The sequence below is a fragment of the Schistocerca nitens genome, chromosome 4 (genome assembly GCF_023898315.1).
Source record: "Schistocerca nitens isolate TAMUIC-IGC-003100 chromosome 4, iqSchNite1.1, whole genome shotgun sequence".
In the NCBI taxonomy this organism is placed as follows: Eukaryota; Metazoa; Arthropoda; class Insecta; order Orthoptera; family Acrididae; genus Schistocerca; species Schistocerca nitens.
Window position 1 is genome coordinate 206937562 of NC_064617.1, and position 72089 is coordinate 207009650.

Consider the following 72089-nt stretch of genomic DNA (forward strand, 5'->3'; position numbering starts at 1 on the left):
TTGAGATTCAATTGCCATTCCCTGCACCATGCGTCAATTCGTTGCAGATCCTCCAGCATTTCAGTACAATATTTCACTGTTACAACCTATCGATATACTACAGCATTTCCCCAAAAAGCCTCAGCGAACTTCCGATGTTATCCACAAGGTCATTTATGTATATTGTGAATAGCAACGGTCCTACGACACTCCCCTGCGGCACACCTGAAATCACTCTTACTTCGGAAGACTTCTCTCCATTGATAATGACATGCTGCGCTCTGTTATCTAGGAACTCTTCAATCCCCTCACACAATTGGTCTGATAGTCCATATGCTCTTACTTTGTTCATTAAACGACTGTGGGGAACTGTATCAAACGCCTTGCGGAAGTCAAGAAACACGGCATCTACCTGGGAACCCGTGTCTATGGCCCTCTGAGTCTCGTGGATGAATAGCGCGAGCTGGGTTTCACACGATCGTCTTTTTCGAAACCCATGCTGATTCCTACAGAGTAGATTTCTAGTCTCCAGAAAAGTCATTATACTCGAACATAATCCGTGTTCCAAAATTCTACAATTGATCGACGTTAGCGATATAGGTCTACAGTTCTGCACATCTGTTCGGCGTACCTTCTTGAAGACGGGGATGACCTGTGCTTTTTCCAGTCTTTTGCAATCATTAGCTTAGCGCCCGCTGGCCTGCAGAGTTTTTTGATATTGTTCAAAAAAATGTTCAAATGTGTGTGAAATCTTATGGGATTTAACTGCTAAGGTCAGCAGTCCGTAAGCTTACACACTACTTAAACTAAACTATCCGAAGGACAAACACACACACCCATGCCCGAGGGAGGACTCGAACCTCCGCCGGGACCAGCCGCACAGTCCAAGACTGCAGCGCCCCTGACCGCTCGGCTAATCCCGCGCGGCTTGCTTTTGTTTTTACGTAATCGAATTGTTATATTGTTCACAAATTGCAACACATTCTAAGCTTTTTACGCTACGCTAATTAAGTCGATATAAGCATGGTCTTTTCCGCATGTACTTCTCACCAAAAAGCGATTCTGGTTGCTCTGTCGAATGGGCATGTAGGATAATGCTTAAAAAATAATTTTGTTTGTAAGGGGAAACAAACTGACACTGGGCTTCGCATGAAAGACGTGATGAGCAGTATTTGGTTGGAATGACTCCAGCTACACATTGAAAAAGCAAAATTGCAAATATCTGCCGAAACACGAGACAAAATGCGCCTGACGACTCCCTGTACATATACTTTTACAAGTTTTCGTTTTAAGTGGTTATGAATGTTAGACGGTGTTCTACCTGCAGCGTAGGACTGCCCAAACAAGCTTCATACAGATTGTCTAAGGTTCTCCGTTCTTTCAAAAAACTACCACACATCCGCTTTCCGTTTTTTTTTTCGAGTATCTAAATACGCACCACTTGACAAAAAAAGTGAAGCTCAAAAGAAAACATGTCAATATAACCTAGCACACGTAAATAATTATGTAATTGCACTTCTCTTTGAGAAGTACAACAGTCACCCTTGTGCAGAAGTGTTGTTCATGTTTATTGTTGTTACCAGGGCTGTTAAGGCTCATAAGGGGTGTAAAACGTGTCAGATGTTAAGTGATCATTGTGAATGACGCGGAGATACTGTATACTCGAGAGAGGCAGCGTTACTATTGTAAAATGCAACTTTCAATACCGGAAATATCATGATTAATAACATGTTCCGAACTATTAGCCCCCGGTCGAATGGATTTCACCTTAAAACCCAACGTTTCGTCTCCACCTGCTGAGAACATTTTCAAGGGCGATCGTAGCTACTTTGCATCTCCGATTGACACCCTGGCTCGCTACTGACTACGGCAAAATTCCGCTTCCGCGAGCTTCCGCGCGGTGGTATGACGTCACATGTTTCGAATGAGCGAGTGCAATTGGCCGTTACTGACCACCGTCGTCCGATACTGCTATTACCCCATGGTAGAAGACTGGTGCACATCTTCTCCAGCACCGGAATCAAGACGTCATTCATTTTCACGCCCTCCTTCTTCCTATTAAAATTCCTGGGATGTTTTACAATCTCTATGGCCTCTCTGAATAACCTTTCACGGTATCAGCTTGTGGCTACCAGTCATTGAGTCCTATCAAAATGAATGCGTGGTCTCCTGGCTTCAAAGCATGTCCCACAACAGCTGATTTGTCACTCTCCCTCTTCTGCAATTGTGCTCTTCTGGGCCAATTACACTCGGGCGTTCAAAACATGTGACGTCATGCTAGTGCGCACAAGCACGCGGAAGTGGAATTTTGCTGTAGGCAGTAGCGAGCCAGGGTGTGAATCGGACATTTAAAGTAACTACGATCCCCCTTGAAAATGACCTTCGCAGATGGGGACAGAACGTTGGATTTTAAGGTGAAATCCATTCGATCGTGGCCTAACAGCCTGGAACATTTTATTAACTGTGACACCGTTACTAGTAATTGACAGAGTTGAAGGAGCGTCATTGTGGGTCTGGACGTACTGTGCAGTATACAGCCTTTGGTCGGTTTAAAGTTCTTATTTTTAATCTATTATTTAATGAGCATTTTATTAATGTGATTGCGTATTATTATTAACTGATTTTTATTTATGGTTTGGTTTAGCGATTCCTTTTTCCTGTTTGCTCCTTTTATTTCAGTCGAGTCCTTTTAATTATGTTTGGGGTGGTTATGAAGTCTATATGGCTTATTGTTCTCCGTAAGTTAAAGAATATGGTAATACCATATGCGTTTCGCAGCAGCCGATCTCGTTGAGTTTCCTTGCTGGAAAAAGATAACTTACCGCTCTAAGGAAATCGATCGGTACAGCCAAGTGCTATACTGTGTCATGTGTATGGAATGTGGCGTCCAACTTTAGTTCGTGGAATTATTTAGGTCTTCGGAGAAATATTCTCGACGAATCCCAAAACCGTGTATAACTGCAGGTTAGCACCATCAAACCACACAACACTTCCGAACTACTTGCGTCTTTATGATCACTGAATATTTATTTTCAAATGATTATTGTTGTTGTTGTGTTCTTCAGACCTGAGACTGGTTTGATGCAGATCTTCGTGCTACTCTATCCTGTGCAAGCTTCTTCATCTCCCAGTACGTACTGCAGCCTACATCCTTCTCAATCTGCTTAGTGTATTCATCTCTTGGTCTCCCTCTACGATTCTTACCCTCCACGCTGCCCTCCAATACTAAATTGGTGGTCCCTTGATATCTTCTAGTCAAGTTGTGCCACAAACTCCTCTTGTCCCCAATTCTATTCAATAGCTCCTCATTAGTTGTGTGATCTACCCATCTAATCTTCAGCATTCTTCTGTAGCACCACATTTCGAAAGCTTCTATTCTCTTCTTGTCTAAACTATTTATCGTCCATGTTTCACTTCCATACATGGCTACACCCCATACAAATACTTTCAGAAACGACTTCCTGACACTTAAACCAATACTCGATGTTAGCAAACTTCTCTTCTTCAGAAACGCTTTCCTTGCCATTGCCAGTCTACATTTTATGTCCTCTCTACTTCGACCATCATCACTAATTTTGCTCCCCAAATAGCAAAACTCCTTTACTATTTTAAGCGTCTCATTTCTTAATCTAATACCCTCAGCATCACCCGATTTAATTCGACTACATTCCATTTGCCTCGTTTTGCATTTGTTGATGTTCATCTTATATCCTCCTTTCAAGACACTGTCCATTCCGTTCAACTACTCTTCCAAGCCCTTTGCTGTCTCTGACATAATTACAATGTCATCGGTGAACCTCAAAGTTTTTATTTCTTCTCCATGGACTTTAATACCTACTCCGAATTTTTCTTTTGTTTCCTTTATTGCTTGCTCAATATACAGATTGAATAACATCGGGGAGAGGCTACAACCCTGTCTCACTCCCTTCCCAACCACTGCTTCCCTTTCGTGCCCCTCGACTCTTATAACTGCCATCTGCTTTCTGTACAAATTGTAAATAGCCTTTCGCTCCCTGTATTTTACACCTGCCACCTTCAGAATTTGAAAGGGAATATTACAGTCAACATTGTCAAAACCTTTCTCTAAGTCTACAAATGCTAGAAACGTAGGTTTGCCTTTTCTTAATCTTTCTTCTAAGATAAGTCGCAAGGTTAATATTGCCTCACGTGTTCCAACATTTCTACGGAATCCAAACCGATCTTCCCCGAGGTCCGCTTCTACCAGTTTTTCCATTCGTCTGTAAAGAATTCGCGTTAGTATTTTGCAGCTGTGACTTATTAAACTGATAGTTCGGTAATTTTCACATCTGTCAACACCTGCTTTCTTTGGTATTGGAATTATTCTATTCTTCTTGAAGTCTGTGGGTATTTCGCCTGTCTCATACATCTTGCTCACCAGATGGTAGAGTTTTGTCATGACTGGCTCTCCCAAGGCCATCAGTAGTTCTAATGGAATGTTGTCTACTCCCGGGGCCTTGTTTCGACTCAGGTCTTTCAGTGCTCTGTCAAACTCTTCACGCAGTATCTTATCTCCCATTTCATCTTCATCTACATCCTCTTCCATTTCCATAATATTGTCCTCAAGTACATCGCCCTTGTATAAACCCTCTATATACTCCTTCCACCTTTCTGCCTTCCCTTCTTTGCTTAGAACTGGGTTTCCATCTGAGCTCTTGATATTCATACAAGTGGTTCTCTTTTCTCCAAAGGTCCCTTTAATTTACCTGTAGGTAGTATCTATCTTACCCTTAGTGAAATAAGCCTCTACATCCTTACATTTGTCCTCTAGCCATGCCTGCTTAGCCATTTTGCACTTCCTGTCGATCTCATTTTTGAGATTAATCAAATGATTAAGGGTTATGAACATTACACACCTGATACTCCTTTCGTGCTATTATATGTATTTATTTTCTTCAATACCATAAAACATAGATTACTGCCTTAATGGCGGCTCCCACCAACAATCTCCTCTCGATCCGACATATAACACCTCTCTTCCAACGTCCAACATGGAATAATTATCTCCTCGCCGTAACTTAATACAGTCTGTATATCTTTGTTATCGAGTTCGCACGGAGATGATTAAATTCCACAGAGTATTTATATCTCGCGCAGGTATGTTACATTTATCGACGTATTAATAATCCGTGCCGGCCGCGGTGGCCGTGCGGTTTTGGCGCTGCAGTCCGGAACGGCGGGGCCGCTACGGTCGCAGGTTCGAATCCTGCCTCGGGCATGGGTGTGTGTGATGTCCTTAGGTTAGTTAGGTTTAAGTAGTTCTAAGTTCTAGGGGACTTATGACCTAAGATGTTGAGTCCCATAGTGCTCAGAGCCATTTTTAATAATCCGTCGCACTTTACACATGGGCTTTTGCTTCACAAAACACTACAGCGGTATTTTAATGTGGCAGTGGGTTGATGATGGACTACATGGGAGCGTAAGGGGTACAAGGCTCCAGCACAACCCAACTCCTTCACATCTGCGTTTACCATCCGAGAGTAAGTAATGGACTCCTTGCAACATTATGTGTCATCCGCAGCATTATTCGCATAGTAATAGCACCGTACTAGGAAGTACTGGCCCATGCGTAGGCTGCCGTTAACACCACAACACAAACGGTTGCGGTTGGAGTGATGTCCCGACTGTGAAGCATGGGTTGCTGATGAATGGCATCGCGTTGTGTTCAGCGATGAATCACGTTTCTGCACTACGATGGATGATCATCGCCGACGAGTATAGCAGCGAACTGGAGAGAGCTCTTATCCTTCCAGTATTTTGCAGATGAATAGCGGTGTTACTGTTGGCGTCATGGTATGAAGAGCCATCCAATGTGGGTATAGGTCGCAGCTGGCAGTAATTAAGGGAACACAGACGGCTCAGCGCTATATCACGGACATCCTACGTCCTCACATGTTACCTCTTATGCGACAGTATCGAAGACCCATTTTTCAACAAGACAATGTGCGACCACACGTAACACTTTTATCTATGAACCGTCTGAGCGATGTTAAGTTTCTCTCGTGGCCAGCAAGCTCCCCAGATCTGCCCCGATATGTGGGACCAACTCGGACGTCAACAACGGTCCAGGTGCCAGTATCCACGATACCAAAGACCAAATACGACAATTGTGAGCCATTTTGCCTCAGGAGAAGATACAACGGCTTTATGTCACCTTTCCCAAACGAATCAGTGCACACATTCAAGCCAGACGGGGCGCAACGCCATTCTCATAAGAGGGCCCATACTACATAGTTCAGTGTAAGTTTGACTAGATTTTGCAATCATTGAACTAACGTCACATACGCTTTCAACACGTGAAGTTTAATTTCGTTCTCTCCTTCCCTGCTGTGAGAATCACCTAGTTGTCAGGCAGTGTTCATAAATTACAGAAAGCCTGCATTTCTGTATACTACCGAAGTGGCAGTGGTGTCAAAGTCCATCCAAAGACTCTCATCAAGTTACCATCTCACATGCTTCATCATCGTCTCTCAGTCCTGTTATGTGGCGCTTCTAAGTGAATTTACTATCAACGACAACAACATAATCTATTTACCTGTCCCAATGTTTTAAGTGTACATCGTTTTAGATATCTTACACACTTTCTACATCTACATCTACATTTATACTCCGCAAGCCACCCAACGGTGTGTGGCGGAGGGCACTTTACGTGCCACTGTCATTACCTCACTTTCCTGTTCGAGTCGCGTATGGTTCACGGGAAGAACGACTGTCGGAAAGCCTCCGTGCGCGCTCTCTATAATTTTACATTCGTGATCTCCTAGGGAGGTATAAGTAGGGGGAAGCAATACATCCGATACCTTATTCAGAAACGCACCCTTTCGAAACCTGGCGAGCAAGCTACACCGCAATGCAGAGTGCCTCTCTTGCAGAGTCTGCCACTTGAGTTTGCTAAACATCTCCGTAACGCTATCACGCTTTCCGAATTGATGTTGTTGTGATCTTCAGTCCTAAGACTGGTTTGATGCAGCTCTCTATTCTACTCTATCCCGTGCAATCTTCTTCATCTCCCAGTACCTACTGCAACCTACATCCTTCTGTATCTGTTTAGTGTATTCATCTCTTGGTCTCCCTCTACGCTTTTTACCCTCCACGCTGCCCTCCAATACTAAATTGGTGATCCCTCGATGCCTCAGAACATGTCCTACCAACCGATCCCTTCTTCTAGTCAAGTTGTGCCACAAACTTCTCTTCTTCCCAATCCTATTCAATACCTCCTCATTAGTTATATGATCTACACATCTCATCTTCAGCATTCTTCTGTAGCACCACATTTCGAGAGCTTCTATTCTCTTCTTGTCCGAACTATTCATTGTCCATGTTTCACTTCCATACATGGCTACACTTCATACAAATACTTTCAAAAACGACTTCCTGACACTTAAATCTATACTCGATGTTAACAAATTTCTCTTCTTCAGAAACGATTGCCTGGCCATTGCCAGTCTACATTTTATATCCTCTCTACTTCGACCATCATCAGTTATTTTACTCCCTAAATAGCAAAACTCCTTTACTATTTTAAGCGTCTCATTTCTTAATCTAATACCCTCAGCATCACCCGATTTAATTCGACTTCATTCCATTATCCTCGTTTTATTTTGTTGATGTTCATCTTATATCCTCGTTTCAAGACACTGTCCTTTCCGTTCAGCTACCCTTCCAGGTCCTTTACTGTCTCTGACAGAATTACAATGTCATCGGCGAACCTCAAAGTTTTTATTTCTTCTCCATGGATTTTAATACCTACTCCGAATTTTTCTTTTGTTTCCTTTACTGCTTGCTCAATATACAGATTGAATAACATGCCTTTAAATGTTTGACTGACACTGGACTGCCTAAAACATGTTCATAAACTTCCACCATAATCAGTCCTCACCAAAACTGCTCTTGACCAACCATTTCTAACATGTATCCACAGCCAAAACAGACGATAGTTTAACGGGAACAGCTTGCCTGGCTTTAATTGCAATCTTCATTGCGCAAGTACGAGCGAGGCTTGCCGCAGCCTCGGATAATGCATCCATAAAGACAGTTACACGACCTTTAACGTTTGTTCACTCCTATGGGAATCTCCCAGGACTCGCCGCCTGCAGCTTCCTGTTCCCAATGCCATTTGTTTAGACGCAGCGTAACTGCGACGCTCAAGGCTCCTGACTCTCAGTACACCTCATCTCGCGTGGTTCCAGCGCCCACAGCTTACTCGGTGACCTCACTCCGTAATAAGGTCCTGCCATATCAGTCGGGCAATAATACTAGTATTACAGTTTTTTTTTTAAAAAAAAGTACCTATAACTCATGAAAAATGTAGCGAATTATAACTGTAATCTGACTGCAGCGCTGTCATTTACCTTGGCCTAATTGAACAGTTTGTTATTAATAGATCAGTTGTGCCTTGCCTGCTTTCGAGGTCGATTGTCATCGGCCTAGAGGACGACAGGACCATCTCGAACTTTCGAGTTGTTTGGAGGCACAGTAGAGGTTGACAGTTCCTTTGTTTTCAATTCGTATACAATATGCCTGACCTAAACGGGTCCTTTATCATTACAGGCGCTGGGCAGTGCAACATCATACTGACAACAGTAATATGCTTATACTGACAACCTGACTGTTCGTTTTACCTGATGTTGTAATCATTTAAATAAAACAACAAGACCTTCCAGTGGGAGACATTTCGTTCCCCTTTGCCTTCTGTGAAGTTTGTCAGTAATCTTTTTGCCTTCCAGCCAGCGAAATGCGGCAGAATACGGCCGGTAAACGATTCACAAACCCCGATTTAGTGCCGTTAAGACGATTTCTCCAAACATAGTCGTAGCTGAAGGAATTTGGTTTCTTCTTAAATCGTCTTAAGCAGCAACGTTCACAGATATCTCAAATAGGAAAAAGCTCATTATCCAGGTACGAAGGTTGTAGAACAAACTTCCCACAGTTTGTGTCAGGTTGATCTTTTTGTCTAACACCGCGTAAGTATTTTGTCTAAGAGGTATCACAAGTAGTGTTCCTGTAGCTGTGGGAATCATTGGTTGAAAACCTAAACTGGTGTCACTCTGAACTAGAGTTTATGGTCAGCGACTAAGTGTAAGGTCAATGAGTCGGATACGAGTTTTGCAACTGTGAATTACTTTGCTGCATTATAGAAGCGAATATTAAATGTGAACTAATATTGCGAAAATTTTGTGCTTGGATAGCTTAGAATGAAAATCTTTCTGTTTATTTAAAGGAAAACAATTGATTTTCTAAAACATTGTCTGTCATACACAACTTGAAACAGGTCATGCCGACCAAATCATATGGAAGAACTGACAGCGACGTATATCGGAAGGCGATCTCTTGCCTTTTGGTTTGGCAGTACTCGATCGCCATTTCTAGGCGCAAGTAAATGAAGAAAGTCAGCGCGTTTTTGTTATCAAGTAGCGTCTTCATCAATTACTTTAGTATTAATGTAATCTACGAGTAACTGCTGATTTTTAATATTAACATGAAAAGGAATCTGTAGACAGGGAAAGAACCTGTTCTTGGGAAACTACTTCTATATTGACCAAAAGGCATTAAATGATCTTCAAGCACGTGTGTTCCAGCAGCGGTATGAATAAAATGATGGTAATAATGACGGTAATAATCGAATTATCCCGTAACTTCACACTTCACAGTGGATTTTCTCGAACTAAGAAATTTCCTGAATTAGTGAAAATTTCAAAATGGCTTTACTTCCAGCCTATGATGCCTAGAAGAGTCTTTACATCCTGCTGACATGAGAATAGCATAATCTCCGCGTCAGAAGATTACTTCTACTTAACCATTTAATAGATTCGCATTTTTTCCACCGTGACTAATTACGTAAGCTAAGCACATCATTCGTTTCAGCACACTCCTGAGGCTGGGAAATGTGGCCACAATGGTCTGGTGGAACGAATTATCACAGGTGCACTGCGTAGGCTCAGGAATTTACTTTTAAGAGGCAGAAACAGGTTTATTTTACCTCTGGTAACCTCAAGAGAAAGACGTTATAATCCATAATCCGCATTAAACATTACGTTCCTTCATTACCAACTGGGCAGGCCGGTTTACGTTGGGAAATGACATAGCGGAAGTCATAGCAAACAGAAATACGGTCGCCAGTAAACTCACTTACATTAGAAAATTTTATTTTATTTGATGACCCGATAGCCATTTAAAGGAACAGGTCTCTTATTTTACTTGTACTTGATTGAAAGGATAAGGAAAGGCAAACATACGTTTCTAGCATTTGTAGACTTAGAGAAAGCTTTTTACAATGTTGACTGGAATACTCTCTTCCAAATTCTGAAGGTGGTAGGGGTAAAATACAGGGAGCGAAAGGCTATTTACAATTTGTACAGAAAGCAGATGGCAGTTATAAGAGTAGAGGGGCATGAAAGGGAAGCAGGGGTTGGGAAAGGAGTGAGACAGGGTTGTAGCCTCTCCCCGATGTTTTTCAATCTGTATATTGAGCAAGCAGTAAAGGAAGCAAAAGAAAAATTCGGAGTAGGTATTAAAATTCATGGAGAAGAAGTAAAAACTTTGAGGTTCGCCGATGACATTGTAATTCTGTCAGAGACAGCAAAGGACTTGGAAGAGTAGTTGAACGGAATGGACAGTGTCTTGAAAGGAGGATATAAGATGAACATCAACAAAAGCAAAACGAGGATAATGGAATGTAGTCAAATTAAATTGGGTGATGCTGAGGGAATTAGATTAGGAAATGAGACACTTAAAGTAGTAAAGGAGTTTTGCTATTTAGGGAGTAAAATAACTGATGATGGTCGAAGTAGAGAGGATATAAAATGTAGACTGGCAATGGCCAGGCAATCGTTTCTGAAGAAGAGAAATTTGTTAACGTCGAGTATAGACTTAAGTGTCAGGAAGTCGTTTCTGAAAGTATTTGCATGGAGTGTAGCCATGTATGGAAGTGAAACATGGACGATAACTAGTTTAGACAAGAAGAGAATAGAAGCTTTCGAAATGTGGTGCTACAGAAGAATGCTGAAGATTAGATGGGTAGATCACATAAATAATGAGGAGGTGTTGAATAGGATTGGGGAAAAGAGAAGTTTGTGGCACAACTTGACTAGAAAAAGGGATCGGTTGGTAGGACATGTTTTGAGGCATCAAGGGATCACAAATTTAGCATTGGAGGGCAGCGTGGAGGGTAAAAATCGTAGAGGGAGACCAAGAGATGAATACACTAAGCAGATTCAGAAGGATGTAGGTTGCAGTAGGTACTGGGAGATGAAGAAGCTTGCACAGGATAGAGTAGCATGGAGAGCTGCATCAAACCAATCTCAGGACTGAAGACCACAACAACAACAACAACAACAACTTGATTGAACTAGAGACGTTGAAAAATTTGGTGTTGGACTGTGATTCGAATTCGTATCTCCTCTTTCGAGGATGTGAATCTCTCAGGACAGTATAGTTCAACCATTTCGTTCCTTTTCCCAAGACTGCAATCTTCTCTAGGTCTCCTCCAAAGGAACCAGTACAAAAATATTCATAGTTTCGTTTCAAGCCCTATCAAGTGCACACCCACCTGCTAGCGAAAATTAACGTGCATTTTTAATGTCTGTACATGTGTTGCCAACAATCGCAATAGGTGTCGTTATTTCTGGTCAAACACAGACACATCTTACTGTTGGTGAGTAAGCAACTGATATTTAAGCTATATTCGTGGATGCACCGTAGGTGTGCAGTTCGATTGTCGCTTAGGCACAAGACTTTGTATCCTTATTTTAGATTCAAACACCTAGCAGCTCGTAAGAAAAACCGATACGTAACATTTGATTTTTCTTAGTTAACAATCCGATTACGTGTTGTGTTCGTATCTCCGTCACAAAACTTCACATCTTGCACTTCATCTTTAAATGCATGCACACTTTGTTACTTCAGAATGGAGGTATATCAGACATCTTTCGTGGTTAATTAACAGGGACGAAAGGGTCTTGGTTGGGGTCCCGGTTTATTACAACAATTGTCGTCTTTTATTTTCCAGTTTAGATTTGGTTACTGATATTGGCAAAAATTTCGGTAATTCATGACTCTTCATGGCTAGTCATCAATACGATGTGATTAGATTATATTAGATTAATTCTTGTTCCATACATCATGAATACGACATTTCGCAATGATGTGGAACGTGTCATTTTAAATGAAAGATTTCTTTATATATCATGATTCAATTTCTTTACAACAATTTTTTACACCCACACTCTCTCTCTCTCATTCTTTTTTATTTCTCTCTCTCTCCCTCTCCCCCCCCCCCCCTCTCTCTCTCTCTCTGTCACACGCACACACACACACACACATTATTTTTTTATTTTTATTTGTTTGTTGTGCTCCACTATCGGCGAGGCACGAAAACGCCTGTGAATGAGTTTCTTAGTTTTGAGTACACTTGCGAAAGAAATATAAAACAACTATGAGAGTTACTGATTTATGATGCTTAGTCTGCAGTCAATTCTGAGTATTTTTAGTTACTACGCTCCAGTCCCTAAACCTAGTTAGAGAAATGCGAATCAGTCGCATTACGTATTCCAGGCCGTAGCAGCTGCGACTTGGAGACACCAGCTATGGTCACTTCCCAGCCCGCTGTAGGATCACATCGGTTCGTCTTCTTCCTGCTGGTATTGTAACTGAGATTTGGCAACAAGGCAACGTACGTTTGGCAACTCTGTGATCGACGAGTTACTTCCTTGTGTGCACGGAATTAAGCCTCAAAGTTCACTTGATTTTACCTGTCATTTCCATTGAATAATCTCAGTTATTATCGCTTGAGGTGTAACAAAAGATTGTAAACTTACGGTTTTCAGGCCAGGAAAGTCGTTACAGGTGGAAATCGCAACTAATCTCGTCTTTTAAATAGCGGTTTATGAGTTCTAGCCACTATTGGCCTCGTAATAGGAAGCTCATACACATACCTGTTTGCCAGCTCTGTGGAAATGTGCTGACCTGTGAAAAGGCGTCTGTTGTGGTTAGCAGTTCCAGTATCACTGAGTGCAACGTTTTTACCCCTTATGTAAAAGAGCTACAAGCAGTCAGATCAAACATCAATAAGGAAATCGCAAGAAAATACTTTCGGCTCATAGTGGAATGGTGGAAAACTTACAATGCTGCACAACAGGCAACGCATCTTTCCGCTGCTGACAAGCAAATTTTGGGTTTCTAGAAATACATAACTATATTTATGAAATGCCACATTTGCATACCTCTTGAGTATGACACAGCATACCAATTAAACACAGACCCAATCAATATCTAAGTGAGTAGTATTTTACTAATTCGTCTCGACAGAGGCATGCTTGTGTACAGATACTCAGTTTTATTAAAACAGACTTTTGTCGTAAGGTTATCGTGGGTAGTTTTATTTCATTTCTTATAATACAGTGCACAGTTTTCGTAAGGTTTCCTTTACTGTTGTTGAAACAATAGAAAACATGAGAGCGAAATTAATCATCAACGATATATGCGAAATCTCTGATGTTATCTATAACAGTCTGACGATGCACATGCAGTTTATTGATTACATGCATGTAGAAAACTTATTCTGAGTTAAAGCTGTCAAACAATGTTTGAAGAAGAATAAAATGCCACTACCACACGACAGCTAATGTAGAAAATACTTTTCTGACGTATTTGGGCACGATGCGCTCTCCCCATACATAATACAAAAGCTTCGAGATGCATCTGCTGCCTGGCTGTCTATTAAACCTGAAAAGAACAAAATGTCACAGAAGTTACCCCGTTTTCCACATGCGACTATTTTGGGTTGAGAAGTGAAGGGAATTATTTTCAAAGATCCAATAGATTGGTAACTTCGGCAGACAGCAGAATTGTGTTTAAAAAAAAAATTTAGTAGTAAATGTATTCGAACTCACGACGTCTTATCCATGGTGCACGACACTTACCATTACGCTACTAGCTGACACATGGCTCCAACAGCTCCAGAGCTGAACAATAACTCCTCCAGAACTTCTGCATACCACAGCGCTGCGAGATAATGCAAATGGCCGCGTCTAGACTTCTGACAATGAGAGAAACAGTTACAGCTTTTCTTTTGCGCTGCACGACGTTTTTTACAATCAGATAGCACAATAGAATAGTTCAAGTGGAAAGGAACACTTCCTATTTAAATTTCTGCATCCTACAGTGTTGGCATTACTGTGTAGGTGGCAGTTATGTGATTTTATTTTGGTGATTACAAAATAGAGTCGAATGTATGCACTGAGTAGCCGAGGCAGCTAGTTCATGGTGATTTGGTCAACCAAGTAAATGAATTTACTGAACATGCAGCAATTTACTACAGGGCGCCTGCGTGTCAGAATTTTCATCCAGTGCGGCGCAACGGCGTTACAATAGAAAAATGAGTCTCAGAAAAGAGGGTATTTATGGTCCGTGGGACTGATGGTAGGTTATTATACCTATGGTCTGGGTACGAGTCCCACTTCTGTCAACGATTTTAGATAGGGAGGGAAAGATTCCATTCTCTTCTGACTACACCAAGTGAAGAAGATATAATGGCAGTGTGGTCTGAAATTCACATTAACGATGATATTCCTTCTCTGCCAAGTAGACGTTAGGTTGAATCACAATAAAATCTGGAGTGGCGGCATGTAGAAACTCTATCATCAGTAACCTTTCTTATACCAGTTATTTATTTCTAGTGACGAAACAAACGCTATGTAGAGTCACAGGACACTTATTCCATCTTTTATCTGAGCTTCTGTATGCCGATAAAATTCGTTCTGAACTGAGAATGCAACTCAGACCGCCGTTAACGCGGAATTTGATCCCTTCGTGGCAATACAGCTCGGCTACAATTTGTTGCTTGTTCAAAACTGCAGATTCCTCAACATGTCCACATATTTCGTGTGAATGGGTTCGAATCCTGGCTCGACACTAAAGACTTCATTATGTATTATCAAGCTCTAGCATGAGGACACCTATCTGCTGGTGGATAATGATTTTGATTTTTAATGTTTTTTCATTCGTTGTCTACACTAACGATATCTGACGTTTTTAACTCCCAGTGTGACACAGAACTATATGCGAGAACACTGTAAGTTCAAGATGTTATTCCGAGCTGCTGGTGGAGAATAATTCGGTAACTGACGTCTCTTTGTGTGTAGTCAACAACGATATGTGTTGGGCTCTATTCCCAGTGAGCACTGAACTCTTCGTCATATTATTTCTAGTTCTAAGATGCTCACATGTCGCTGCTGGCGCAACAAACCCATATTTATCGTTCGTTTTCTCTAGAATATAACAGCGTTAGGTGCCGGTTTGGAGTCGTGGGGAGGAAAAAATTAATGTTTCTTCTCGTCATTTCAGTTAAAACATCTAGCTACTGGCAAGGAAATCCGATATGTCACAGTTGGTTGTGTTTCGATATCAATCCGATTAGGTTCTGGGTTTGTATCCCTGTCCAACACAAAGCTTTACCTCACGGCATTTCAAGTAAGTTACTTGTGAAGAAGCAATATTTAACATCTCTCGTAGTTCGTTAACAGGGACAGTAGATGTTGGGGAGGAATTCGCGTCCGTTAAAAATGTTTGTGTTATGAATTTGAAGTTGATATTTGCTAACTGATACTGTCTAAAATCGAGGTATATCACTCTCTGTATGCCTAATCAGGAATGACTGTTAGTTTGCGTCAGTCACGAAATCTTTGCTTAGTCTGCCTGACCTGGGTTTGAATCCATATGTAGAACGAGACGGTTCGTCGTGTCATTTGAAATTTATACATATCCTCAACTAGCTGGTCGTGGATAACTTAAATTTTTAATATCATTTTGTGTTAAATAATAAGTACTGTATGTTACTTTGACCTCCCCCCATGAACCATAGACCTTGCCGTTGGTGGGGAGGCTTGCGTGCCTTAGCGATACAGATGGCCGTACCGTAGGTGCAACCACAACTGAGGGGTATCTGCCGAGAGGCCAGACAAACGTGTGGTTCCTGAAGAGGGGCAGCAGCCTTTTCAGTAGTTGCAGGGGCAACAGTCTGGATGATTGACTGATCTGGCCTTGTAACACTAACCAAAACGGCCTTGCTGTGCTGGTTCTGCGAACGGCTGAAAGCAAGGGGAAACTACAGCCGTAATTTTTCCCGAGGGCATGAAGCTTTACTGTATGGTTAAATGATGATGGCGTCCTCTTGGGTAAAATATTCCGGAGGTAAAATAGTCCCCCATTCGGATCTCCGGGCGGGGACTACTCAAGAGGACGTCGTTATCAGGAGAAAGAAAACTGGCATTCTACGGATCGGAGCGTGGAATGTCAGATCCCTTAATCGGGCAGGTAGGTTAGAAAATTTAAAAAGGGAAATGGACAGGTTGAAGTTAGATATAGTGGGAATTAGTGAAGTTCGGTGGCAGGAGGAACAAGACTTTTGGTCAGGTGAATACAGTGTTATAAATACAAAATCAAATAGGGGTAATGCAGGAGGAGGTTTAATAATAAATAAAAAAAATAGGAGTGCGGGTAAGCTACTACAAACAGCATAGTGAACGCATTATTGTGGCCAAGATAGACACGAAGCCCACGCCTACTACTGTAGTACAAGTTTATATGCCAACTAGCTCTGCAGATGATGAAGAAATTGATGAAATGTATGATGAGATAAAAGAAATTATTCAGGTAGTGAAGGGGGACGAAAATTTAATAGTCATGGGTGACTGGAATTCGAGAGTAGGAAAAGGGAGAGGAGGAAACATAGTAGATGAATATAGATTGGGGCTAAGAAATGAAAGAGGAAACCGCCTGGTAGAATTTTGCACAGAGCATAACTTAATCGTAGCTAACACTTGGTTCAAGAATCGTGAAAGAAGGTTGTATACATGAAAAATCCTGGAGATACTAGAAGGTATCAGATAGATTATATAATGGTAAGACAGAGATTTAGGAACCAGATTTTAATTTGTAAGACATTTCCAGGGGCAGATGTGGACTCTGACCACAATCTATTGGTTATGAACTGTAGGTTAAAACTCAAGAAACTGCAAAAAGGTGGGAATTTAAGGAGATGGGACCTGGATAAACTGACTAAACCAGAGGTGGTACAGAGTTTCAGGGAGAGCATAAGGAAACAATTGACAGGAATGGGGGAAAGAAGGACAGTAGAAGAAGAATGGGTAGCTCTGAGGGATGAAGTAGTGAGCGCAGCAGAGGATCAAGTAGGTAAAAAGACGAGGGCTAGTAGAAATCCTTGGGTAAGAGAAGAAATATTGAATTTAATTGATGAAATGAGAAAATATAAAAAAGCAGCATATGAAGCTGGCAAAAAGGAAACAACGTCTCAAAAATGAGATCGACAGGAAGTGCAAAATGGCTAAGCAGGCATGGCTAGAGGACAAATGTAAGGATGTAGAGGCTTATCTCTCTAGGGGTAAGATAGATACTGCCTACAGGAAAATTAGACAGACCTTTGGAGAAAAGAGAGCCACTTGTATGAATATCAAGAACTCAGATAGAAACCCAGTTCTAAGCAAAGAAGGGAAAGCAGAAAGGTGGAAGGAGTATATAGAGGGTCTATACAAGGGCGATGTACTTGATGACAATATTATGGAAATGGAAGAGGATGTAGATGAAGATGAAATGGGAGATATGATACTGCGTGAAGAGTTTAACAGAGCACTGAAAGACCTGAGTCAAAACAAGGCCCCGGGAGTAGACAACATTCCATTAGAACTATTGACGGCCTTAGGAGAGCCAGTCCTGACAAAACTCTACCATCTGGTGAGCAAGATGTATGAGACAGGCACAATATCGTCAGACTTCAAGAAGAATATAATAATTCCAATCTCAAAGAAAGCAGGTGTTGACAGATATGAAAAGTACTGAACTATCAGTTTAATAAGTCACAGCTGCAAAATACTAAAGCGAATTCTTTACAGACGAATGGAAAAACTTGTAGAAGCCGACCTCGGGGAAGATCAGTTTGGATTCCGTAGAAATTTTGGAACACGTTAGGCAATACTGACCCTTCGACTTATCTTAGAAGAAAGATTAAGGAAAGGCAAACCTACGTTTCTAGCATTTGTAGACCTAGAGAAAGCTTTTGACGATGTTGACTGGAATACTCTCTTTCAAATTTTAAAGGTGGCAGGGGTAAAATACAGGGAGCGAAAGGCTATTTACAATTTGTACACAAACCAGATGGCAGTTATAAGAGTCGAGGGGCATGAAAGGGAAGCAGTGGTTGGGAAAGGAATGAGACAGGGTTGTAGCCTCTCCCCAATGATTTTCAATCTTTATATTGAGCAAGCAGTAAAGGAAACAAAAGAAAAATTTGGAGTTGGTATTAAAATCCAGAGAGAAGAAATAAAAACTTTGAGGTTCGCCGATGACATTGTAATTCTGTCAGAGACGGCAAAGGACTTGGAAGAGTAGTTGAACGGAATGGACAGTGTCTCGAAAGGAGGATATAAGATGAACATCAACAAAAGCAAAACGAGGATAATGGAATGTAGTCAAATTAAGTCGGGTGATGCTGAGGGAATTAGATTAGGAAATGAGACACTTAAAGTAGTAAAGGAGTTTTGCTATTTGGGGAGGAAAACAAGTGATGATGGTCGAAGTAGAGAGGATATAAAATGTAGACTGGAAATGGCAAGGAAAGCGTTTCTGAAGAAGAGAAATTTGTTAACATCGAATATAGATTTAAGTGTCAGGAAGTCGTTTCTGAAAGTATTTGTATGGAGTGTAGCCATGTATGGAAGTGAAACATGGACGATAAATAGTTTAGAGAAGAAGAGAATAGAAGCTTTCGAAATGTGGTACTACAGAAGAATGTCGAAGATTAGGTGGGTAGATCACATAACTAATGAGGAGGTATTGAATAGGTTTGGGGAGAAGAGAAGTTTGTGGCACAACTTGACTAGAAGAAGGCATCGGTTGGTAGGACATGTTCTGAGGCATCAAGGGACCACAAATTTAGCATTGGAGGGCAGCGTGGAGGGTAAAAATCGTAGAGGGAGGCCAAGAGATGGATACACTAAGCAGATTCAGAAGGATGTAGGCTGCAGTAGGTACTGGGAGCTGAAGGAACTTGCACAGGATAGAGTAGTATGGAGAGCTGCATCGAACCAGTCTCAGGACTGAAGACCACAACAACAACAACATTTTTAAATCCGTCGTTTCTGTTTTTAAGTCTGCTAACCTTGCATTTGTCTGCTTTACGACCATAGTGAGTTGCTTCAATATTGTAAACACACTGTCTGACTCTTCGCCATCTTCACCTGTCACCATTTGATGAAAATTTTGCCGTTCGCGTCTTTCACGTGGCGTTTCACCGATTTCTGTGCATAGTGCAGACGCACTTACACACATTCTTTCTGTTGGAAACTGTTCCGTGTGGTTCACAATTACTACATTCGGTTCAACGTACCGAAGTTTCTCGTCCTCTGACTATTTTTACGCATTCTCCGACTGTGATATCGTGAAACTGTTACCATTCCCTCTGCACTGTCACTACGTTCCGTTCCATGACTCGCACTCGATACTTTTTGTTCTGCGTCTATCTCTGTCTTGTCAAGATCTTCAGTTGGGAGCTATCTGCCACTCTCTCCGTTCTTCCGCCATCTCTGATCGTCTCGCTAACCTCTGTCTTTCGCGAATTGCGCCAGCTTGCGCGCTCGTCAACATCAAGTTATACGATCTTACACGTTTCCAATATATCATGGAAAGTTTCTTAGATTATGTATACACCATTAGCAACACTGTTCACTGTTTGTGGATTTTCAAACCCAACCCAACAACGCCGTGAATAACGTCGCGCGCGCCAGCAAGGTCATGCACAAGCTACTTACACACAATGACAAATGTTCTTCTACTTGCTAATACAACTTTTCTACACTTTGGATCACACATTTACTGCATTTTGTCCACTATACATTTACATACATTGGGTAACGTCGTCATAAATCAACAGGATTTTTTTTTTCAAAATTCAAAATTTTTATTTTTCTTACTAATTTGACTAATTGCCATCCAGGCAGACCCAATTGCCATCCAGGCAGGGTTGCCATTTGTAAGGTGCAATATTTGTGGTTTACTTATTCTAGGATTGAAGACAACTGTGTACGATTAAATGACATGTTTAATGTCGCAAAATTAGCACAAAATACACACTTTTACACAGTTTTCAATGTTAAAAAAAAAAAAAAAAGGATAACGCATCTCGTCAACATCAAAAAGTGAAATTATCCTAAACTCGACAATATTAAAGTTCAGCTAGAAGTTTCTTTACAAAATTGCTTCTACACTTATGAAGTTGGTCAGTACTACGAAATTCGTCCGATTCCGGTTCAAAGTTCGGTACTATTTTTAGGAAGACAATCAAGTCTATGGTGGATGGTTAGTTATGTGACAAATTGACCCAACTATTACCCAAGGAGGCTCGAGTTTACTGTGGACGCAAGCTGGTGAACCAACAAGTTTACGCCTCTGCACGCGGTATTTACAGGGTGTTTCAAAAATGACCGGTATATTTGAAACGGCAATAAAAACTAAACGAGCAGCGATAGAAATACACCGTTTGTTGCAATATGCTTGGGACAACAGTACATTTTCAGGCAGACAAACTTTCGAAATTACAGTAGTTACAATTTTCAACAACAGATGGCGCTGCGGTCTGGGAAACTCTATAGTACGATATTTTCCACATATCCACCATGCGTAGCAATAATATGGCGTAGTCTCTGAATGAAATTACCCGAAACCTTTGACAACGTGTCCGGCGGAATGGCTTCACATGCAGATGAGATGTACTGCTTCAGCTGTTCAATTGTTTCTGGATTCTGGCGGTACACCTAGTCTTTCAAGTGTCCCCACAGAAAGAAGTCACATGGGTTCATGTCTGGCGAATAGGGAGGCCAATCCACGCCGCCTCCTGTATGTTTCGGATAGCCCAAAACAATCACACGATCATCGAAATATTCATTCAGGAAATTAAAGACGTCGGCCGTGCGATGTGGCCGGGCACCATCTTGCATAAACCACGAGGTGTTCGCAGTGTCGTCTAAGGCAGTTTGTACCGCCACAAATTCACGAAGAATGTCCAGATAGCGTGATGCAGTAATCGTTTCGGATCTGAAAAATGGGCCAATGATTCCTTTGGAAGAAATGGCTGCCCAGACCAGTACTTTTTGAGGATGCAGGGACGATGGGACTGCAACATGGGGCTTTTCGGTTCCCCATATGCGCCAGTTCTGTTTATTGACGAAGCCGTCCAGGTAAAAATAAGCTTCGTCAGTAAACCAAATGCTGCCCACATGCATATCGTCGTCATCAATCCTGTGCACTATATCGTTAGCGAATGTCTCTCGTGCAGCAATGGTAGCGGCGCTGAGGGGTTGCCGCGTTTGAATTTTGTATGGATAGAGGTGTAAACTCTGGCGCATGAGACGATACGTGGACGTTGGCGTCATTTGGACCGCAGCTGCAACACGGCGAACGGAAACCCAAGGCTGCTGTTGGATCACCTGCTGCACTAGCTGCGCGTTGCCCTCTGTGGTTACCGTACGCGGTCGCCCTACCTTTCCAGCACGTTCATCCGTCACGTTCCCAGTCCGTTGAAATTTTTCAAACAGATCCTTTATTATATCGCTTTTCGGTCCTTTGGTTGCATTAAACCTCCGTTGAAAACTTCGTCTTGTTGCAACAACACTGTGTTCTAGGCGGTGGAATTCCAACACCAGAAAAATCCTCTGTTGTAAGGAATAAACCATGTTGTCAACAGCACACTTGCACGTTGTGAACAGCACACGCTTGCAGCAGAAAGACTACGTACAGAATGGCGCACCAACAGACTGCGTTGTCTTCTATATCTTTCACATCACTTGCAGCGCCATCTGTTGTTGAAAATTGTAACTACTGTAATTTCGAAAGTTTGGCTGCCTGAAAATGTACTGTTGTCCCAAGCATATTGCAACAAACGGTGTATTTCTATCGCTGCTCGTTTATTTTTTATTGCCGTTTCAAATATACCGGTCATTTTTGAAACACCCTGTACCTTAAGCTGCGCTGAGCTGTCGTCTGCAGGGTCGGTCTCTTCCGCTGAAATTCCTGTAAGACTAATTACACATTTGCTGAATTTTCCAGCAGAAACTTTCCCTATGTTTCTCGTTATGCGAGAGAACATGTACTCATCCATAGTCTTAGAATGTGGCGATATACACGTGCATGGATGGAGCAGCGTGCATATTGTAATGGCCTCTCAGTTCTTGTAAGAACAATTAACTAATTGGCTGGTTCGTTTCTCCACAGTTGGAGCAAAACGATGCTGCAGCTAATTTCTGGCTGGATATCAGCCGCTGTGAACGCAGTGTTCACACAAATTAGTCCCCTGTGTCGTACAGAGCGTTATGCGCTCCATTCTGCACTTTACGCCAGTTTAGAGAAGCGTCCACGAAAATTTACATCTTGTCTTACTGATAGTCGAACTGTCTCCCTACCTGGGTTCTTTATTTCTTCATGCCACGGCTTTTTTCGGCCAATAGGAGCGTCCTCTTATTTTGTGGAAACTCTCTCTACCAATCGCATGGTCCCTACCATTAAACTGCATCGAAACTTTGGCTCTTTTCCCCTTCCTAGCACGTTACCGCCAATCGTACTTTTTGTGCCCGTTCCAGAAGCCTAAATGCGTACATTGACTCTCTCACGTGTGTACCACTCGCTAGACACGTGACACTGGTCTTGTTTCGTATCCATTTGGAATTCCGAAACACAGTTTTCTAAAAGCTTTCTTTCCTGTCCTCCCTCAGATGGGCCATTATACTCGTTCTCCCTGTCTGAGTCACCTGGTCAGTTATTGACTTTCCACCTGTGACACCCGTTTAAGTGGTTTCCGTGGTACCCCCTGTAGCACGGCCTTGCCTCTGCTTCATCCCTCTGAATTCCAAACTAAAACGCCTCTCACTGCTTGTTTCACCTTCTGCTCAAACATGCATTATAAGAACGGTGTGTTAATTATCGTTGATTGAATGTCATCCCTTTTTGCATTACATACTGCTAGACAAATTTGCTCATTACCAACTAATTAAGTTAGGTGCCATATTCCGTTTCCCATTGCGATGTATAAAGTTCTCATGTAAGGTGCGAATCTGACCTTCATTTATTCTGCCTCCTCACAGTATGTCGAGTGTAACGAAATTTATCCTAAGTGTGGAATACTTGACAGTACATAAATAAAGCATAAATAAACCAGCATGAAAAGAATTTCTGTTCACAATTTGAATATGAATAAAGTGTCCTAAGCTTGTGTGTTTGTGTTTAGGACAACACACATGGTGTTAGTATGAGGTGTGGTCACACAGAGCAGCAGTGCAACTCAAATGGCTCTGAGCACTATGGGACTTAACATCTGAGGTCATCCGTCCCCTCAGTGCAACACAGAAAGCGATTACGTGACCATTAATAGCCAGGATTATGAGCTTCGTAGGGAGTGAGCATGATGTTGCTATTGCTGTTGTTGTTGTCTTCAGTCCGAAGAGTGGTTTCATGCAGCTCTCCAGGCTACTTAATCAAGTACAAACATCTTCATCTCTGTAGCTACAATATACTGCTACGTACATCTGTGTGAACCTGCTTACTGTATTGAAGTCTTCGTCTCCCTCTACAATTATTACCTTACACACTTCCCTCCATAACCAAACTGAAGACCCGTTGATGCCTCAGCACGTGTCCTGTCAACAGATACCTTTTTTAAAATCAAGTTATGTCACAAAATTATTTTTGCCCAAGTATTCTGTTCAGTATCTCCCCATTATTTATTCAGTCAACCCCTCTAATTTTCAACAGTTTTCTGTAGCACATAAACTGCTCCACTTCCGTACAAGACTACATTCCATTCAAACACTTTTCTAAAAGTTTCGTAACACACAAATTTTTGTCCAATGTTAACAAAGTTCTCCGTTTCACAAATGTATTTCTTTCTACAGCCAGTCTGCATTTTACACTGAAGCGCCAAAGAAACTGGCATAGACACGTGTATTCAAATACAGAGAAATGTAAATAGGCAGAATACCACGCTGCGGTCGGCAACGCCTATATAAGACAACAAGTGTCTGACGGAATTGTCAGATCGGTTACTACTGCTGCAATGGCAGCTTATCAAGATTTCAGAGAAGTTAGAACGTTGTGTTATACTCGGCGCACGAGCGATGGGACACAGTGTCTCCGAGGAAGCTATGAAGTGGGGGTTTTCCCGTATGACAATTTCACGAGTGTGCCGTGAATATCTGGTTAAATATCAAATCTCCGACATCGCTGCGGCCGGAAAAAGATGCTGCAAGAACGGGACCGACGACGACTGAAGAGAATCGTTCAACGTGACGGAAGTGCAACCCTTCTGAAAATTTCTGCACATTTCAATGCTGGGCCATCAACAAGTGTCAGCGTGCGAACCATTCAACGAAACATCATGGCTATGGGCTTTCGCAGCCGAAGGCCCGCTCGTGTACCCTTTATGACTGCACTACACAAAGCTTCACACCTCGCTTGGGCCCATCAACACCGACATTGGACTGTTGATGAAACCGTCTCGTTTCAGACGGTATCGAGCGGATGGGCGTGCACGGGTGTAGAGACAGCCTCATAAATCCATGGATCCTGCATGTCAGCAGGGGACTGTTCAAGCTGGTGGAGGCCCTGTAATGGTGTGGGGCGAGTGCAGTTGGAGTGATATGGGACCCTTGATACGTCTAGATACGACTCTGACAGCATCCTGTCTGATCACCTGCATCCATTCATGTCCATTGCTCATTCCAAAGGGCTTGGGCAGTTCCAGCAGGATAATGCGACAACCCACACGGCCAGAATTGCTACAGAGTGACTCCGGGAACACTCTTCTCAGTTTAAACACTATGCTGGACACTAAGCTCTCCAGACATGAACATTATTGAGCATATCTGGGATGCCTTGCAACGTGCTCCATCCACTTGTATTCTTACGGATTTATGAACAGCCTTGCAGGACTCATGCTGTCAGTTCCCTCCAGCACTTCTTCAGACATTAGTCGAGACCATGTCGCGTCGTGTTGTGACACTTCTCAGTGCTCGCGAGGGCCATTCACGATATTAGGCATGTGTACCTGTTTCTTTGGCTCTTCACTGTATATCCACTCTGTTTCGGCTATAGTCAGTTATTTTGCTGTCTAAATGGCAAAACTCATGCACTACGTTTAGTGTCTCTTTTCGTAATCTAATTCCACTGGCGTCAGCTGATTCGTCTACCTGCCAGTTCCGTTACTTTACTTTTGTTCATATTCTGCTTATAACCTCTTTTTCAAAACATTATCTATTCTGTTCAACCGCTCTTGCCGTCTGTGACATAATTCAATGTCATCGGGAAACCTCAAAGTTTTTATTTCTTCTTCCTGAACTTTAATACCCTGTTCCAACACCACCATGGTTTTATTTACTGCTTCCTGAATATACAGACTGAATAGCATTGGGAAGAGGCTACAAAGCTATTGCACTGCCTCCTCAACTCCTGCTTACCTTTTACGTACTTCCACTTTTATAACTGACGTCCGGTACATATACTGGTTGTAGATAACTATCCGTTCCGGGTGAACACCATACTTCTTGGGAGTATATCACGCGATATAAGTTTTGGGGACTGAACTGAATTTTCATCCGCTGGCATGGGCGTATTTTTTGTCACATTATATCAATATTTTGTTCTTAGCGTTACCAAGGTTGAATGCCGGACATTTGCCACTCCGGACATTTGCCACGCCAGACATTTGCCACACTTGCCCTTCGCCAGGTAAGCGATCTCTCAGGAAAGGGACGCCCTTCCTCGTACTACTTTTCTCCGCTTTCAACCCGCCGTCTCCACATCTCACTCGATACAACCAGTACGTAATGGACCTTCTTCTTCGACATGTTGGCCAAATACAGAGCTTCTTTTCCGAAACCGAAATATTTATAACTTTTGGGAAAAGAAAGGAATACCGACGATTTTGTCAGTATGTAATTAGTTCTGGCAAGTATAAATATAGATTACTCTGTCTGTACGGTAGCTTCCTTTCACGCTTACTGATTGCGATAGAAACAGTCCATCGCCATGCGAGCAACAAGAAAGGAACGATGTAAAGAGAATGCGAATGTACGCTACTCATTTCTTTTTGATCACTGCGTTTGTGCCTACTTTAATCACTACAACTGCATGCCCAAAAGAGAACAAGGAAAGAAGAAATGGGTATGAGAATGTTTGAAAAGAAGAACGACATACTCCATATTAATTTACTCTTTAAAATCCGATATCCCTTGCGGCGAAACATTTGTTAATAAAATGTAGCGGGACAATGTTCAAAACATGACTGAAAATACGTTCACTAAATAGAGACAAGAACGTCTATGATTGACATGTTATCTAAAGTCGACGTACAATTTTAAAATGTGAGAAATAAGGAAATGAAGTAATACAGAATGCTATGCTTGTAACGTACGTTGTTGTTCTACATTGTTTAGCTCTGGTATTTACAGGGTCACAGAGAAAGCATCCTAGGTTTTGGAGGGAAAAGCCATAATTGTAATGATCTGCACAACAACAGAAAGAAGAAGCACAACTTAAGGAAAAATAATGTATAGCGTATTTCAGCTCACAAGCGACATTGAAGCAGATGGTTCCTGTGACTTAGTGTGGACAGAGGTTATATTCGACAACCGGAATGAATTAATAACTGGCTCCTTTTACCGACCCCCAGTCTCAGATGAAACAGTTGCTGAACAGTTCAAAGAAAAGTTGAGTCTCATTACAAATAGGTACCCTACTCAAACAATTCTAGTTGGCAGTGACTTCAATCTACCTTCCGTATGTTGACCAAAATACATTTACAGACCCTATTGTAGATGGGAAACAACTTCCGTAATTGTTCTAAATGCTTTTTTGAAAATTATTTTGAAGAATTAGTTCACGAGGCCATTCAAATTGTAAATCGTTACGAAAACACACTTGACCTCTTAGCCACAAATAATCGTGAGCATCACGACGGATACAGGGATTAGTGAACACACAGTCGTAGCGAGGCTCAATTTCGTAACAAAGGAATTCACCAAAACTAAACGCAAAATATATCTATTTATAAAAGCAACTAAAAATTCGGTAGACGTCTTTCTATGAGACAGTCTCCAATCCTTCCGAACTATGTAAGTGAAGACAATACGTGGCTTAAGTTCAAAGAAATAGTATCAACAGCACTCGAGAGATTCATACCAAATAAATTAATAAAAGACGGAACTGATCCGCCATGGTACACAAAACACGACAGAACGCTGCTGTAGTAGCACCGAAAACGGCAAGTATAATTTAGACGTACGCAAAATCTCCAAGATTGGTGAAGTTTTACTGAGGCTTGAAATTTGGTGCGGATTTCAATGCGTTATGCATTTAATAGTTTCCACAACGAAATTCTCTCTAGACATGTCGCTGAAAATCCAATGAGATTCTGGTTCTATGTTAAGTAAACCAGCGGAAAGGCTCAGTAAGCGATGGGGACGAGGAGGAGAAGCGGGAGATAAGGAATCCAACCCTTCGGAGCAGGTAAAATCGTGACAAATGTCCGGCGTGGCAAATGTCCGCACACCACCAAGGTTTCTCTCTGAACGCGCACTGATAGCCGCGCCTGTTAAAGCGCTGCTTGCGGGATGGTGAGGTGCGCCGGCCTCGGAACAAATTCGCCCGGCGGATTAACGACTAGAGTCGGTCCGCCAGCCAGCCTAGATGTAACTTTAGACGGTTTCCCACATGCGAACAGATGAAGTCTCGCCCCAGTTACACGATTCGCAAAGATCTGAAAAACTTTCTCCCAAGCCTTTCGCGGGAAAGTGCTCTACCACCTGAGCTACCCGTGCACTTCTCACGACCCGTCCTGACAGATTAAAACTGTGTGAAGCTGTGAGGAGGGGTCGTGAGTCGTGCTTGGGTAGCTCAGTTGGTAGAGCACTTGCCCGCGAAAGACAAAGGTCCCGAGTTCGAGTCTCGGTTCTGCACACAGTTTTAATCCGTCAGGAAGTTTCATATCAGCTCACACTCCGCTGCAGAGTGAAAATCTCATTCTGGAAACATCCCCTAGGCTGTGGCTAAGCCATGTCTCCTCAATATCCTTTCTTCCATGAGTGCTAGTTCTGCAAGTTTCGCAGAAGAGCTTCTGTGAAGTTTGGAAGGTAGGAGACGAGGTACTGGCAGAATTGATGCTGTGAGGACGTGTCGTGAGTCATGCTTGGTTGGCAGAGCACTTGCCTGCGAAAGAAAAGGCCCCTTGTTCGAGTCTCGGTCCGGCACACAGTTTTAATCTGTCAGGAAGTCTCATATCAGCGCACACTCCGCTGCAGAGTGAAAATCTCATTCTGGAACTTTCGCCCACTTACACATGAACAGCACTACTCGCAGATAGTTTGGATACACACATTCCGTCCTGGGGGTAAAGGGGTGGCGACAGAAAGGGCATCCTGCCATTCTTAGACTAACCATACCGACCCTGCGCTAATGCGGAACGAAGGCACAACAAAAAGAAGACGACCCAGGTTCCTCTCTCAGACCTTGAATAGGCCATCATTCAGATGTCTCTCGTGGTTAGACGCGCAGTTTTGCATCTGAATGAGTCATACGACTGATTTTTTTTAAGAGCGATTTTTACTGTGCCGTTCTGAGCCTTCGAGATCATGCACTTTCCAGTGGAAAACCACTGATTTAAAATAACATTTGATAACTGAGACGTGTAACATCAATCACTTGAGGTTACTGTGACAAACGGCTGCTTGTTGCGTCTGTTTGAAACGTTCACCAAAACTGTTTGCAAGAGTAACACTTACCCACTGTCCGACCGTGCAACAGAATTTCTTACAATTTCGTGCGAATTTACCACATATCCGAATCAGCCTGTTACAAGCTAGAAGGCTTACTTGTTAGAAGGCAACTGCGGGCTAGACCCAACAGCGCCTGGAAATCATACCACTGACAGGAAGCGTGGACTTATCTGTTGGAGGGCCATCAGGCACCATTAGCAGACACGGACTGTGTTAGCATTGCTGTTAAGCTTGTTACTGCTCACAGGATGTCGATCGTCTGGGTCGGTCACAGGCTTGATACGAGAAAAGTTTCCCAGCTAAAAATGGCGGTGCTCTTTTTAACTACAAAGTGTCACCACAATCAAATTTCACACATTTACGGTTTGACATGAATAACACTTTCGAAATCAGAACGTGAATTTCAGTCAATGGAGTAAAATTAAAGGCATGCGTTTCACCAAAATGGATAACGGAGGAGACTTTTACTACAAGTCATACCATATAAACGAATGAATACTTGAAATGGAAAACGTACCAAGTGCCATTTTTTCACATCTACATCTGCATTACTACTCTCCAAATCTCACTTAAGTTCCTGGCAGAGGGTTCATCGAACCATCTTCGCAATAATTCTCTATTATTCAAATCTCGAACAGCGCTCGGAAAAAACGAACACCTATATTTTTCCGTGGGAGCTCTGATTGCTCTTATTTTATTACGATGATCGTTTCTCCCTATAAAGGACGGCGTCAACAAAATGTTTTCGTATTCGGAGGAGAAAGTTGGTGATTGAAATTTCGCGAGAAGATTTCGCTGCAAACAAAAACGCCTTTGTTTTAATTATGTCCACCCCAAATACCGTATCATTGCAGTGACACTCTCTCCTCGATTCCACGATAATACAAAACCTGATGACCTTCTTTGAACTTTCTCGAGGTACTCCGTAAGTCTTGTCTGGTAAGGATCCCAGCCCGCGCTGCAGTACTCCAATAGGGGACGGACAAGCGTACAGTAGACAGTCTCTTTAGAAGATCTCTTGCATCTTCTCTAAGTGTTCTGCCAATGAAACACAGTCTTTGGTTCGCCTTCCTCGCAGTATTTTATGTGCGTTCTTTCCGATTTAAATTGTTCGTAATTTTAATTCATATTGAACTTACGTCCTTTAGATTTGACTGATTAACGTGTAACCGAAATTTAACGGTTTCCTTTTAGGACCTGGCAATTTTCGCACCATACAGATACCTTTTCTAAACCGTTTTGCTATTTGGTTTCATCTTCTGATGACTTTACTAGACGATAAAAGACAGCATCATCTGCAAACAACCTAAGCTGGCCGATCATATTGTCTCCAGAATCGTTTATATAGACAAGGAACAACAAAGGGCCTGTAACACTACCTTGGGGAACGCCAGAAATCGCTTCTGTTTTACTTGATGACTTTCCGTCAGTTACTACGAACTGTGACCTCTCTGACAGGAAATCACAAATCCAGTCACGTGACGGTATTCCATAAGCACACAATTTCACTACAAGCCGCTTGTGTAGTACAGCGTCAAAGGCCTTCTGGAAATATATAAATATGGAATCAATTTGAAATCCCATGTCAGTAGTACTCAACACTCAGTGCGAGTAAAGAACTACTTGTATTTCACAAGAATGATGTTTTGTAAATGCGTATTGACTGTGTGTCAATAGACCGTTTTCTTCTAGATAATACATAATATTCGAATACAATATATCTTCCACAATCCTACTGCATATCGACGTTAATGATATGGGCCTGTAATTTAGTGAATTACTCCTACTACATTTCTTGAATATTGGTGTGACCTGTGCAACTTTCCAGTCTTTGCGTACGGATCGCCGGCCGTTGTGGCCGAGCGGTTCTAGGCGCTTCAGTCCGGAACCGCGCGCCTGCTATGGTTACAGGTTCGAATCCTGCCTCGGGCATGGATGTGTGTAATGTCCTTAGTTAGTTACGTTTAAGTAGTTCTAGGACTAGGGGACAGATGACCTCAGATGTTAAGTCCCATAGTGCTTAGAGCCATTTGAACCATTTGAAGGGGACGGATCTTTCGTCTAGCTAGCTGTTGTATATGATTGTTAAGTATGGAGCTGTTGCATGAACATGCTCTGAAATGAAGTTTTCAGCGATACTGTGTTTTCGGTAAAATGTTACACGTCCCTGAACTTGGTTCAGGTACCACACCATGAAGGAAAAGTTTCAGACATGAGTAAGTAGATGGTGCGTGATTTTCTGTGCCGGGCAGTGCTTCCCTCTGGAGTTCCAAAATTTAAAAGATACGAGAAATGATTCTTGTTACTACAGTTTTGCTTGTTAAAAGCTTACTTCTTTATGAAACTTCCTGGCAGATTAAAACTGTGTGCCGGACCGAGACTCGAACTCGGGACCTTTTGCCTTTCGCGGGCAAATTCTCTACCTACTGAGCTACCCAAGCACGACTCACACCCCGTCCTCACAGTTTTACTTCTGCCAGTACCTCGTCTCCTACCTTACAAACTTAACAGAAGCTCTCCTGCGAACCTTGCATAACTAGCACTCCTGAAAGAAAGGATATTGCGGAGACATGGCTTAGCCACAGCCTAGGGGATGTTTCCAGAATGAGATTTTCACTCTGCAGCGGAGTGTTCGCTGGTATGAAACTTCCTGGCAGATTAAAACTGTGCTAGTTCTGCAAGGTTCGCAGGAGAGCTTCTGTTAAGTTTGGAAGGTAGGAGACGAGGTACTGGCAGAAGTAAAGCTGTGAGGACGGGGCGTGAGTCGTGCTGGGTAGCTCAGTTGGTAGAGCACTTGCCCGCGAAAGGCCAAGATCCCGAGTTCGAGTCTCGATCCGGCACACAGTTTTAGTGTGCCAGGAAGTTTCATACCAGCGCACACTCCGCTGCAGAGTGAAAATCTCATTCGGGAAACATCCCCTAGGCTGTGGCTAAGCCATGTCTCCTCAATATCCTTTCTTTCAGGAGTGCTAGTTCTGCAAGGTTCGCAGGAGAGCTTCCGTTAAGTTTGGAAGGTAGGAGACGAGTTACTGACAGAAGTAAAGCTGTGAGGAGGGGCGTGAGTCGTGCTTGGGTAGCTTAATTGACAGCCGGCACGGTAGTTCAGCGTGTTCGGTCAGAGAACTGGTTGGCATCTGTAATAAAAAAAACTGAGTGTAAAGATCAACAAACGAACTTTAACGGATGTCATGTGACGTCCGCAACGACCAAACACAACAATCAACAACGAACAAAATAGGAAAAAAAGTTGGTAGAGCACTTGCCCGCGAAAGGCAAAGGTCCCGATTTCGAGTCTCGGTCCGGCACACAGTTTTAATCTGCCAGGAAGTTTCATACCAGCGCACACTTGGCTGTAGAGTGAAAATCTCATTCTGGTTACTTCTTTATTTCCGTACTTGTAATATCACAAATAAACCGTAGTGCTCAGTATTTATGGGACTTGGAACAAAAACTTTGTTATTGGCACCACTGATATGAAAATTCCAACATTCTAAATGAAGTATTTATTTTCAAATTTGTCTCAAGGTTTTGCGGTGAGGCTGTGAGCAGCTTAATTTTGTGGTATCAGAATACATTCTCAGTTTTTCGGACACATATCTGTTATGTACAGAGATACAATCTTTTTTTTAATTCTCCTGGATAAGGTTTGGTTTGATGCTTAAACTCTTCATATGATGGAATAATGCTTGAGAATAAGGAGCGAAACTATCTCGTATATTTAACAGGATTTTCTGTTTCACGTCCATAGATTTATGATCACTTTAGATGTTCGTTGGACTTAACATATCTTAAGGTGACCGTCTATTGTTTCTTTTATTGAGCTTCAGCTTTATATTATATTTTAAGAGTTAACGAGAGTTTTGCGGTACTTTTAAAAATATACTAAAGTATGTGTAAACGAAGGTTGAAATTTTTATCGAATCTGATACTTTCTATGTAACTGTTCTAACAAAATATGTACAGATAATGTGACCATACAGGTTATTACGCTTTCCTTATGCGTTGTGTATAGTTTTAAGGCCATTTACAGAGAGTTGTGGTCTTAAATTTAATAATACTGTAACACATTTTTTAAACAAGTGAACAGTTGCAATACGGTGGTAAAGATACTGATCAACTGTAGCTAGTTTATGAAGGAAGCAGTTTGCAGAGAACGCGGGCAGTGTATCCCTCGTACTTACTGGAACAACCTCAAGTTATACTGGTCAGAGAAGGTCAAAATGCGTCAGTTTCATGAGGAGGTTACGGAAGTATCCAAACACTTCATGTGCTAGGCGCTCTTTACTCATCTTCAGGAATCGCGTTTAATAAACCACTTCAGAAATATGCGTCCCATACAGAATTTTTTGTCTTGCAGACAGATAAATTGTATCTAGCACAACAACTGTAAGAGAAACGCGAATAATAGTTTACGTTATGACGGAAAGCAAGAAAGAATCATATGAAATTGTTGGACGCAAGGGTAGGAGCGTGTTGACTAGCCACGTAACTCGAAAGGGTTTTCTTCTCCCGCACAGTATGCCTCCATTACACGTGGCCTAAGAGAGCTGTGTTTTAAGTGTACCTGTTAAGTATAGTTAACTGCATTGAATTCCTTTACAGTATGGTGTCAGGCTGTAAGGAATGAAGCTGTGGTATGACTATCACGATTCATCATAATCTAATCTAATGAACATAAATTTTCTGTTGAAAGACTACATCGAGTACAAAATGTGCATAAAGTCAATTTTTAACCCATCACTCACAACTGTTGTAAAATTATTTTGTGCTGCTATTTTCCGTCTAATAACAAATCAGATTATCAGGCTACCTTCAATTATTATTATATTACTGTTATACACGTTCACTTGAAGATATTTTTTAATCGCATCTCTTTAGTCAGAGGTATCTGACACGCGGTTCCGGGATATGTGTGCAAACAGAGTGAAACTTAAAATTACTCATATTGTGGATAACTGTGCTCTACATTTCGATATCGGGATGATATAGACATTTTTATTTCGTCAACATATTATTTGTATCACTTGCTGTACCCTAATCGGTGCACATGCGACAGCATTTGCTATCAATATGTTACAAATGCCGCGCACAATAACGTGATTTTTCCGGGATTCATATCTCGTGTTCAGTTAGTGATAAAAGGTAAGGTCAAATGTCTGGGATAGTCCTCGGTCTAGGGACCATTTGTACACCCAACAAAAAGATCACCTTACTGTAACTATCCTACTGAACAGGGTCAAAGTCTGAATATTACCCACTTCCTCCAGCTTAACAAATGGAGCAAATCGGTTGATTCTTTTCGTATGTGATGCGGTTCCCTGAGAAAATCCGAAGAAAAGGGTTTTTCACTATCTTTTTGCCGTCAGCAGTGGATATCTAAGTAAATAACTGCAGAAAATTGCTCATATTTTAACGGTACATAGTCTTGGGCATCATCCTCGTTTTTAAAAATCTTTATCCGGTATCGAGAAACATCCCAGAAACATTTCTTTTGGTACCAAAACTGACCAAGACGGCTATGCACAGCAAATGGCTGTATTTCTCACTATGTACTTCTGAGATCCCGATCTCAAAAAACCTAAAAGCTTTTCTTGATATCTTTATCCATTTCCGAGATGCAGAGGTTCAAAGTTACCCTATCTGTACACCTAAAATACGAGTACTCACACATAATGCGATGTGAGGCGTAAACGTAGTTTATAAAGTAGCGAAGCACGGTGGAATATGCTGTAAAGTGTCTCCGTTATCATCAGAAGGGGTCCAGAAAACTCATCGTTAGTACTGCAGCACATGCAGAATTTTTGTGCACATAATAACCGGTCTGAGGTGGAAAACTAGTTTTGCGTTATTTCAGTTTCACAGAAGGAAACAATCAAAATTTCATTAACCCATAACGTACTTTTCGTACGAGTTATGTGCCCTGCTATAGCAGGAAAAAGAAGAAACCAGCAGAAAAATACTCCTATAGGAGCAGAAAAAAGGCGAATATGCTCCTGTTTAAAAGACACTTGAAAAGTGGAGTACCAGCTGTCTCATTCTGTCTCCCTCAGCAGCTTTAAAAAAATTCCGAAAAATGTTGGCTTGTGAATATACCTGCGCTTTTTTATGCTGAGAAAGGTGGAGAGAGTGGTAATGGGAAGAGACGGAAAGCAATAAATACTGGAAGATGGTAGTCGTTGTGGTAAAGAAGAGCGAAGGAGACAGTGGCAGTGAGAGAGAGGGAGATAGAGAGATTGGGACACAGTAGCAGAAGAACGTAGTTGACAGTGACAGAACAGTGCTAGGAAAGGAGCCAAGGAGACAGTGCCAGTGGGAGAGGAATAAAGAGAAGGAGAAAGTGGGAGCGGATGAGGGCCAGTGAAAACGAGACAGAGTCTATGACAACGACAACGAGGAGAAGACAGATATTGACATATTGACAGTGATAAGAGACAGCAGCAGTGGGAATGAATGAATGATACAGCAGCAGTAAGAGAGATGAAGAAGGAGACAGTGACGGTGAGAGGAGATAGAGAGGAGACATTGATAGTAGAAGAGAACGAGGGAGACAGTGGCTGTGAGACAGTAGATGGCGACAGTTAGACAAAAAGAGGTAATGATAATGAATTAGACTGAATAAGCGAGTAAGAATGGACAGGTGGGAGTCGATAGGTATGAGCGGCTTACAACGGTGGACTTGTCGGTGTGAGCGAGTTGCATTTAGAGGTGCTTTTGTGAATGAGAACTGGTTGCATGTTAAAAGAGCACGAGTATGTTCGCATGCCAAACTTTTTTGGGAAAATTTTTAAAGGTGGTGAGGAAGGTAGACAGAGGCAGTTGGTACCACAATGTTCAGTCGGAGTACTTTAAACAGGAGCATATTCGCCTGTTTTGTGCTCCGATAGGAGCGTTTTTCCTCTGGTACCCAGTATGGGTGAATGTGATTACCTTATTATTTACTAATAAGCAGCAACGAAGTTTCTGATAATGTGTGTCCAGCGTGTGTTGTAGGTGACATACGAATTAATTTTGTTCTGTTCAACGTAAAACAGGATTGCACATGTACTTAAGGAATTTTTATTGCACCAAACGCACAATGCAGCAAGTGAATCACGTTCTGAGATACTTTAGTACTGATCAGCGACCCTGTAACTTGTTATGGGTTCCTGCATAATGAATAAGTAAAGCTGCGTTGAAATATTTTGTTGTCGCCCAGATTAAATCTTGACGCCGTTTGTAAGAGGTCCATGATTAAGGAATTTGTTGTTAGCGCACTCGAGCAGATGTAATTTCGATGGATTGCTCACGCGCTGCCTGCGATATGTAAGCTATAAGAGAATCTCAGACCAAAGAGCAGTGTTGTCAGTAGTAGGAACTGTGTAGCAGTAGGAGTAAGTTGTTGCCGGCGAGCAGTCTGGTGTATCGTGTTGGCTGGGCCGGTCGTGGTGCAGCGATGGCGGAGCCTGAGCGTTATTGTATGAGGTAAAAGCAGCCTCGCGCATATGTAGTATTGTTGTATCAAGGTCCCAAGTAAATGTTTAAAAAATCTCTTAATAATAATCTTTCTCATAAAAAGTAACTTTTAACAACCATTCATTTCAATTTAAAGAATTTACTAATTTCTCTAATCCATGATCATTCCGATTATTGTAAAGAAAAATCAGTTGTTTCCTTTTATATAAGACAAATCTATCGGCCAGCATTGCACTGAGCTGCGGCAGAAAATTTTCTTATAGGAGCAGATATATATGCGTTATCTGGCGACTAGACTGAGGTAAGAATTTTCAATTTATTCAGTATGATCTTTCAGGGCCATGACGCAGCACTGCTGACGTTCTAAATTTACCAATTTAAATTCACAGTCATTATTGAAAGGTTATAAGTGAGCGACAATTTTATTGAGAGATTAGTCACAGTGTATTATTGCTAGGTTACAGTAATTATTCTGTTGTGCAGTTACACTGAATGTGAATTATAGAATTATATATTTTTTACTGTTGGGAGGTTATTAAATACAGATCTTTGGGAGGTTACACTTGTCGACAACCGGGCAGGATCGTATTTTTGTGAATTTCTGAGAGGCAGTTAGTTATATATCGGCTCTTATTTGCTTAATATTAAATGTAGTTTGCATCTGGCGCAACGCATTTACTAATTTGTCACTCTTTCCTTCACAGATCATTGGCAATTTATTGCTCTTTGTTGTAATTGTATTTGTTTCATTTTTGCTTTGTCTTTGTTTCATTTTGTGCTTAACTTTGATTTATGATAATGCCGCGAAAAACTGCTAACAAATGGCTTGGTTCAAATGGCTCTGAGCACTATGGGACTCAACTACTGTGGTCATAAGTCCCCTAGAACTTAGAACTACTTAACCTAACTAACCTAAGGACAGCACTCAACACCCAGCCATCACGAGGCAGAGAAAATCCCTGACCCCGCCGGGAATCGAACCCGGGAACCCGGGCGTGGGAAGCGAGAACGCTACCGCACGACCACGAGATGCGGGCAACTGCTAACAGTACATCGCGATGTGCAATGAGTGAAAAAGCTGACTCGAATAATTTGACCGATCATACGAGCGACAGTCAGCGTAATAGTGATAATCCTCTAGTTACAGATAATCAGTGCGTGCCGATCACTATGATTTTGATCCTAATGATGAACAAACAAATTCACTTATGTCCACAGTAAATGTAACAACTGATGACGCGGCACGTTCCGTTACAATGAACGCTGTCCAGTTTGACACACCTGATTTGCAAAATTTACGTAGCGAACAGATAGTTGTTTCTAACGAATGTGAACAATGTACTCAAAATACGTCAGATTTGTTTGATTCCGATGTAGTGACTAACAGTGCACATCCGACTGGCAGACCTTTTAGTGAATCAGACAATGACCAAATGGTTACTCAAAACGTGTCACATGCAGATACACCGTCACACATAATAGAAAATAGAGTTGCTACTTTTGGCATGGATCAAATTATGGCAGTATTGCTACAACTTGATGGAAAACTCAGACAGTCGAATGAAAAACAAGACAACAATTACAAACAACTTAATGAAAAACTAGACAACAATTCCAAACAGTCGAATGATAAACAAGACAACAATTTCAAATAACTTAGTGAACAGATTACAGCCGTTGCCGCGCAATGTCATGATACTAAAGAACAATTACGTGAGGAAATTAAGGCTTGTGCTAGGAACAGTAGTGAAGAAATTAGATCTGTGGCACAAGAATTAAGTAATACACATGCAGCCACAACGAAATTACTTAGAGATGAAATTAGTGCGGTCGCTAAACAATGTTCTGAAAACGCAACTCAGTTACGCGACGAGTTTAAATTAATGTCATCAGAACTTTCACGCACACTGGATGCGAAAGTAGACACGAAATTTGAAAAACTTAACAGCCAAATTGACGAACGTTTTAATCACCACCTACAAAACAGTGAAACGCGTTACCGTAAATTTGTACAGGAACAGAACAAAGTAAAGAAACAAGTCATGGAAACAATTACTGCACAGAGACAGGAAGATAAGCGTAAATTGCTTACGAAAGCAAAAACATACGTAGACAACAACATTGCTACAGTATCAGACGAAATCAAACAGTTTAACACCGAACTGCATGATGAAATCTCCGATCTTAAAACAAAAACAGACACACACACATTAGACTTTCAGACAATGACCAACAGACTTGAAAAGTTGGAACTAATACAGGATCCCGATGCCATCAAAGCAGACGTTAAAAAATTGAACAAAACCACACGTAAAATAAAAAAACAAATTAATGCTTGTGACACTAAAAACGACGACCAGGTGAAAGCACTGACTGAAAAATTTGATGAAGTGGCCAGTCGTATTGACGTTATCGAAAATAACAATGACACCAAATCATACGATACGTCACCAGTTTCGTTCAATCAAACACCCGAATTCTAAAACTTACAGCAGACAATCAGTGAGATAGGTTCGTCCAATAATACATTACGTAGAAAATTTTCAACTTTACAGCAAGAAGTGACAAAGATGAAAAATGTTTCAGCCTCTAACACGGCACAGCATACGACACATTCCGAACATTTCTCACACTCACACAGCCTGTATAATTTAGGTAATTTACAGAGAGTACGTGACTTAGATTCAGAACAGTCACAGACAAACAGATTATCATACAATCCTGAATCTGTTCAGACATTCAGAGACAAAAATTTTGATTATAAGCACTTTCTGTCTATTAGGAAATTTAAAGTATTTAAAAATGACAGAACACAGATTCACCCTTTTGACTGGATACAACAATTTGCTTATGAATTTTCACCGGCATCGCCTCTAAAGCAGAAACTAAAATTTATTTTCCGCACGTAAGTGACCTGAGGGGATTCATTACACTTCGATGAATATGTGCCGTAGCGTGCACAGGGCCCCGAGCCGTAATAGTGCTATTTCATCTTTAGTTTTCTGCACTGCTGCCTTCTCTTCCACTATCCTTTATATCTATCAAAACAGCTCTTCAACTATCGATCTATCTAGGATTAAAAACGTGTAAAGAAAACCCGATATGACAAGTTTTACCGAAACTGATAATTTTCATTAGACACTCCCGAACTACCAGTATAATTTTAATAAGTGACAAAAATTTAATCATCAGTATCGTCATAATTATCAGCAACAGCAAACATATTTTGGCAACAATAGAGGGTTTTCCCCACAACAACAGCAAAACCAGCCGGTTAGCATACCTAACCAACAATGTGGTTTGCAAGGTCAACCAAGCTTTAATGTTTCGCCGCCTACACGTATGGCGTCGGCCACACCAAATAGTAACGCACAGCAACAAGGAAATCACTACGCACAAAAGACGCATCATTTCAGTTCCTATCGCAACGCGCCGTATAGCAATGACTATCATGACAGACGTAAGAGTAATGAGCACAGTTTTCAGCGTAACAGTCGGTCTTACCAGCAGCAGAATCATCCGCAACAACAGATTATCATGAATGAACCAGACAGTCGATATCATCCCGAACGTAATACGTCAGGAAGAAATAACAGAACAGTACAAATAGTAGAAATGCCACAGCATCCTCCCGCAAATAACAGCACGTCAGAAAGAATTTGACTAGATATAGTACAGGTTGCATCTTCCAGCAACGCAAGCAATACTTTTGACACAGAGAATCTTGTTCACGAAAATGTTATTACTTTTGACGACATCCGAGACACTCTTTTGCAGGAAAAACCAGTTATTCAAAAAACCATTTCCCACCCTGTCATTGAAGTAAAGATTGGATCATCCACATTTTCAGCAGTAATCGATTCTGGATCACCTATGTCAGTTATAAATGAAAAAACCTTCAACGAATGTAACAAAGAGAATCCTACGTTACCATTAGGCAAAACTAAAGTAAAAGGAGCAGTATCTAGTAAAGGAGTAGATGTAAAGTTACAGACACATTTATCATTTTGTATTGCAGGTCATACGTTTCACTCAAATTTTTGGATTGTTCCCTTATTGACAACAGACGTTATTTTAGGTACGAATTTTCTGGTACAACATGACGCAATTATTGACTTTCAAAATTCCTATTTAATGTTAAAGGATGAAAATGTACAACTGGCATTAGAATTTCAGCACACTTTATCTGCAGATGAACAGGCAATTAATGGAACAGAGGTCATTTCTACATCACGTAACATAAACTGTCATTCCACATTGTTCACAGATACGTATGTTCACAACTACTATACACCAGACGAAGCCGACTATGACGTTATGCCAATGATTTCTGATAAAGTTAAACAGAGCAGTGCAAATACAGACGACGAACGTACAGAGCTACGCAAAATTCTTTTACAGCAAGCTCCAGTTTTTGACAACGTCCCTGGTAATATGTCCGGTTTTATGTATGAATTTCAAGTTAAACAGCACGACCCTTAAAGCTAATCATTATCCCATTCCATATATTCACAGAGAACAGGTTGAGAAAGATTTGCAAGCTATGCTTGGCCAAGGAATTATTGAACCGGCAGTTAGTCCGTACATAAACCCGCTCCATATTGTAAAGAAAAAGGATGGCTCACTTCGCCTCGTACTTGATTCACGTCATGTCAACGACATTATTATTAATGAAACAGATCGCCCACAGACTCTAGAAGAACTTTTACAAAAATTTCATGATACTGCTGTTTATTCCACATTAGATTTGAAGCCGGGATTTTGGCAAATTCAGCTCCATCAGAACTGCAGGAAGTACAAAGCATTTCTCTGTTTTGGTGACTGTTATCAATTTTGCAAATTACCGTTCGGTTTAACAATTTCTTCAGCTGCATTTATTCGCGGTTTGAATACTATACTTCCGACAGAAAGACAGAATGACAACGTATGTAGACGACATCCTTATTGCAGAAGCTAACTGGTCTAAACACAATTTGATTCTTGAACAACTGTTGCAAACTTTTCGTGCACAAGGACTCACAGTTAATCTTAGCAAATTGCACTTTGGCAAAACTTCTATAAAATTTCTTGGACATGTGATTTCAGCAGAAGGCATTGCGCCTGAACCAGAAAAACTTCAAGCTATACGTGACATTACTGTTCTAACGACAAAGAAACAATTACGCAGCTTATTGGGTTTAATTAACTTTTTCCGTAAATTTATTCATTACTCTGCTTTAGACACCCCTAGATTATGCCAGCTGACGGGTAAAAACACTATTTGGTCCTGGGATAGCCAAGCACATTCTGAATTTGTTAATTTGAAACAAGCCTTGTTGAACGCACCACTTTTATCACACCCAGATCCTACCAGAAATTTTTCCATTGCCACCGACAGTTCTAACACTGCTTTAGGCGTACACATTTTTCAGGAAATTGAAGAAGACGGTACTACAGTAATTAAAAACATCGCCTTTGCAAGTCGCATTCTGTCACCTGCTGAACGCAATTATTCTGACACAGAACTTGAAACATTATGTGTTGTATGGGCATTTACGAGATTTTGGCATTTTCTTTGTGGAAGACATACGACCGTTTACACAGATCATAGAGCTATACAGTTTTTACTTTCAGCTAAATTTACACATGACAGGTTAAGCAGTTGGAAACTTTATTTACAGGAATTTAATTTTACAATTGTTCACATTCCCGGTACACAAAATGTTGTAGCAGACGCACTATCCCGTACTCTCAGCAACAATCAGCAAGACATCGAAACCAACTTCTGCCAAAATTCTAGCGTCATGTATATTCAACAAGTTGCATTTGAAAATTTCATTTCGGCGTCATTACGAGACATAGCACAAGAGCAGAGCAAAGACAACGTATGGAAAGAAATTAAACACCTTTGGGAAGATAAGAATAATGTTACCATTAGAAACCATTATACTGTACGCAATAATATTCTGTTTCGCCGCTCTCACCCTGACAGCAACAATTAGTTACTATGCATTCCTGGCGAGCTTGTTAACAAATTAATTTGGTATACTCATTTAAGTTACGCCACATTATGGAGCCAGAAAATGTTTTCTTATACTGAGACAGAACTGTTATTTTGCCAAAATGGAGAAACGTATACGACGAGTTTTAGCGTCATGTAAAATCTGCCAGAAAGTTAAATCAGACACGACTTCACATATTCCTCCGTTAAATCCTATTGTACCGATTAAATTGAGACATATGGCCGCTGTAGACATCTTAGGACCGATTCCCAGAACTAATAGAGGTTTTTGCTACATCTTTGTCGCTGTTGAACTCACTTCGAAATTTGTTACCTTCACTCCGTTACGCAAAGCTACTGCTAAATCTGTTTCGAATGCATTTGTAAAACATTTTTTATTTCATGTAGGGCATGTATTGAAAGTAATTTCCAACAATGGACCATAGTTTCGATCTGCTATGTGGACACGTATGTTACGAGCAAGAAACATTTCTTCGATCTATATATCCAGGTATCACGTTTCTTCGAACCCTTGTGAACGACTAATGAAAGAAATTGGTAAACTATGTAGAATATACTGCCATAAAAAACATATTGATTGGGATACACACATACTCTCATTCCAGGATGTAATTAACTCCATACCAAATGAATCTACTATGCTATCTCCGACTGTTATATTGAAAAATGTTGAACCACCCAACAAAATTAAAGAATTAGTATCCTTTCCTACATCTCGTCGGCTACGCCACCATGAAATAATTGACATTGCACTCAACAACATCAAACGTGCCGCAGAGCGCCGGAGGAGACAGCAAAAACAGGTTTGTACACGCCGTGACTTTCACATAGGACAGAAGATATTAGTACGTACACACTATTTATCCAACAGAGGAAAGAGTAGATGCAGTAAATTTGAGCTTCTATACGCCTGTCCATATCGAATTCGCAGCATTCCTCACACACGTCGAAACTTTGAGAACCAGAAAAAGCAAGGGCAATCACCATATTTCCAATATTAAACCCTTTATTGAATGAACATACTTTATGATTTGTCGCACTGTAATACCATTTTCAGATATTTATATGAACACTTACTGATGATTATCATATTTTTCCCTGGCAAGTGCCCGGCAAGGTAAGGTTAGCAGGTCGCTTTTCTTGTCGTTACACATCAGACCGTGCACATTTTTCCAGATAAACTTACATATTTTATGACCACTTACGCAATTCTATCTATGTGACTACTTACTGATGATGATCATATTTTTTCTTGGCAAGTGCCCGGCAAGGTAAGGTTAGCAGGTCGCTTTTCTTGTCGTTATATATCAGACCGAGCACATTTTCCATTTTTTATGTATGTATGATTTTTTTCCTATCGAAAGTAGAATTTTTGTCTGTATGCACTATGAAATGTTTAAGATGTAACAAACACCAGATATCTCAATATCTTGACTATTATACATTTTTTTGGCTGCTGCATTATGAGACTGTGTGTACATTTTTGCACCTGAACGCTCTCTCTGTTTTGACATAATACGTTTCCTGTCATGCTATGCTGTATGCTTAATTATATCACTAGAAACAAGTTTTTATTTATTGGGTATATGATTTAAATGCGAGATATTAATCCTTATTCATCATTTTCAGAAAGCAATAACGTGTACAAGATAAAATTAAACAAACCACAGTGGTTTACTCTGAAATGGAAATTTCACCATCGGAATGAACGAAAGAAAATGCAGTATCTTGTCATGAAGAGTAAATGGATCAGAATTAACAAGCATTAACCAGAATATACTATCCATGTCGTATGATAGCAGTCTTGACTAATTATTTTTCTTTCAGAATACGAGGTGATTGAGCGAGCTGTCAGACAGAACTACACATGTTAATTTTAGTGATGAAATATGCTAGAAATAAGAAACTCCATACTATGAATAGTTGTATGAAGTAAATGGTAATATGAATGTGAATAATGAAGTGTCTATTTTTTGCAGATGATAATAAATGATGATGAATAGTTATATGAAGAATATGCTAATATGAATAATGAAGTTTTTCTTTGCAGATGATGATAATGATGAAGTTATTATAATATGAATAATGAAGTTTTTCCTTGCAGATGAGAATAATGATGTTTATATATTTACTATTAGTTAAGAGATGCTATATAGTTATTTAAGTATTTGTTGCAGTTCCTTTTGACAGAATGTCTTGTGTCGCATAGTATAATGACTGAATGTTTTGGGAAAGACAGCTAGAGTACATACATATTGAGTACACGTTTGATTACCTGTTAATTCGGAGTTCACTACTTTTCAGCATAATATGCATTTCTTCTTTCAGCTCAATAATCCATTTTGGATTTTTTCCAGGAGATGCTTTTCATGATATTAATATGCTATAAACACTAGTTATTAAACCTGTTCTAGTACTTACATTTTCTTTACCCAGTTGTGTATCATTCATGAATGTGATCACATATACTCTACTTGTTTCATAACCTTGCTACAGCTGAATTATGACGAATGACGTTATTAATCCTTATTTCCAGCAATAAGTCAAAAGCAAATATTTTCATGCTCCAGCAATTAATTATAGATCCTAACGCAATGCATTGCTAGCAAAAAAAAATTTATTACCAGTTCCAACTATTACCAGTATACAACCATATAATGCTACCAGTTTAAGATATATTTCTAGTTCTAAATATAATACAAATTTCTCTGTTGTGTTGAATCCATTATATCTATGTATTATTGGACTACAGACCTTGAGTAATAGTTACAGTGTGTTACATTTTAAATATGTCCTATGTCACTTGAATGATGAGTTCTGAGTAATACTGAATGATGACTTATGCATTAATGCTATTCCAATAATTAACTCTTATTTTGAATGATGACTTCTGAATAATACTGAATAATGTTTTGTAAAACTGTATGAGTACTTTGTAACTGGCCAATGAGTGCCAATAATTACCGCAATCAGATGAGTTACAAATAGTGTTTTGTAATACTCAATACTTGCTACATGTTTAGTAACTGGCCAATGAATGCCAATGATTACTATAATTAGATGAATTATGTATAAATGCTATACCAATAATTAACTCATTTTGAATGATGACTTCTGAATAATGCATAAAACAATGCTTTGTAACTGGCCAATGAGAGCCAATAATTACTATATTGAGATTACTTATGAATAATGTTCTATAATACTCCATACATACTACTTAAATGCTGTGTAAATAGCCAATGAACGCCAATAATTATTCAAAACGGTTGATACACTAGTGTAATTCTGTGATGACTAGCATAAGACGTAATGTCCTTAACCTTCTGACCTAATTACCAGAAATTACTGCAATATCAGTTTGTCCTGTCCATCCTCATGATCATGGAGCACTGTATTTGGTTTTTGCACTAATTCTACGTTGCTGTAAGAGTATGGATTCTACAAGAATGTGGTGTTGACATATCAAGCTGTCCACCACCTTGAACGATGGAGATGTCATTATGGTCCTACTGTTTGGTGTACCTAATGTACTACCAAAATGATAACAGACAATATTAATACAACATTTCAGAGTCTTGGCTACAATGATAAATACTTCAGGTAAGTGAACTTCAGATTGTCTCACTTGGTGTTGTGCTTCTGTAGAAAGATATGGACTTTCAGTGGAGCTACGTGCAACCTACTGTGCTACAACCATGATGCAATCCTTCCCATTCCTTTCCTAGTTCTTGTAAAATGGAAAAGACTTATACAGTGCGTTTAAATTCTTGTAAAATGATAAAGACATATACAGTGCGTGTGCACTTTATTTCATTTGTTAATATGATCAGTTGTCCTAAATATGATAAAGACATATACAGTGCGTGTGCACTTCATTTCATTTGTTAACAAGATCAGTTGTCCTAAATATGCTAAAGACTTTTACAGTGCGTGTGCACTTTATTTCACTCCTTGATATATTTATTTGTTGTAAAAATGCTAAAGACTTCTACAGTGCGTGTGCACTTTATTTCATTGTTTTTTGGGTAATCAGTTCTTTTAAAATACTAAAGACTTTTACAGTGCGTGTGCACTTCATTTCATTTGTTAATATGATCAGTTGTCCTAAATATGCTAAAGACTTTTACAGTGTGTGTGCACTTCATTTCATTTTTTAATAAGGTTAGTTGTCCTAAATATGCTAAAGACTTCTACAGTGCGTGTGCACTTTATTTCACTCCATGATATGTTATGTAAAAATGCTAAAGACTTCTACAGTGCATGTGCACTTTATTTCATTCCATGATATGTTATGTAATAATGCTAAAGACTTCTACAGTGCGTGTGCACTTTATTTCACTCCATGATATGTTATGTAAAAATGCTAAAGACTTCTACAGTGCATGTGCACTTTATTTCACTCCATGATATGTTATGTAATAATGCTAAAGACTTCTACAGTGCGTGTACACTTTATTTCACTCCATGATATGTTATGTAAAAATGCTAAAGACTTCTACAGTGCGTGTGCGCTTTATTTCACTCCTTGATATGTTTATTTGTTGTAAAAATGCTAAAGAGTTTTACAGTGCATGTGCACTTTATGTCATTTGTTAATATATTTTGTATTCATTGCACATACATTTTGTCTTTCTTAATATGTTCTGCACTTATCAATAAAGTGTATACTCTGTGACTGTAGACTTTGTTAATTAATTAGATTATAGAAAAATTTGTTGCTCATGGCAAGTCCAATTGACTCACCATCGCTGCCAAATTTTTGCCCCCCAGTGGAGGGTTATGTAAGAGGTCCATGATTAAGGAATTTGTTGTTAGCGCACTCGAGCAGATGTAATTTCGATGGATTGCTCACGCGCTGCCTGCGATATGTAAGCTATAAGAGAACCTCAGACCAAAGAGCAGTGTTGTCAGTAGTAGGAACTGTGTAGCAGTAGGAGTAAGTTGTTGCCAGCGAGCAGTCTGGTGTATCGTGTTGGCTGGGCCGGTCGTGGTGCAGCGATGGCGGAGCCTGAGCGTTATTGTATAAGGTAAAAGCAGCCTCGCGCATATGTAGTATTGTTGTATCAAGGTCCCAAGTAAATGTTTAAAAAAAATCTCTTAATAATAATCTTTCTCATAAAAAGTAACTTTTAACAACCATTCATTTCAATTTAAAGAATTTACTAATTTCTCTAATCCATGATCATTCCGATTATTGTAAAGAAAAATCAGTTGTTTCCTTTTATATAAGACAAATCTATCGGCCAGCATTGCACTGAGCTGCGGCAGAAAATTTTCTTATAGGAGCAGATATATATGCGTTATCTGGCGACTAGACTGAGGTAAGAATTTTCAATTTATTCAGTATGATCTTTCAGGGCCATGACGCAGCACTGCTGACGTTATAAATTTACCAGTTTAAACTCACAGTCATTATTGAAAGGTTATAAGTGAGCGACAATTTTATTGAGAGATTAGTCACAGTGTATTATTGCTAGGTTACAGTAATTATTCTGTTGTGCTGTTACAATGAATGTGAATTATAGAATTATATTTTTTTTTACTGTTGGGAGGTTATTAAATACAGATCTTTGGGAGGTTACACGTTTGTAGCATAAAATTCAGTTCCGTTATGTAGAATGCATGCTATCCGAAGATTCACTTCGAGCCCGTTGCCGGTAAAGGGATGAGTAAATGTAATTTCTTGCCATAGATACAGATTTTTCATTTTTCTAACGGTGTTCCCTGTAACGTACACTAAGAACAAGATTTTATAATTATATAGCTTGTAACGCTAGCAACCCGTAGCAAGAAACGCAGTGTCAGGCAAAGAGTCTCGATCAGCGTTTAAGTGCACCAGTAAAAATGAGTTTTGTGTAATTTGTAAGAGAGAGCGTGACTTATCAGGGAGGTTGGACTGCTATCGGCACCGAACACAGGGCAGGATAAAAGTATGTTCTACAAAGTGTGAGGCGTGAGGCAGGGGGATAAACTGTCTCCATTATTATTCAATTACTTTTTATAGAAAGTAGTACGTGAATGGAGAAATCGATCAGGAGGAGAGGGAACAAGTAAAGCCAAAGTTGGTAACATAGCTGTCATAAAACTAAACCTACAAGAAGTAACAAAACATATAATCATTCGCCAAGACAACCAGCAAAAACTACCTGGAAAAACATATTTTCGTTTCAGGAACAGTATGTAAGACCATTGTCAAATGTGCGCCAAAATATATGGAATCAAAATATGGAATAATAAAGAAAGTTACAGAATTTAAATACTTGGGAGAAATAATCCAGTCAAATGCTCTGGACATAGAAGTTAACGTATATAGAGACAGAAAAATGGAGACGGCATTCCACTCAACACAGAACACTTACAATAAAAAACATACCTATTAATACAAAACTGAGCATTAGAATGTGATGATTAAAATCAGGTGTCTTTATACCTCAGAATGCCTAGCCACAAACACAGTCAAACAATTACAAGATTTGGAGAAGAAAGAAAGAGGAGTAATTCGAAAACTTTTGGATCCAAATCATGACAATGGGATTTGCAAATCAAGAAGCAACAAGCAAGTGTATGAAAAAGCTGAGAATGTAATAGATGTAATAAGAGAGCGTAGGATTACATTTTATTGTCGCTTAAAAATAGTGGGTAACAAGTACCTGACAACAAATATTCAACTTCTTTGATAAAAATTTAAATTTCATCGTTTATAGAAGTCATGAACAATCCACAGGAGTTGAAAATAACGGACAAATATATAGAAAGCAGACATGAATTAAGGGAAAACATGCAAGAAGTCAAGCGTATCGAGAAGAAGAGGCAAAAGAAGAGAGAAGGGATATGGACAGGAGGAAGAAGAGAGAACAACAGAGAACAAAAATGAAAAAGTATTGGAAAGAAAAAATATCATAAATCAGATGTTTCACTTGGCTCTGAGTTAGCCAACTTCGAACATAATAATAATAATAAAATGTGTTATACATTAAGTACCGCAGCACTCCCAGCTACCAGCGAAAGTCGTCCATTATTTTTATTAGACGAAAATAATGGATCATGATACTGTGAAACAGATGCCTCACGATAAGTGCAAAAACTGTACAATGTAGCAATCCTATGTTGTTGTTGTTGTTATCTTCAGTCCTGAGACTGGTTTGAAGCAGCTCTCCATGGTACTCTATCCTGTGAAAGCTTCTTCATCTCCCAGTACTTACTGCAACCTACATACTTCTGAATCTGCTTAGTGTATTCATCTCTTGGTCTTCCTCTACGATTTTTACCCTCCACGCTGCCCTCAAATGCTAAATTTGTGATCCCTTGATGCCTCAGAACATGTCCTACCAACCGATCCCTTCTTCTAATCAAGTTGTTCCACAAACTTCTCTTCTCCCCAATTCTGTTCAATACCTCTTCATTAGTTATCTGATCTACCCATCTAATTTTCAGCATTCTTCTGTAGCACCACATTTCGAAAGCTTCTATTCTCTTCTTGTCCAAACTATTTATCGTCCATGTTTCCCTTCCATACATGGCTACACTCCATACAAATACTTTCGGAAACGACTTCCTCACACTTAAATCTATACCCGATGTTAACAATTTTCTCTTCTTCAGAAACGTTTTCCTTGCCATTGCCAGTCTACATTTTATATCCTCTCTACTTCGACCATCATCAGTTATTTTGCTCCCCAAATAACAAAAATCCTTTACTACTTTAAGTGTCTCATTTCCTAATCCAATTCCCTCAGCATCACCCGACTTAATTCGACTACGTTCCATTATCCTCGTTTTGCTTTTGTTGATGTTCATCTTATATCCTCCTTTCAAGGCACTGTCCATTCCGTTCAACTGCTCTTCCAAGTCCTTTGCTGTCTCTGACAGAATTACAATGTCATCGGCGAACCTCAACGTTTTTATTTCTTCTACATGGACTTTAATAGCTACTCCGAATTTTTCTTTTGTTTCTTTTATTGTTTGCTCAATATACAGATTGAATAACATCGGGGACAGGCTACAACCCTGTCTCACTCCCTTCCCAACCGCTGCTTCCCTTTCATGCCCCTCGACTCTTATAACTGCCATCTGGTTTCTGTACAAATTGTAAATAGCTTTTCGCTCCATGTATTTGACCCCTTGCCGCCTTCAGAATTTGAAAGAGAGTATTCCAGTCAACATTGTCAAAAGCTTTCTCTAAGTCTACAAATGCCAGAAATGTAGGTTTGCCTTTCCTTAATTTATTTTCTAAGATAAGTCGTAGGGTCAGTATTGCCTCACGTGTTCCAACATTTCTGCGGAATCCAAACTGATCTTCGCCGAGGTCGACTTCTACCAGTTTTTCCATTCGTCTGTAAAGAATTCGCGTAAGTATTTTGCAGCTGTGACTTATTAAACTGATAGTTCGGTAATTTTCACATCTGTCAACACCTGCTTTCTTTGGGATTGGAATTATTCTATTCTTCTTGACGTCTGAGGGTATTTCGCCTGAATCATACATCTTGCTCACCAGATGGTAGAGTTCTGTCAGGACTGGCTCTCCCAAGGCCGTCAGTAGTTCTAATGGAATGTTGTCTACTCCTGGGGCCTTGTTTTGACTCAGGTCTTTCAGTGCTCTGTCAAACTCTTCACGCAGTATCATATCTCCCATTTCATCTTCATCTATATCCTCTTCCATTCCCATAATATTGTCCTCAAGTACATCGCCCTTGTATAGACCCTCTATATACTCCTTCCACCTTTCTGCTTTCTCTTCTTTGCTTAAAACTGGGTTTCCATCTGAGCTCTTGATATTCATACAAGTGGTTCTCTTTTCTCCAAAGGTCTCTTTAATTTTCCTGTAGGCAGCATCTATCTTACCCCTAGTGAGATAAGCCTCTACATCCTTACATTTGTCCTCTAGCCATCCCTGCTTCGCCATTCTACATTTCCTGTCGATCTCATTTTTGAGACGTTTGTATTCCTTTTTGCCTCATTCATGTACTGCATTTTTATATTTTCTCATTTCATCAATTAAATTCAATATATCTTCTGTCACCCAAGGATTTCTACTAGCCCTCGTCTTCTTACCTACTTGATCCTCTACTGCCTTCACTACTTCATCCCTCAGAGCTACCCATTGTTCTTCTACTGTATTTCTTTCCTCCATTCCTGTCAATTGTTCCCTTATGCTCTCCCTGAAACTCTTTACAACCTCTGGTTCTTTCAGTTTATCCAGGTCCCATCTCCTTAAATTCCCACCTTTTTGCAGTTTCTTCAGTTTCAATCTGCAGTTCATAACCAATAGATTGTGGTCAGAATCCACATCTGCCCCTGGAAATGTCTTACAATTTAAAACCTGGTTCCTAAATCTCTGTCTGACCATTATATAATCTATCTGATACCTATTAGTATCTCCAGGATTCTTCCAGGTATACAACCTTCTTTTATGATTCTTGAACCAAGTGTTAGCTATGATTAAGTTATGCTCTGTGCAAAATTCTACAAGGCGGCTTTCTCTTTCATTTCTTCCCCGCAATCCATATTCACCCACTATGTTTCCTTCTCTCCCTTTTCCTTCTCTCGAATTCCAGTCATCCATGACTATTAAATTTTTGTCTCCCTTCACTACCTGAATAATTTCTTTTATCTCATCATACATTTCATCAATTTCTTCATCATCTGCAGAGCTAGTTGGCATATAAACTTGTACTACTGTAGTAGGCACGGGCTTCGTGTCTATATTGGCCACAATAATGCGTTCACTATGCTGTTGGTAGTAGCTTACCCGCACTCGTATTTTTTATTCATTATTAAACCTACTCCTGCATTACCCCTATTTGATTTCGTATTTATAACCCTGTATTCACCTGACCAGAAGTCTTGTTCCTCCTGCCACCAAACTTCACTAATTCCCACTACATCTAATTTCAACCTATCCATTTCCCTTTTTAAATTTTCTAACCTACCTGCCCGATTGAGGGATCTGACGTTCCACGCTCCGATTCGTAGAACGCCAGTTTTCTTTCTCCTGATAACGACGTCCTCCTGAGTAGTCCCCGCTCGGAGATCCGAATGGGGGACTATTAAACCTCCGGAATATTTTACCCAAGAGGACGCCATCATCATTTAACCACACAGTAAAGCTGCATGCCCTCGGGAAAAATTACGGCTGTAGTTTCCCCTTGCTTTCAGCCGTTCGCAGTACCAGCACAGCAAGGCCGTTTTGGTTAGTGTTGCAAGGTCAGATCAGTCAATCATCCAGACTGTTGCCCCTGCAACTACTGAAAAGGCTGCTGCCCCTCTTCAGAAACCACACGTTTGTCTGGCCTCTCAACAGATACCCCTCCGTTGTGGTTGCACCTACGGTACGGCTATCTGTATCGCTGAGGCACGCAAGCCTCCCCACCAACGGCAAGGCCCATGGTTCATGGGGGTAGCAATCCTAGCAGACAACATAAAAACCTGCCTATATTTCTACACGTCACGTTGTGTAGAGCAGTTACAATGTTGTGAGTAAAGGACATTGAATTCAGGGAAGTTAGGGGCAGAATGTAAGTTGTGCCAGGTGCTTCCAATACATCAGCGATTTGAGTAATCAAGGCACCAACTAACTTGTGCTTGACATCCCTCGACAAAACTCAATAGTCTAAAACTGTCTCAAAATTATGTACTAGGCAGCTTATAACAGTCACAGCACTTATACTCGGCCAACAGATACAGCCATCGTATCTCATTATTGCCCTTTCCTAGACTCGTGCTGCTAAAAGGAAGGCTTCCATGAAACTCATTGTCGCCGACCGCCTTAGCGATCGCTCAGATCTGCCAGAACGAAGAAATACGATCCTATGAATATTGTAACTGTCGATTAATTTTGCACTTCAAAAAGTTAGCAGTTTGAGTGATAGGATATGGATAAAACAGTAACGGTATTGTCAGAAGAATATAATAATCCCAATCCCAAAGAAAGCAGGTGTTGACAGATGTAAAAAATTACAGAACTATCAGTTTAATAAGTCACAGTTGCACAATACTAACGCGAATTCTTTACAGACGAATGGAAAAACTGATAGAAGCCGACCTCGGGAAAGATCAGTTTGGATTCCGTAGAAACGTTGGAACACGTGAGGCAATACTGACCCTACGACTTATCTTTGAAGAAAGATTAAGGAAAGGCAAACCTACGTATCTACCATTTGTAGACTTAAAGAAAGCTTTTTACAATGTTGATAGGAATTATCTCTATCAAATTATGAAGGTGGCAGGGGTAAAATACAGAGAGCGAAAGGCTATTTACAATTTGTACAGAAACAGCAGACGGCAGTTATAAGAGTCGAGGGGTATGAAAGCGAAGCAGCGGTTGGGAAGGGAGTGAGACACGGTTGTAGGCTGTCCCCGATGTTATTCAATCTGTATATTGAGCAAGAAGTAAAGGAAACAAAAGAAAAGTTGGGAATAGGTATTAAAATCTATGGAGAAGAAATAAAAACTTTGAGGTTCGCCGATGACATTGTAATTCAGTCAGAGACAGCAAAGGACTTGGAAGAGCAGTTGAACGGAATGGACAGTGTCTTGAAAGGAGAATATAAGATGAACATCAACAAAAGCAAAACGAGGATAATGGAATGAAGTCGAATTAAGTCGGGTGATGCTGAGGGAATTAGATTAGGAAATGAGACACTTAAAGTAGTAAAGGAGTCTTGCTATTTGAGGAGCAAAATAACTGATGATGGTCGAAGTAGAGAGGATATAAAATGTAGACTGGCAATGGCAAGGAAATCGTTTCTGAAGAAGAGAAATTTGTTAACATCGAGTATAGGTTTAAGTGTCAGGAAGTCGTTTCTGAAAGTATTTGTATGGAGTGTAGCCATGTATGGAAGCGAAACGTGGACGATAAATAGATTATACAAGAAGAGAATAGAAGCTTTAGAAATGTGGTGCTACAGAAGAATGCTGAAGATTAGATGGGTAGATCACATAACTAATGAGGAGGTACTGAATGGGATTGGGGAGAAGAGAAGCTTGTGGCGCAACTTAACTAGAGGAAGGGATCGGTTGGTAGGACATGTTCTGAGGCATCAAGGGATCACCAATTTAGTATTGGAGGGCAGCGTGGAGGGTAAAAATCGTAGAGGGAGACCAAGAGATGAATACACTAAACAGATTCAGAAGGGTGTATGTTGCAGTAGGTACTGGGAGATGAAGAAGCTTGCACAGGATAGAGTAGCATGGAGATCTGCATCAAACCAGTCTCTGAAGACCACAACAACAAGAAGCTTAGGGAATGATGACCTCAGCAGTTTCGCCCCATAAGACCTTACCACAAATTTCCAATTTTCCATCATGATTCCTGTTTACGAATGCTCTATGTGTGGCTTCGTAATATTTTCATGTTGTCTGTACAACCGTTGATGGTGGTATTGTAACTCCACACTTTTGTAATTCTTGAGTGTTGTTGTCTTTTTCATTATCCTGATGATCTGCAGTGGAGACTGAATCCGGTAGTCGGCGATAAAAAGTTGTGACTCCGACTATGTTTGTTTATTTTTATAATAAAGAGATCAAGGTTCCTAGACATGGCGTCAGTTAGAATTATCGAGAATGTTGGTTCCAGCATAGACCCGAAAGTAAAAGATTATCTCCAGAAAAAAGAAATTGAGGATGAGAGTGCTAGTAAGCAAGAGGAGATAGTAACGACGCCGTAATGACAGCTAGTAATCGCAGTAGAACTATTTAAAAAGATCTTGATTGATTATTTATATTATTAAATAGGAAAGGTCAGGTTTTAATGACGCAGTGAAAGGACTGTTGCGTGAGGAGAAATCATAATGAGAAGCCTTCTGCTGCTTTTACGGCTCTCGCTGCTTTGAAAGGCACAAATGACTAGCCACTAATGCCGAGGCGAGGAAATGCTCCCACTGGGGAATGTTCTGCAGCAGCTGATAACGAAGAATGCGGGGAGAAACAATCGCCTGGCTATTATGTCTAGCAGCCTCGGGTCTGTGGGCGTCTGTGATGGATTGGGGGCTGTTACAGCGTGGTAATGACAGAGCGCCCCTGGTAATAGAACAGATGAGTCACTCCGAAGCGGCGCGGCTTTCACTTGCCTATGGCCTCTAGCACACTCTGCAGCGGCAGACCCTGGAAGGCTGCCTACGAACGGGTGGTGCCTCGCCTCTCACGTCTCAGCAGCTCAAGAAAGACAGCGCTGAGCTGGTGCGGGTCCGCTTTTAGTCGAATCACGTTGCGACGTTCAGTCACTTCCGCAGTAACGTTACATAATCGCAGATACACTGCTGGCCATTAAAATTTCTGCACCACGAAGGCGACGTGCTACAGACGCGAAATTTAACCGATTGGAAGAAGATGCTGTGATACGCAAATGATTAGCTTTTTAGAGCATTCACACAAAGCTGGCGCCGGTGGCGACACCTACAACGTGCTGACATGAGGAAAGTTTCCAACCGATATCTCATACACTAACAGAAGTTGACCGGCGTTGCCTGGTGAAACGTTGTTGGGATGCCTCGTATAAGGAGGAGAAATGCGTACCATCGCATTTCCGACTTTGATAAAGGTCGGATTGTAGCCTATCGCGATTGCGGTTTATCGTATCGCGACTGCTCGCGTTGGTCGAGGTCCAATGACTGTTAGCAGAATATGGAATCGGTGGGTTCAGGAGGGTAATACGGAACGCCGTGCTGGATCCCAACGGCCTCGTATCACTAGCAGTCGAGAAGACAGGCATCTTATCCGCATGGCTGTAACGGATCGTGCAGCCAGTTCTCGATCCCTGAGTCAACAGATAGGGACGTTTGCAAGGCAACAACAATCTGCACGAACAGTTCGAAGACGTTTGCAGCAGCATGAACTATCAGCTCGGAGACCATGGCTGCGGTTACCCTTGACGCTGCATCAAAGACAGGAGCGCCTGTGATGGTGTACTCAACGACGAACCTGGGTGCGCGAATGGCAAAACGTCATTTTTTCGGATGAATCCAGGTTCTGTTTACAGCATCATGATGGTCGCATCCGTGTTTGGCGACATCGCGGTGAACGCACATTGGAAGCGCGTATTCGCCATCGCCATACTGGCGTATCAATCGGCGTGATGGTATGGGGTGCCATTGGTTACACGTCTCGGCCACCTCTTGTTCGCATTGACTGCACTTTCAACAGTGGACGCTACATTTCAGATGTGTTACGACCTGTGGCTCTACCCTTTATTCGATCCCTGCGAAACCCTACATTTCAGAAGGATAATGCACGACCGCATGTTGCAGGTCCTGTACGGGCCTTTCTGGGTACAGAAAACGTTCGACTGCTGCCTTTGCCAGCACATTCTCCTGATCGTCTGGTCAATGGTGGCCGAGCAACTGGCTCGTCACAATACGCCAGTCACTACTCTTGATGAACTGTGGTATCGTGTTGAAGCTGCATGGGCAGCTGTACCTGTACACGCCATCCAAGCTCTGTTTGACTCAATGCCCAGGCGTATCAAGGCCGTTATTACGGCCCGAGGTGGTTGTTCTGGGTACTGATTTCTCAGGATCTATGCACCCAAATTGCGTGAAAATGTAATCACATGCCGGCCGCGGTGGTCTCGCGGTTCTAGGCGCGCAGTCCGGAACCGCCCGACTGCTACGGTCGCAGGTTCGAATCCTGCCTCGGGCATGGATGTGTGTGATGTCCTTAGGTTAGTTAGGTTTAACTAGTTCTAAGTTCTAGGGGACTGATGACCTAAGATGTTAAGTCCCATAGTGCTCAGAGCCATTTTTTTTGTAATCACATGTCAGTTCTAGTATAGTATATTTGTCCAATGAATATCCGTCTATCATCTGCATTTCTTCTTGGTGTAGCAATTTTAATGGGCAGTAGTGTAGTAATCGAAAGTGTAGAAGCCTGGGACGCCACTCGACCGTTGATTTGTCATTGAGAGGTTGGGATAGTGGGCTCTCATTATCGAACCCAACTCAGTAAATTATTATGGGTAGATAATATGTCGAAAATGTGATAGCTGCAAAGGAACTGAGTTAATTTCTCGATAATATGTTGATAGTCTTGGTTTGCGTGCCGCATCAAATGCGGCGCCTCACTAGTTTTCATCCTGAGCAACTGAGTGTCGCGCCGGCCGAAGTGGCCGTGCGGTTAAAGGCGCTGCAGTCTGGAACCGCAAGACCGCTACGGTCGCAGGTTCGAATCCTGCCTCGGGCATGGGTGTTTGTGATGTCCTTAGGTTAGTTAGGTTTAACTAGTTCTAAGTTCTAGGGGACTAATGACCTCAGCAGTTGAGTCCCATAGTGCTCAGAGCCATTTGAACCATTTGAACTGAGTGTCGTGACTGGTGCATAGCCCATTGACAGCTTGTGATTTTTCGAAGTACGTCATCATTATGTCATGGCGCCACGCATTATGTCAACGTCTGCGCTGGTGGCGTTATTTGAGCCGTACGATCGTAAACAATTTCTCTATATCTTTTCAACGTCGAGAGCTCGCTTTCACGCACCACTAAGATTATGACTGCTGTCCCGGTGAAGTTGTTCTCGTACATTCTAATTCTTGCAACCTCTTCAATAACAGGTTGTCAGGATGCAGAAGCGGGGAAAGATTTTAGTTTCATCAGACGTTATTCTGAGCTCAAGAACTGCTCATTTCTGTGGTTCCCGATTTGTAATGCATGCAGACTCCAACCAAATGCAGCCAAGCTGGAAGTTTGTGCATCTCACTTAAACAACAGAATTACAAATCAGCAGGTCAATGTGAATTTCTCTCCACAGACACAATTTACAGCTAAAATACCTCGATGTCGCACTTGATCGGACATTAACATATAAAAAACACTTGGAAAATCCTAGACAGAAGCTAAAACCCGAACTAACATCATAAAGAAGCTGGCTCACACAACTGGGTTTGCTGAAGCATCAGCTCTACGGACTGCAGCTTTGACAGTAGTATACCCAGTAGCTGAATACTATGTCCCAGTATGGCAAACGAGCTAGGTGGCGCAGTGGTTAGCACACGGGACTCGCATTCGGGAGGACGACGGTTCAAACTCGCGTCCGGCCATCCTGATTTAGGTTATCCGTGACTCCCCTAAATTGTTCCAGACAATCGCCGGAATCGTTCCTTTGAAAGGGCATGGCCGGCTTCCTTCCCCATCCTTACCTAATCCCATGGGACCTATCATCTCAGTGTTTGGTCCCCTCCTCCAAACCAACCAACCAACCAGTATGGCAATACAGTGCTCCTGTAAGGAAACTAGACATCCATCTGAATGAATCAATGAGAATTGTTACGGGTACACTAAAATCCACACTGATTCCTTGGCTGCACGCCATTCCATCACCTGAATTGTGACGATAAGAAGCGACCAATCGAGAATGGAGGAAGCTGCATGACTCCGATTACCGCCAAGACCCTCCAGTTCATACAGTCTTAAGTAACCCTCCTCCAGACCACTTGATATCACGCACTACATTGTGGCGTAATGGAAGAAACAACAAGAAGTTTGACATTAAAGAAGAGTGTTGCAAGGGATGAAATGCTGCAACAGTAAAACATCAAGGTGTTCAATAACCATGTGCCAGTGTACCAGGATTTGATCTGGAGTGAGTAGACAAGACTGGACGGGATAAGAACTAGTCACACTTGGTTCAATGCTATGGTGCACATATAGTGACTCAAACTCTCCAGCCTGTGATTGTGGGACCCAGGAACAATCCCTTCAGCATATTGTCAGAGACTGTCCTGTGGGAAAGCACCCAGGACCATTAAATGACTTTATTAATGCTGCTCCCTCTGCTATCAGTTAGCTTCGTTCACTAGATGTAGAACTCTGATTACATGTAAATGTTTTAATTGCTGTCCTAATTTTATAGTTTAAAAGTTCTTATTTTAGTATCGTTGAATCACTCATTTTCAGAATTTAAACATTTTAGCTTTGTGCCTAAATCCTTAAATGCATCATATAGTAAACTATATGTATTTCTTAATATTTCCTGTTGTCGCCATGCTATAAATAAATGCGTTGTTGATGTCCCGCACGGCAATCGGGAACGTTACAGATGGACTGATCCAACCCGGAGGACCAAAAAATGTACGCACGGGATCTTCCTCCAGTGGTGGCACATTGGAGTGTGAGTGTGTAGTGTGAGAGGACTCACTGTCCTCCCCTTATTTCCACTCACAATAATTGGACGGAACAAGTTGTCTGGCTCCTGGCTTAGCTGGGAGACGTACATGCCCGTCCGCTACAGGGTCTCGAAGCTACCTGCTCTTACAACCGCTAATCTTACCTGCGCGCACAAAGGACCTGGGAGATCCACTTCTGCACGTAGGTTGCAAGGTCTCCCGACAGGCAGCAGACTATTCTCGACAACCTGACCTGCCCAGTTTGAAGCTGCCACTAGATGGCAGTTGGAGTGAGTAGCAGAGTCCAAACAGGGCCTTTCGTCAAGCATCCATAACCACCGAAATTCACGCTCGGCACCATGACGAATTTCGCCTTTACTCCAGGACTTTAAGGCTCTTTAAAGCAGAATTCGCGAACTACTGTAACGTTTCCGGAATCCAGAGGACCGACGAGAAGTGAAATGCCTCTCAAGAGAACTTCACCAGCATGCAGTGGAAAACGGAATAGAAGCTCGGGAGGAGAATATGGCTATGTTGGCACTTCAGTCCAGGAATGAGTGGACCACTCTGTACCCCACTACCATTCAAGGCCCAACAGGTCAAATCCACTACCCTCTAGGACAAGCAGAACTGTTCACATCATCTTGCATGGTACAAAACGCACCGTACATCATGGAGGAAAACGGAGAAACTAACAGAGTTACCCAACAGGCGGAGGACATTCGACAATCTGCATGAAGGGAACACTCTGTTCTAAGAACACCAGCGGAAATCAGAGCAATCATTGGCAAATCTGGATCACAGTCGACACCTGGACCTGATGGGATCGCGAACAAACAGTTCAAACTACTGCATGGAAGCCATTGGTGCTCATTACGAGGATCTTCAGTAGTTGTCTCCAACTGAGCTACTTCTCAGCAGCTTGGAACGTAACTCGCCTTGTACCGATTCCCAGGCCAGGAAAGGATTTGAGCCTAACGACAAAGCATCAGCTCATCTGTTTTTTACCTACTTTGTCAACGGTCCTCGAAAGGATAATCTTAAAACGACTTCGACAACCCAGCGCCATGCAGGACGTAATTAGACCACATCAGTTCGCCTTTCAACCAAGATTATCGGAGGAACTTCAATTACTGCGCGTTACGGAGTGTATAGCATACTACATGATTCGATCGACCTATACTCCGGCTGCTTTCCTGGATACCGAAAAATCCTACGACCGAGTGTGTAAGGACAAACCGGTCGTCAAACCTAACGCCTTACGATCGATATCGGACTACTGTCTCAAAATTGTTGGCAGTTTTTTCCAAGGACGACGCGTCTGTGCCAAGATAACCGGACAACGCTCCAGCACGCTACAGTTACAAGAAGGTTTACCACAAGGGTCCGTCCTCTCGCCAATGCTTCTTATTGTTGTACGTGAATGACATGCCGGTTCTCCCACAGGTTGCCCTCTTGCAGTTTGCGGATGACACCAAGGTATTAGCGAGTAGTAGACGCATCACCGTGGCAATTTGACGCCTACAGCGGCAGCTGAACATCACAGAACAATGGGCAACAGCATATCGTATAAAACTTAATGCAGATAACACGAGGGCAGTTCTGTTCACCAGACGACGACCTGACCTTCGTGACACCTTAGTTGTTAACAATTTTCCAGTCCCTTAGATTCATCACGTCAGTTATTTGGGAGTCATAATTGATAAAAAATTACACTTCAAGGAACATGTCAAGGCTAAAACGTTGCGCCTGATATACTACATCTACCCCCCCTCCCCCTCGCCAGCTCTCATATGTCTGTTAGCACAAAACATAAGTTATACCGAGCATTGCTCCTACCCTCCATGTTGTATGGCTGCTTCTCCTGGGGCATCACAATCAACACAAACACTAAACAACTACAGTGTTGCAATATCACTGTCTTCAGCTCTTTCTCAGTTGCCCTCAATGGGTTCAGACGAGGGACCTTCATCAATAACTGGACGGTGACTCCATCGAGGACACAATCAGGAAGACAACATGTGAGCTTCTGGACACCATTGAAGACCTCCGACTGACCACCCGTCATGTGGACTATGGCGGATCTGTTGCCCTATAAAGTTGGCATCAGCCATCACCGAAGCTCCTCAATAACCAACAGAAAGGTGTAGAAACCACCATCACAAAAGGGATCATGGACACAGAGCCCTCAGCCCTCCTTACAAGTAAATGAAGACAACATACCCATTTACCTTTCCACCCAGGATGTCTAGCCACACAGTGGTAGTACTCCTCTTACACCACACACGCACGCACACACACACACACACACACACACACACACACAAAAGGCTCAGTGTGGTACAAATGTGTGAAGCTAGAAGGCAACTGAGCGAGTTTGAAAGGGTACAGATTGTGTGGGCTTCCGAGTGGCAGGATTGTCCTTTCGGAGAATTTCCACATGTTTGTTGCTGTGGAACGTGATCTCCTGATAAAATTCCCGCGGTACGCCACGACAGCTGAGTGGTCAGCACGACGGAATGCCGTGCAAAGGGGCCTGGGTTCGGTTCCCAGATGGATCGGAGATTTTCTCCGCTCAGGGATTGGGTGTTGTGTTGTCCCCATCATCATCATCACCATCATCATCATCTCATCCCCATCGACGCGCGAGTCGCCGAAGTGGCGTAAACTCAAAACACTTGCACCAGGCAACCGGTCTACCTGACTGGAGGACCTAGCCACACGACATTTCATTTCATTTCAACATGCCCACCACGCACCCCTTCTCAGTAGCCCATACGGTATCTGGGAGAGAAATGATGTGTTGACTGCTGGCCGCCTACTGCAATGTCGGTTCTACAGTGGACACTCTCTCTTCCACCGGCTTCCAACCAGCGATGACGTGGAATCTTTCCCAGAAAATTGTTCCTCGGACTTCGTTCTGAAACCGAAATTAACATCTGATGATCATCATCAATGGCTAAGAGACTCATTGGCTAATGTAGGAGCGCCCATATGTATTCGGTATACTAAATAAAATGAACTGACTTTTAACCAACGCTTTCACTGAAAAAAAGTCCCTTCATATACCCAGATCCTTGTCTATCCTGACAAGACCGCCTCTGCACCTATGCACTATTTTAATCTGCCACTAAGTTTCAAAACTTTGCGATGTTGCTTGCATGTCGTGGCGCCGGCGTTAGGGGCAGACGGTGTCACACCCATTGCAAGGGTGGAAGGTAAACTAAAGCTAAAAACCTTTCCAGTCGGCAACTAGAGGTGAATATCCTTACGAGTTCTTAAGCGCTAGCAGCATCGTCTATTTGTTATTAGCGTCAAAGTTAACCCTGAAACACTGTGAAATTGCAACTATGATAACATCATTAATTGTTCTGTGTTAGCGTGGAAGCCTGTGTAAACAATGAGAAGTCAAAGACTATGAAGAGGAAGGCCGCCAATTACAGTCATGCAAATCTGAGTGAACGAAAAATGAGAATGTTCGAAAAATGAAAACTATAGGTTATACCTGTACTGTAGAAACCACAAGTATTCATATATGTACAATATTGCAGAAAGGGTGATAAATGAAACAACGAAAATCACTTCATCTACATCTATAATATATACACACTCCGCAAGCGACCTTATGGTTTATGGCGACATATACCCATACCATTACCAGTCATATCCTTTCCAGAAATCGGAGCGAGAGAAAAACGACTGTCTGTATGGTTCGCCGGAGCTCTAATTTCGCTTATATTGTCTTCGTGGTACTTACGCGAAGTTTACTTTGGCGACAGTAGAATCGTTCTGAAATCAGGTGCATACTAGAAGAGTCTAGCTTCTTTCTTTGCATTTCGATAAGGGAAGGTAAACAATCTACATTCTGTAAAGAATAGACACATGTTGAGAGAAGCATCAAGAACTCTCGTCTAATAAATGCAACGTGAGCCGTGTGAAGATTACCTGTAGACCTGTGTCAGATGACGTTATTCATTTCTCACCAAGGAGAGTCGTAATAAAGTCATCAGTAAATGACTTAGAGCAAGTGGCATGACAACGTCCATAACAGACGTTTTGTATAGATTTAATTCGTAAACTGAGCAGTTGCCTGTAGGTTTCATTGTTATTAAGAAGGCGTAGCCCCTACTCAACATAACTAATTTCCGAGAAAAATGTTAATTATGATTAGTAATCTCCTTGTTTCGTACGCATAAAGCAACGTAGCGTGGTTATGTATGACATTCTGACGGAAATGGCAGGTCCAAGCAGTATAATTGTCTTCAAATTTAGGCACTAGACGTCTTTAAATACTAAAGAATGAGGTGATTTGAAGTCATTGGTCTTTACAATTTCTGCGTCATGCTACATGGATCGCTTCGCTAGACGGGTGTGACATTTCCTTGTTATGTGCCAAGGACTTCTCTGCGGCGTCTTGTTCTACGATGCATCCGCGTTTAAGCTCTCTGAAGGGAATTGGGGTACGATAAGCCACACACCACAGAACTTTCGGGTTAAGAAGGTCGCATCTGGCAAAAGAACAGCTTAATTTGAATAACGGAAGTTTTTGCAGTTAATCTTGCTGGAAATGCATAACAGTATCTTCTACGCGTAGGAAAATTAGTGTGGTTTCAAAAGATTCATCCAGTTTCAGAAAACTGTATCATCAACTCGTGTGAAGACAGAAACATGAGGTCAGTTTAACTTGCTCATGGGATTACAAAATTTTTGTAATCCCATGAGCAAGTATATATATATCTTTGGCATATTTTGGAACATATACCGTGTTCCAACGTTACGAAATACCTCAAGGAAAACAAACTATTGATACACAACCATCACCATCTCAGAAAACATTTTTCGTGTGATATACAACTGGCTGTTTATTCACATGAAGTAATGAGTGGTATCGTCTGGGCATTTCAAGTTGATCCCATATTTCTAGCTGTCAAGAAGGCATTTGACACCGTTTATTACTAGCGGCTTCTAATACGATTTCGGGTCTATGGAGTATCGTTTCAGCTACGCGACTGGATTCGTGATTTCCTGTCAGAGGAATCACAATTCGCAGTTACTGATGGGGCGTCATCTACTGAAGCCAGTGTTATATCGAGAGTTCCCCGAGGAAGTGTTGTAGGCCCTCTGCTGTTGTCAATCTGCGTAAGTGATTTAGTAGACGATGTGAGCAGACCTCTTAGATCATTTTCAAGTGATACTGTCGTTTATCATCTAGTAAAGTCATCACAATAGCAAAACGAGTTATAAAATGATTTAGACAATATATCGGTGTTATGAGAAAAGTGGCAGTTCATCCTAAGGAATAAAAAGTTCTCCTCACGTGTATAAAAAAACGTTAAATTTCGGTTACACGATAAATCATACAAATTGAAAGTTGTTGATTCAGCTAAACATCTAAGGATTACAGTTATGAACAACTTAAATTGTAAGCATCACATAGAAAATGTTGTGAGGAAAGTGAACCAAAGACCTCGTTTTAAAGCGCTAACAATTGGTAGATGCAACTACTAAAGGGACTGCCTACGGTACGGTTGTTCGTCCTCTTTTACAGTACTGGCGAGCGGTTGGAGATACTTAGCAGGCGGATTAACGGAGGATATCGAAAAAATTCAAAGAATAACAGCTCGTTTGGTACAGGATTTCCCAGGAGGAATGGTCAGTATTCAGAGATATGACAGGAACGATCATTTGAAGTAAAACAATTAATATGGACATATGCCCCATTCCCAATAGTTTCCAAGATAGAACACATTTCATTTCACTTCTTTACGTTTTTCTTGAATAATTCGAAACCCGCGGCCTCTAGCGACAACGTAACGCAGTACAGAATTAAACTACATTAAATATTTTATTTCCTACAAAAAATACCTTATTGATTTTTTGTCTAGGCGCAATACTTTGATCGAGGAGAGCCAGAGAATAATGAAAATCACGCGCGACGTGCGTGCTCTGCAACTAATGTAGTTTTTGTGGACCAATATGACGTAGAATGAGATTTTCACTCTGCAGCGGAGTGTGCGCTGATATGAAACTTCCTAGCAGTATAAAACTGTGTGCCGGACCGAGACTCGAACTCGGGATCTTTGCCTTTCGCGGGCAAATGCTCTACCATCTGAGCTACCGCTGAGGTCCCGAGTTCGAGTCTCGGTCCGGCACACAGTTGTAATCTGCCAGGAAGTTTCGTATCAGCGCACACTCCGCTGCAGAGTGAAAATCTCATTCTGGAACCATCCCCAGGCTGTGGCTAAGCCATGTCTCCGCAATATACTTTCTTCCAGGAGTGCTAGTAGTGCAAGGTTCGCAAAAAGAGCTTCTGTGAAGTTTGGAAAGTAGGAGACTAGGTACTGGCAGAATAGAAGATGTGAGGAGGGGTCGTGAGTCATGCTTGGGTAGCTCAGATGGTAGAGCACTTGCCTGCGAAAGGCAAAGGTCCCGAGTTTGAGTCTTGGTCTGGCACACAGTTTTAATCTGCCAGGAAGTTTCAATTTGAGGTAGTTTGCCAACTTGATACACCACAAGCGTCTCACATCAAATTGTTCGTCTCTATCTCCTCAACACTACTGTGGTACGTTATAAACAATGAGAGTGTACTGAATAATACAGAATATAAATAACAATGTACATTAAATGAGTTTTATGTCGGATACCATTCGGAATAGGACATACATACATATGAAGATTTTTGCGTCAAATGATCGTTCCCGTCATGTCCCTGAATATAGACCATTCGTCCTGGAACACCCTGAATTATCGCAAAATACGGAAGAGAGTAACACAGATTTGGTAAAGGTGTAAGGTTGACGATCATAAAAATAAAGGTGTTTTTCATTGACGTGAGATATTTTCACGTAATGACGGTCACCATCTTTCTTCTCCGAATGCTAAACTCCCAGTAACAAATGTTACCGTCGTAATAAACTAAGGGAAATCAAAGCTGGGACGGAAAGACTTAGGTGTCCATTTTTCCACTATTCGAGAGTGGGGCTGCAGAGAAATAGTCTATAAGTGGTTCTGTTGACCCTCTGTCAAACACGTAAATGGGAATTTCGGAGAAATCATGTAGATCTACGGTAGATGTGCACATACAGCCTAGAGGTATATTTTACATACGTTTATGTTAAAGGTTTTGATTTACCTGATACAAATGTTCAATGTGCCCTCCACGAGACACACGACAATGTCCAGGTGACAGTCGTCCCTTACTTCTGCGAGCACTTCTGTTTAATGGATGTACGGTATGGTATGACTATAATGGGAACTAACTCAGCTCCAAATTCTCTGTAGAATTCCATCGGGCCCGGGAGCCTTGTTTAATTTTAATGGTTCTACTACTGTTCAGTGCCACTGTCACTAGTATGTATCTTACTTGTCTACGCAGTATTGTAAGAAGAAAACTTGGGCAGTAGTTCCTTATCTTACTCAGAAAAGGAGCACGAACCATTCTTGTGTGTTGTCGCAGTTCATCGATAGTATACTCCGTTCACCATAAGAATAAACCTCGTGTAAACATTACACTTTGTATTCTTCCGCGTTTGCTGGAACCTCATTGCATTTCGTTTCAAGTGAAGCGGAACCCAACATGTCCCGAGCACAGTCAAGTACGATTATGAGGAGATGTTTTATCCTGTGCGTTACGCATTCATCGACTCAGCGATGATAGGGCAACAGCTTTACCGGCGCATTTAACTTGGGCAGGACTGATCAGGCAAGTAATAGAACTAACCTCCAGTGATGTGAACGGTCGCAGTAAAGACGTAAAAAGAGAGAAGAAGAGAACAATACAGTTTTGAGTGTCATTTAATTTTTAAACAGAAGGAAACAATACATAGCAAAACTCAGGCGATATGCTTCTTAGGTGACCGGACGGAAAACATAACATGATCTCGATCTTAGCTAACAGTGTCTTGTAATTAGAAACAAGAGTGATGAAAATTCATGACTTTAACAAGGGTTATTTTTCTGCATGGGCTACGTTCAAAATGGTTCAAATGGCTCTGAGCACTATGGGACTTAACATCTGTGGTCATCAGTCCCCTAGAACTTAGAACTACTTAAACCTAACTAACCTAAGGACATCACACACATCCATGCCCGAGGCAGGATTCGAACCTGCGACCGTAGCGGTCGCGTGGTTCCAGACTGAAGCGCCTAGAACCGCACGGCCACGCCGGCCGGCCCATGGGCTACGTATGGCGTAAAAGCGCACTGCTGATTTCCCATGTAGTTAAATATTGAAGCCACTGAAAGTATTAGTGGTCTGGAATCTCTGAACTCCTTCCATATCGTACTCCGGGAAATGCATTTCGGTACTGTTACTTTGATAACAAGGCGATCAGATACCAAAACATCCACATTTCCTCTTTTACGACGCGATATTCTGTTAATTCGCCGTCGTTCGGCAGTGACGTGTCAGAAAGTTTCGTGCGTTAGTTACAGTATGTTTGGCAGGTTAAATGTCTTGTTATCCTTCGCGACAAATCCCTCAACAATTCTACTGGGTTCAGATTGCAGTGGTACGGTGACAACTCTAAAAATGCAGCATTTGTACAGTGTGCTCGACGGAAGCCGTCAAAATTATTGGTTTCCATGTTTCTACGACGCTTATTACTCTGGCCCGTGTGAGACCAAATCTGTCCTACAAAAGCATGGGCGTATTCAAATAAAGAGGATCTGATTTTTCATTTTTCTTAACTTCAACGATCTTTAACAACCTTTTATAAAATATCTATAACTAAGAATGTACTTTGCAATGAAAACCAGAATTATGCTTGCGATATGTAAACAGAAACTAGAAGATGTGCGTTTTTCTTGAATAATGATGGAAAAGTATGAGTCAATTAACTTATATTTAATGAACTTCATATTTAAACGATTTAGGTATTCAAATCGAACAAAATCAAATTACAGTTCACAACGAGACTTGAACCGAAAAGCATACATAGCACACACATTTAATATTTTATAACGCTACCGGTTACGCCACGCACGAAATTGGAATACAACTTTTTCTTTATTATATGGTGTTTCTCGAAAAATGCCACCCTGCTTTTTCTCTGTAATCTTGTGAAAAGCATAGCGAACAATTCGTTTCTCGCCATTAAGTGTGTTCCGTGTGAGTGTTTCACTACGATGCAGGAAGCAGTGTCATCGATTTTCACAGTACGTCCTATCGTCGACAATCAGATCACAAGTAGCTCAAATGGTTCAGATGGCTCTAAGCACGAGGGACTTAACACCTGAGGTCATCAGTCCCCTAGACTTAGAACTACTTAAACCTAACTAACCTAAGGACATCACACACATCCATGCCCGAGGCGGGATTCGAACTTGCGACCGTAGCAGCCGCGTGGTTCCAGACTGAAGCGTCTAGAACGGCTCGGCCACAGCGGCCGGCGCACAAGTAGCGTTCACACCGACCGTGACTGTACACGATTTTTTAAATAAAAGCTACGTAGCTAAAAATGATTAAGACAACGTTGATAGCTGTTAATACGTCACACCGTCTTAAAGTTTCATCTATAGTGACATAGCAATAAGCTATCTAATCCATAATTTTGACCTACTTCCTAGAGCGCAACAACACCGGTTTACCAAAGCTATGGCTGCTGACCAATTATCGCATTTGTGTTTGTTTACATGAAGTTCATTCTTATGATGAACGAAGTATAGTTGGAAGGTGGGGCACATTCCCGGGTTCGATTCCCGGCGGGGTCAGGGATTTTCTCTGCCTCGTGATGACTGGGTGTTGTGTGCTGTCCTTAGGTTAGGTAGGTTTAAGTAGTTCTAAGTTCTAGGGGACTGATGACCATAGATGTTAAGTCCCATAGTGCTCAGAGCCATTTGAACCATTTTTTTGGTGGGGCACATATACGGTGTCTTTCACGTACTCCCACAAAAATACGTAGCTTGAGATCAGCTGACTTTGGAAGCCAGAGGTGCAAAGCAGATCCTTACGCAACTTCCGATCGATACATCGTCGAGGCAGCTTATTGTTTTGAAATAATCTGATATGGAGATGCTAGTGTGCTGTATCGTGTTGAGAAACGCCTTTAAGTTGCTCTGCCATTTCGACTCGACGCACGGTGGGTGACAAAAGCGTATGCGAACGACCGAGCTATCTCCACCAGGAGACTCCTACGGGCAACCGTGTCAATCGGCATTTACATCCGGCGCCAGGGTCAACTTTTAGTATCGTAGCGCAAGTCAAAATTCACCCCAAGTTAGCATCTTAATTCATGTACATGATACAGTCTACGTCTACATGTACATCTATATCTACAAACTACTGTGGAGTGCAACGACAGAGAGTGATGATGAGGTCCCATACTCCAAGGAGCGTAGGGGACGATGCGGGAGACCCGCACCGCTTTACTAGGCAAGGTCCTAGTGGATGAATGATGATGACGAAGACGAGACAACACCCAGTCATCTCGAGGCAGGAAAAATCCCTGACCCCGCCGGTAATCGAACCCGGGCAGAGGGTACGTCCTATTGTACCAGTTACGTATAGGGCACGGGAAGAATCATACTTTAAATGCCTCCGTGCGTGTTGTAATTAATCTAATATTTTCCCTACGATACCTACGGGAGCGGTAGGTAGGGCGTTGTAGGAGCTGCGAGGGTTGGAACATAAATAATGGCAACTACTTATTCACAACCGATACAAAAGAGTTATATGTTTGCACGTGTTACTTTCCTTCAGAGTAGTCACCAGCGTTGTGCAGAATGCGTTGCCAGCGATGTGGAAGGCATAGCATACCGTTAGCAGAGCCTATTCTGTTGATGGTGCGAATGGAGTGCTCTACTGCCTGTCGAATCTCTGGAACAGTTCTGAACCGAATGCCTAGGCCGGTCGGAGTGGCCGTGCGGTTCTAGGCGCTACAGTCTGGAACCGGGCAACTGCTACGGTCGCAGGTTCGAGTCCTGCCTCGGGCATTGATGTGTGTGCTGTCCTTAGGTTAGTTAGGTTTAATTAGTTCTAAGTTCTAGGCGACTGATGACCCCAGAAGTTAAGTCGCATAGTGCTCAGAGCCATTTGAGCCAGCCCAAATGCTACGAAGTGGTTCCTTCATCTTCGGAATCAAATCAAAGTCACAAGGACTTAAGTCCGGGGAGTATGGTGGATGGTACAGTACTTCCCAGTCCCATCGACCGAACAGAGCAGCCACAGCGTGCGCTGTATTCGCCCGCGCATTGTCGTGCAAAATTTTGGGTGGGTTGCGCAGAAAGTGTCGCCGCTTGTTTCGCAAAGCTGGTCGCAGGTGATGCCCCAAAAGCGAACATTAATACTGTGCATTGATTGTCTGCCGTGGAGAAACGTAATGCGTTAGGATAATACCATCACAGTCGTACACGAGAATCACCATACCCTTCGCCACACTGGGGTTCTGACGCGCTTTCGACTTTCGCTGCGACCCATAATGTCGCCATTCGTTGGATTGGCGTTTCAGTTTTGGCTCGTACGACGTGGCCCATGTCTCATGCAGTGTTACGATACGGCGTAAGAAAGCCTCTCCTTCGCACTCATAGCTCTCCAAGTGCGTCTGAGCAGCGTCGTAACGTATTTCCGTCAAAGGAACCCACCGTGATGGAATTTTTCGCATGCCCAGGCGTTCCTTCAGGATGCGAAGCACAGTCGTAGGCGCTAATCCGGTTTCGTGGGCGAGCTCACGAATCGTATTGCGCCGATCACTGTCCACTAACGCGGCAACAGCATGCATTTCTTCTTCAGAGACGCTAGGACGACCTGCCCGATTCATGCCTGCCACAGTTTGCCGACCTCCGTTGAAAGCTTTTACCCAACGTGCCACTGTTCTGTACGGCAATGGTGATTCCGGGACTCCTCTTGAAGCCCTTGATGACAATGTCGTGCTGTACGTCTTCTGGCAGATTCAGTCCTGATCCAACACCGTTGTGACACCGTTACGTTAGACCGCTCGCTCACAAGTGACTGTGTTTCCCTCGATTGTGCGCACGCCGGCGACGTGGGAGGTATAGTAGGTATGTCAACACCCGTGCTATCAGTGACAATAGTACAGGGTGTCCACAATGAGACTCCAACATTTTAATATCCTATATCTTTCTCATTCCAGATGGTGGACCTGTGAATCCTGAAGGGGCAGACAGAGCAACTCAACAAGTTTGTGGTGTGCAAATTTGATACGCCAAGTGGCCGTAGTGGATCTGCAATCAATTGTTTTAGCAAAATGGAGGATATGAAGGAGCGTGCACCAGTGGTCTGGTGGCATGCAGAGACAAAATCGGCGACCCAAGTGCAAAGAAACTTTCGTCGAGTTTACAACAAAGCGGCCCCGTCGTTCAAGACTATAAAGAAGTGGTGTGATCAGTTTCTGGTTACTGGGTGTGTTGCGAAAGGGCACGGTGGTGGTAAGCCTGGGATCAGCGAACATCGTGTGGAACAAGTGCGGCGGTCATTCGAATAAAGTCCACAGAAGTCAGTGCGACAGGCAGCACGAGAACTTCGTATGAAACGTTCAACAGTGCACAAAGTGCTTCATCAGCGATTACGTTTGTACGCATATAAAGTGCGGGTTGCGCAAGAAATCAAGCCTGATGATCGACCAAAGCGAGAAGAATTTGTATGTGTCATGTTAGATCGCATTGCCACGGATGCGACATTTTTATCACGCGTGATGTATACTGGCGAGGCAACCTTTCACGCGTCAGGGGCTGTCAATCGTCACAATGTGCGCATCTGGGGG